This window comes from Asterias rubens, chromosome 1 (genome assembly GCF_902459465.1).
Source record: "Asterias rubens chromosome 1, eAstRub1.3, whole genome shotgun sequence".
Lineage (NCBI taxonomy): Eukaryota > Metazoa > Echinodermata > Asteroidea > Forcipulatida > Asteriidae > Asterias > Asterias rubens.
Window position 1 is genome coordinate 13524704 of NC_047062.1, and position 60948 is coordinate 13585651.

Genomic DNA, 60948 nt, shown 5'->3' on the forward strand with positions numbered 1-60948 from the left:
TCCTGTTAGACAATTTCATCGGAGCCGGAGAGACAGAAAAAGCCCTGATAAATTCAATTTCACAGGTCAACTTGCTAGAACTAAAAAGGCTAGTTTACTCGGCGTTTTTACACCGTTCTTATACCTCGTGAACAACCTTATTGATTTCATAACATGATCGAATTAGCTTTGCCTTCAGATGTTTGTTTTCGTGTGCGTGAGAAACCGTATACACCGCCATTACTCGGAGTTACATATTCGTATACCTTGTAGCGACCGCCCTTCTTTTTTTCCACAAGGCGTAGGAATACTAATGGGAAGGTGTGATCGACACTTCTTAATCTAGAGTATAATAACATTGCGCATGGGATTAGCCAGTTACAGAGCCCAAGGCTAGAAACGGTAGACATCTTGAAAATTAGCCAAGTGCACTATTATTTCCGTCCACGGGGTGGTTGTCGTCTACCGATACTTTCGAACAGATGTCACCGAAGGGCTATCATTTTCTACATTTCAATTTCACAAATAGGTTTTCAATTTACACGATGCAACATGACACATCGTGGCTACATGGACACGATCGTGTTTTACAAATAACCACAACTTGGGCTGATCCGATGAATTCATGGTTAAATACAAACTACGAACGATTGGAAGCACAGGGTTATCAAAGCCATGTTTACAGCTTCTGACGTCTGAACACACTTGAACAAATGTAACTACACCGGCCCATCAACAGAGGGTACGAAAAAGGTGTTTTCTTTTACTCCTTTTCGCACCCAATAGATTGCATTTGTAAAAAGCTCGGCAGTTATGAGTACCGTACAACAAGCAGTAAGGCGGTTGGTTTCCTTCCCTCTATATCCCCATACTTCCTACTAGGTAAAGATGATCATTTCTAAAGTGGTCACAAACTAAGTGATAATGCGGAATCACAAATACACCTGTACTGCGGTGCACCCATCTTGTGTTTCATCATCATAACACAATGTAATCGAAACGAGGCAGGACGCGTACATGGACCAACCCGACCCTCCTCCACATACAACCCACATGATGATCTCACTCCGATTGGTTGACACTGTAACATGATGGGTTATAGCAGACACTCTGATTGGTCGAAAGTTTGGCCTGCACACTGTGAGAAACCGTGTACCGTATTCAGTCAAAATCGGACTGTTTCGTTAGAGTGCCGAACTTTTGACCAATTAGGACGCCAGTTAGAAAACCTTTCCACGGAGTGGTTTTCATTGATGGAACCAAGATTGCTCGGTGTCGTAATTCGTTTAGTTCATTAAGTTTGCACGTGTGTTTGTACTCACAAAATTGCAGGTATAGACATTATGTGTATTGTGCAGGGCCTTTTGACGTGTTGCAATTAAAGATTTAATGCATTTCTTGAGGTATTGGGTGAAAAAAAGAACAGAAATTCGTGTGTTTTTGAAACAAATGCCACCTTGTGTTGGGGGAAGTGATGCATTCCTTGAATTGTCTAAGTGCTCTAGTCAGGCTTGATCGAGTTAGCAGTTTTGCAAGAATTTAAGGGGAGCGAATTATACACATTATAGAGTGGGAAATTTTAGGGAAACGGCCATTCTTCGCATTATTGTAACGAGCAATTACAGACCCGTGACTCTTCGTGAAAAATGTTTGGTTGAAATCTCACAAGGTCGACTCCTTTTGTCGGAAATAAACGGTTAAAAGAGCGAGAGCGAGGTATGTGTCGCTGATGCTCGTCCCCGCGGTAAATCAGCCAGCCCCATGAAAGGCAAAATGAAATAAGCAGTCCTTGGACTTTGGTATAAAACGTGAAAAGGGGACGAAGAAGAAAAACAGAATCGCACAGACAAGAAAGTGGTAGGTGGGTGTCGATGGTGGATGAATAGACCTATTCTTGTTCGTGAGCAATAACAAAGAAAACCACACATCCCTCCGGAAACGTATACTAATGAACAACATCTTGCTTTCAAAATTATTTTGGATCTTTTACATCACCAAGGTCAGGGGTGGTCTGGTGCCGGGCTCTGGGTCCCTTGCAGACTAATCTGTGGTCTTTAATAGATGTCTGGGGGGGGGTGAGAGGAAGAGTCAGCACGGAGGAGAGGAACGCAGGAAGAAATCAAAAGGAATACAGCAGTCAAGGCAATCACTGCATGGGCTATAAAAATGATAATATGCTGAAATTGCATCGCTGTCCGTGTATCGTGGTGTAATTACGTCGCTTCTGCATGACCAAATCACCCGTCACACGACCAGGACTATATCTGAGACAAACAATAAGACATGATGGATAAGAAATCTCTCTCTCTCTGTCGCTCTCACTCTGCCGCTAACCATTTGTACAAATCAGTAAAGAGGAATAATTGAGCCGTATGATGAACGAAGAAATATAGGTAATTCTTAAGATGGACTTCTTAAGGAAGTCAAAAGCTCTCTCACTCACTCCTTTTGGATTTCTGAAGATATGTTTGGTCAATGTCAGGAGGAAACTAACGTTAATGATCGATTGCTGTAAGGATAGTTTGGTCCTTGATGTATGGATGTATAGGTTACGCCACAATTTGAGTATAGGTTGACCTATATTATTTTTCGGTTTTTTTTCTTTCTTCAAAACTAGGATTGCAATTATATTTTTGCCCTTTATACCATTGTCTGTTTATTTCATTTATCTGTTAAAGCATCAAAGGTAGCAATCAAACAATCATTGGGATACATTTCAAGAGTATAAATCATTCCAAAATATTGTAAATTCATAACACTTTTATGAAAGAGCGGGCAACAATTCATCCAGAATCTTAAAGGGAAAAGAACCACACTAACCCTAAACTTAACTTATAAGTTATAGAAACATAACAACTACATATCGAACGGTGCGTAGAAGAGCTATACAAACTGCATTTGGTGTTTGTCTTAATTGTTATTATAATTTCTTTGTTTTCACTTTCATCTTACTAAAGTGTGGGGGGGGGGGTCACCTATCAATTGTTCTCCACTTTAAACTTAGCTCGATTCTTTTGCCTAAATGCATCATCTGCATTATTATCCCCCCCCCCGAAAAGTGAACACAAGTCGATGAAAACTGTCCGTTAACAGTAACGTGTGACTGTCTATTTGCTGTACATGTATATAATAGTTGTTCAAGTTGTCTTTAAACAACTGTGCACCGTGGGGTTCTGTGGACGTTGTTGCTGAAGTATTTGATGTATATTAATCAAATTACCTGTGAGTACCTTCCTGTCAGGGCCCATCTTCAGCCAAGAAATGAACGTAATATCAGCGATCTCAATCAAATTAACCTATTTTAACTCTTGTTCATCGTGTCAATTGAGGTTATTACGATTTCCGCCTGTAGAATAGTTTCCTATTCAGAACCTTATCTAGTAAGTAGTCCCGGTCATGCTGGGGGAGTTTTGTCTTGTTTCATTGCCCAAACTGTATTCTCCTTACTCCCCCTGCATTAAGCCAGCTCCGTCCAGCCGTACAATTATAAGTGCTTTCGGTGTGGAAGGTGCAGTCAAATGTGGCAATTCTCTCTTATATAGGGAAATTATCTTGGTGTCTGTGTGCGGTTAAACCCCCATAACGCGTTTTTACCACTGTGCGAAACACTCGCCTTATATACAGACCCAGGGGATGGAGATCACATTGCATCTTTTAAGGCCAAGCCAAGCAGGCAGAAGATCCAGTAAAGTCACGGGCTTAAAGTGACAAACATCGGATATCCGCTGGGAGTTTGAACTAGAACTGGTGCTCTAATGTAGCGGACATATGCAGGGAGGAAATAAAATAGAATAATACACAGATAGAAACAGAAATACAAACTCGAAATGAGACAATGCATCCACTTAAGCCTTGGGACCTTTCATGAAATCATCACATGTACATGACTTTAAAAGTCAAGAAATCATCTCATTTTTGAGTTAATTTCTCTGTTGTAAAAAGAGACCTGACAAAATAAGCTTTGATCAAGCGTGGCCGCCGGAAATTTAAAAGGTTCACAAATTAATAAAATTGGAAGCCATTTCTTTTTCTGTGGGCTTCAGGTTTATCCGAGATGGTCTTTTATTAAATCGCAACAATATCGTGCACCAGTTGACGCTTACCAACCACAATACTCCCCGCTGCTCCGATACATTGTCACCAGCGTGTTACTTAGATAATGATAACAAAATATATGGTAGCATTTTCCATGGCATAACCCCCTTTTCTGCAGGTCTAAATGGCTTAACTCAATCACATGGGGCATAACTTGTTCAGAAATAGGTCTGCCGACCTAAATTCGCTTTGCAGAGCCTTTCTAGGCTTCGTTCAGGGCCGAGCAATATACAACGGTCTTTATTTTTTAAAAGCCCTTCATTTTTCTGTTTTTAAACATCCACACATTAGAATAATTACATTTTTTCTTCAAAACAAGTTTTTCTTCTGTGTTGTTTTTTAACCAACCTCTTTCTTTTGGCGGCACTTAATCGAATCACAAATTTGAGATATAGGCCTAGACCAAATAATGAGATAGTCGGAGACGTTTACACAATGCCTAGGCACGGTCTCATCTCTACTACAATTACGGGGACCGGCAGCAATGTTATTTTAAGGACGGAAGCTTCCGTAGACACAATGGGTCGACTTTAGGGGCGGGGCTGCCATCATGCTTTTTGTGGGTCATGACTTCACTTACAGGTTACGCAGTTGCCTTTAATCTACCAGACGGTTTAACACACAAACAAATTCAGGAAAGGGTCCATGCCGACAAGTAAAATTACCTGTTAAATTGAGTTGATCATAAAATTGATTATGAAATTAGGTTATTTTCTCGCATTTTTCTCCAAAATTGATTCGGTACAGGGTAGTAGGAGGGGGGTGGGGGTCGTACCCATCAGTCCATTTGGACGAAAGAAATTTGCAAGCGGGCTGTTTTTCTAAAACTGAACCCTTTCAGGACTGGCGTAACAAATCATACAAACAAATATGATATCGGTTATTATGACTCGCTTGTGACGTTAGTTTTTGAAGCAAGAGGTCAAACAATAACATTAATTGTATTTTAGCTGACGCACATTGTTTCATAGTTTCATGCTTAATGAACGTTTCGCGTAATTACCGGATGAATGAATGCCCACACAAACAACTGCAAAATCGAGAGGCAAAAGTCATTAAGAACAGAGAAGGAAAACCGCGTTGAGAAAATTAATTCTGTGAGAAATCCTGTAATTCCGAGAAATTTGAGATTTTCCAAACCTATAAAGGAACCCAAACAAATAAATAAATAACTAAACAAGTTACAGGGTCTATGTAACTTTTGTAGGACAAAAAACACAATGTCCACAGATTTACACTAAACTTACACAGTTTGAATATAATGATAGTAGAAAGCTTCCCTGAAAATATTACGTGCTGAGGTGCTGTAGTTTTTGGGAAATGAGTAAAACAATGTCATGAAAATAATTTACGTCTCATGAGACGAAAATTATTTTAATAATTTACAAACGTATTTTCATGACATTGTTTTACTCATTTCTCAAAAAACTACAGCACCTCAGTAAGTAAAATTTGAAGGGAAGCTTTCCACTATCATTATCTTCAAACCCTGTAAGTTTAATGTCAATCTATGGACATTTTGAAAAGGTACCCAAACCCTTAAATACATAAAAATATATATAAAACAAATAATGACAATGAAAAATAGAGAAAAGAAACCAAACATTTTACGATTTTTTTATATAATTAAATACAAACAAAATGGAAAAATATAATTAGCTGTTGCAAACTGCTTACCAACCAAAATAACCCAGGCTGAAATGAGCTTTGAGAAAAAGTCTGCTGAATTAAGGCTCGACACGTCAGGCCATAAGCTATAGTTTGTGTAACTAGGCCTACACATTGATAAGTCAGTCATTTCATTCATCTTTAGTAAACTAACAAACAAACCAAATGAACAAAAACCAGATACAACATACATAACAAATGTATATTACATTGAATGTAAGCCTTTGGTTTTTGAGCCGTTTGATTTTAAAGGGAAGGTACACTATTGGCAATTGTCAAAGACCAGTCTTCGCACTTGGTGTATCTCAACATATGCATAAAATAACAAACCTGTGAAAATTTGAGCTCAATTGGTCATCAGAGTTGGGAGAAAATGATGAAAGAAAAACACCCTTGTTAGACGAATTTGTGTGCTTTCAGATAGGAATAAAAGACTAGCTAGAAGTCTTTTAATATTTTAGTGAGAAATTACCTCTTTTTCAAAAACTACGTTACTTTAGAGGGAGTCGTTTCCCACAATGTTTTATATACCAGCAGCTCTCCAATGCTAGTTACCAAGTCAGTTTTTAAGTTAATATTTGTTTTGAGTAATTACCAAACGTGTACCTTTCCCTCTAATCCTATATAAATAAATAAAACATAGAGTAAACAGTACCTGTGAAAGTTTCATTTCATAAGGTGGACGCGTTTTTGAGATACCGCCCAAAATCCGGAGCAATTATGCCCACACGAAGAATAATCCGTCACCAGTAATGCTCCTCAAATTCAAATGTGAATAAAAACTGATATATTTTTTCCATAACCGAATTACTCCAAAGTGAAATTATTTTTAAAATGCATTACTATCGAAAGCAACGGTACTTCTAACAAAGTCAGTTTTAATTGCCATTAATTTTAAGAGTGATAACCAAACGTATAACATCCCATATCGGATCCAAGGTGAGCATTTACTTTTTATTTTTTTCCCCGACCAAAATATAGCATCAAACCTTTCTTGGGTAACGTGAGTAATGGGGAGAGGTTGATAGTTCATAAAACATTGTGAGAAACTCTCCCTCTGAAGTAATGTAGTTTTCGAGAAAGAAGTAATTTTCCACGAGTTTGATTACGAGACCTCAGGTTTAGAACTTGAGGTCTCGAAGTCAAGCATCTGAAAGCACACAACTTCGTGTGACAAGGGTGATTTTTCTTTCATTATTATCTCGCATCTTCGACGACCGATTGAGCTCGAATTTTTAAGAGGTTTGTTATTTCATGCATATGTTGAGATACACCAAGTGAGAAGACTGGTCTTTGACAATTACCAATAGCGTTCAGTGTCTTTAAAACAAACATATGTATTCTGTCTATTTCAGATGTAACAGAGAGCAGTGATGACAACATGGGTACCAGACACGCAGGGCTTCTGCACAGCAGCCAATCCCCACCCCCTAATCAGACCTCCAGTATGGTGGCCGGTGGGAAAAAGAAACGAAAGAAGAGGCGACACAGGTGGGTGCATAAAAATGCAACAAGTCTTCTGAAACTCTTCCGTAACTTGTACAAATTAAGTTGAACCTTAAAATCTTCTCAGCGGCAGTAGATTGCAAGACAAGTTCTCAAAAGAACTTAATCAACCCAGCAAACCGCAAACTAATACAACCCTATTATCGTTATAAGAAACACATATATTCTCGAAATACTTTCTTGTGGTTATTGACCCAAATAGAATCAACACCACTCAATGCGAGTCAGCTTGATCCTGATGAGAGTCAGCCGAGGCAGTCATCTCTTAGGCCGCGTCCGAATTGGCGACTTTGGCTACAGCTACGGCTAGATCAGCGCGTCTGTCAGTGTTGAAGAATAGCAGACTCTTCTGGTCCTATTTCCTGAAGGTCAAACAAACTGTGTTCTTTCATTCCAGTGTTTCAAACATCTGTTAATATTTAATGCGTAACATTACAAGCCATTTCTTATGTTGAGGTTTTACAAAAGCGACCAAGGTAGTATGATGATAGGGCCTCCACAAGTCTATGTATTGCGTTTCGTTGGCCTATATTTATGTATGTTGACTTGCTATCAAAACGACGACCATCAATGAGTTATAAGAAGAAATTTGATGCGTATCACACATAGCCAATGGCACTCGCAGTTTCCTACACACTCTCTCTCGGTATAACCACTCTATCTATCCACAATCTTGTCTTCTTCAATATATATTTGAAGAAGGGGTAAACATCTGGTTTACAGACACACATATATCCAGAATAGAGAAAATAAAACCGTCTGATATTCTCCTTTATCAGTTAATGTTGAAGCTTAATGTCTTGTTCACTTTATATCGCATGGAGCAAGTCAAGCAAACGGGAGGTGATCGTCCGTGAAATATTCGGGGTCTTCACCAGATATGGCCCGGGGCAAATGGACCAAATTCAACCCTAATTTGATCAGAATACACGGGTCGGCTTGGTTGTTGAAACTACTGCCTTACTACCTCAGTTGGGAGAAGGAATTCTATTTTATAGTAAAGATATTATTTCAAAGAGGTCTAATAGGCAGCAGCGATGAATCAGATTCGAGAACTGGTTAGATATTTATTTTGTACAAAATAAACATAACATAAGCACGAATGACATCAAGAAAGTTCACATTGCTGTTTAGCGATTAATGACAAACGCATGTCTCAGAAGTGCAAATTTGTATTTGCAAGAAAACCAGAGAATCAGCTAAAAAGTTGCATGCCCGATGTCCTTTTTATATGAAGTATATAGGCCTTTATATGAAAGTGTAAGTAGTGTTCACGGTTTATTGCTAGTGATTCAACCACCCATTTACAGATACACAAATTTTAATTTAAACGTTTTCTTTCCTTTAATACCATAATTAATGAACCACGCCTCAGGCTATAACTTTATCAACTCTATATAAGCGAGATTTGTGGGTCAAACCGGCCAGCGAAACGGACCTAGAGCGTCGATAAATCATGACAAAAAGACGAATCGTTTTCTCGGGAAAAAATTGCCTACTAATTTGATGAGTCTCAAGTTGGTGTATTCTCTGTGAATAGAAGTCGAAGGAAATAAAAACTTGTCCTCCCGAAAATCTGTGGCATTACCCTTCAGAATTTAATTCTCAAAAAACACATGTACAGATTGCATGCAATTGAAATAAAGGGGACAACTTGAAGCAACGGAACGCTAAAAGATCACCAACTTCATGTCAAGTGCGACTCAAGCAGGATGCTTTCCTGATTAACCAAAGTGGCTGGCAATTTGTCCGGATAATATTTTAACAAATTGATGTTTGGTGACTTTCTTTCGTCAGTTGTTTGTTTAACAAACACTTCAGTTTTTTTGCTATGTCGGCCAGCGTGGACAGACAGCACCGGGGTTGACAGCACTAGGCATTCCGGGTCAGCCAAGACTCGACGGGCAGAACCCAGCCGTTGCTCCAGGCTCTAAATGCCCCATTCACTTATCTTGACGTCTGCCTCGTAAAAACAAAACCACTCTCTCTCTCCTCTTGTTTTATCGCCAACTTTCCTCTTTCTGTGCGTTGTTCGCCTCCGCCAATTAGTAACTGTTTAGCTGTCAGTTATCGGAAATGTTTAGTCTTGTTGAGCCAATTTAGGCGGGCTCGGACAGTCTGACTGACGGCTGAGGCTCGTCACCGATCACGGTGCTAGGGATTCGCTTCGTTCATGGCCAAATCAGGGACGCCCTTGGCATGGTTCGCGCCTAAAAGAATAAAGAATCTCATGTAGTTTGTTTTGTCTGATAGGACTTGGTCAACATCCATTATTATAGACGATGCTACATTTGTGTTGAAGATCATTAGCGCTTCAAGGTTTACAAGGAACACGTTGTTCTTCTTGCGAACCACATTGACTGACGCAGAACACCAGAAATTGATCAGTGTGTAAATTGAGAAACGAAAACTCGTGGGAAACTGGGATGTAGTGTCCGGCTGCTGCGCGCGTCCCGAGTCGAAATGATTAGAAACGCGGAACTTTGACTTTAACTTACTATGGCCTTTCGGAGCTACCGTACGTTGCTCTTGCGATTCGTAATGTCGACAAATTGAAATTGTATACTGTGAAAACATTAAACAGATTTAATAAATCTGGTGAATTGCTTGTTTTATGAACGCATTATTGCAGCAGTGTGATTCAGAGTTAGTCAAGCTTCATTATTCAAGCAATACACATGTGACATTTTGGTCATTTCTTGATGATAAGTTTTTAGCAACGACAGATACGTTGTTTTCAGATGAACTTGTTTATACCTCCAATATTTCTTAATAATCTTCCTTTGTTTCTGAGCATTCGTTTATATTATTATAAACCTTATCTGGGGTTATGCTTGTTTGTTGGTGTGTTTTGTTTGCCAAGATGGCAACAGCCAACCTTTCTCAGGTAAACATGGTTTAAAGGCAGTGGACACTATTGGTAATTACTCAAAATAAGTATAATACATTGTGAGAAAACAGCTCCCTCTGAAGTGACGAAGTTTTTGAGAAAGAATTAATTTTCCACGAATTTGATTTCTCGAAATCAAGCATCAGAAAGCACACAACTTCGTGTGACAAGGGTGTTTTTTCTCTCATCATTATCTTGAAACTTCGACGACCGATTGAGCTCAAATTTTCACAGGTTTGTTATTTTATGCATATGTGGAGATACACTAAGGGAGAAGACTGATCTTTGACAAAAAACCAATTGTGTCTAGTGTCTTTAAGCTTGCCTCAAGATGATCGTTCTTGTGACGGGTAAAACATAGTACTAACTTAGGAACGTGACTGATATCTTCTGCGGTGTTTTTTTAAAGAAGTCTCCTCAATCATTATGAATTGTATATCTTTTTTTATGACAGGACCATCTTCACGAGCTACCAACTGGACGAACTTGAGAAGGCGTTTACTGATGCCCACTATCCGGACGTTTACGCCCGTGAGATGCTTGCCCTTAAAACCGACTTGCCTGAAGACCGGATTCAGGTATGATTGCTATAACCCTAAACCCCAAAACTAGACAAAGAAGAATCAATATAAAGTGTACTCCATATATTACTTTCTTATCAGTTTACCTTAAAAATACTTTTATTACTTGCCTGAATCATGTTCAGAAAATGTTCATTGGCACACGTTATTGCCCGTTTTTGACAATGTGCCCAAAAGCCCATGTAATTCCGCGTAAAGTATTATGTGCTAATTTGCTAATGAATAAGGGGGGTTACGAGTAAATTTCTATGAGACATCGACCCCCTACCCGCATCATTTTATTTGCAGACGAAAAAAGACCCGACTAAAGACAAGTTCAATTGTATGATGAACCACGTTTTTCAATATTCAGTAAAGAACCGCATTAGTCCTGTATGGTGGCGCTATTTAAAAACAGCTTATGCGGGGCGCACACCGCTAATGGCGCTTCTTACATAGCAATGCTAAATGGGTTTTCTTATATTTATTAAAATTATCAGTTTTATAAAATGCTTTTACAAATATTTACAAGTCTCTCAGCCCTCTGAAAACGATTTAAGTATATTCTTTGACACATTGTTGAACTTTATATATTTCTTCAAAGTTTTGAACGTATTTCGTGATTTCAAAAAGAAAAGAAAAAAAGATAATCCTACTGTATTGGTTCGACAACTAAGCAAACGGATTCTGTTTTATGAGTAATTGCCGAAAATATGTATTATGGTGTTTCTTGTACCAAGCTAACTTCGAGCGTCTAAAAGTTGTCAACCCCACTCCCTTTTCTATACGCTTTCGTAATACTGGGCACATGTCAGTATTTTCAATCAAGACAACAATACATACAACAACTCCACTTTTTCGACCGTAACTCGGTCTGCTTTTACGTGGACAATTAACCTCTTTGATATTAAAAGGTTTAATTTGTACAAGAATATATACAATAAATACCAACAAAATGAAGGAACACAGATCGTATATACATCTTTAAGAGACGTCTATTTTGAATCACACAACGGGAAACCTTTCTGGTTGTCATCAAACTCAATTTAAGATCCATATAAATCAATCTACCGAACGTTTCATCAAGTTTCAAATACCGGTATCAAAGCAATAATGATCTACTGCAAGTGAATGGATTTCCTCTGACTGTCATTTGATGAAAATTAAATTCGGCTGACAAAATCCCATGAAAGAAAGTACGAGACTGGAAAGTCTCTGCAGACTTGGCAAGCTGCAATCTCAATATGATACGGGGAACCGAACAGCAAAGATAAGCGGCTCGGATTCAAGACTAAGCGGATTATATGAAAGAATTACTCGAATCTTTGGATTCAAGCCTTTCTTATACTCTCTGATAAAATAAAACGAGAAAACCTCTGATGATTGGTGCAGACCGATGGGTTCTTTTCGGCATCTTGAAGCAATTAGACGGACCATGTTACAAACTCCGTAAGTCCCAGCGCAAATTGTTCTTAATTTTCCAATTTGGAAAATGAGCAATTTGTAAGTCATCAAAAACTCATCCCCGCCCGGGGGTTTGGGATGGTGTGGGAAGAGGATTTGTTCGGGAGCTTAAAGATGAAATGATATATGACATGCGTAACCTAGCGGCAATCACGTAAACACGTACGCCTAATAAAATTTTCCCAATTGTTTTAAGATTACGGGGTTTGTCGTCCCTTCGTATAAGGAATCTATCACAGCCTTCGTTAGAAACCCATCCTGTATAGAGGTTCATTCAAAGATATTGTTGGTTTACCATTTTTGAAAGAATTTCCACTGATGCAACTTTCTGCACTGTCTTTGTCGAGGCGAGCGTTTCTGACTATTTCAGTTTGGTCCAACTTACATTTTAATTCAAAACAAGAAAACAATCTGAACTGCAGACTTATAAATAGAAATTAGAAGTTCTGTTGGGAAACAAGTATTTGAGCTGTAATTTTATTATTATTTTTGTTGGCTTGGTGCATCATCTGACCAAGGCTCGCCGGCTGCGTGACATGACTTTTGTTACCACGAGGCCAACGAAAAAATGTCTTGTCCACATAAAAAAAAAAATAATAATAATAATAATAATAATAATAATAATAATAATAATAACTTAATAAATCAATACATGAGTATCTCCCTTATAACAATGGTTGTGTTTTCTATGCAATAACATCCACAGTTACGTTCTTAGCAAGGGAGGGGGAAATATCGCCTGAAACACTTGCTTGAATGCACACAATTTATCTGTGTGTCTATTGAACGATTTTGATTACCTCACAAAATTTTGTAAAAAAATAATCAAGCCGACATACGAAAGCGAGTGTCTTTTCTAAGCAAATGAAATTAATTTGTTGAGGGTGAATTAATTCGGAACAATCTATGCTGGATTTCTATTATTGTGTAGCTATAAATTTAGGGCTTGAGAAAAGGCGAAATTTGATATAGGTCAGTGTGTTTATTGTGATTCTACACGACAGGACATTTTTATACGACAGGAAGCATTTGTGCACCCAGACAGTCATTACTTCGACCATTTTCAGGCCGACACTATTCCCTTGGGCTAGTTTTACGCAATACAATTTGAACAGTTGCCATTTTTTTTCAAGATCTCATGACGCCTCATTCATAAAAACACACTTCAAATGCATGAGAGGCATTTTCTGCTTTGGTTGTCGGAGGATGTGTAAATCTCCATCCTCAATTTGTGATGTTCATTGAATACCGAACAATATATATCAAACAACCTGTGAAATTGAGTGGTATGGGGAATTTTAAAGCAACCAAGTCAACTGCATGCAAAAGAAACACTTCGGTACGGTGGTAAAAAAAAAAGATATTTTCTTGAAAATGTTCACACAAATGGGTTTTTAATTTATTTATTTTTTGGAGAACTGGGTGCCTGTAAATTGCGTAGCGTGATATAGCCCTTACTTCGTATGTATTTTGTGTGTTAGGCTGCTATGAACGCTTAAAAGCGTTCACATCCCGTCATTTTGTTTCACTTTCTTGGCCACCAATTATTCATGTGCTCTGCCTTTAACGGAGGGGGGGGGGGGGTTCAGAAGTAATTCATGACTGAGGGTACTCGAAGATCATAACACACCTAAGGGTTTTCAGTAGACACAACCTTCTTGGACTTGAAAATTATTAACAGCATGACCGGGAAAGAAGACTCGTCTTCTTAGTTCAAACTGAACATGTAAATTAAGGCAACTAGCGTCAGAAGAGGGGGGGGGGGGGAAGAGACAATCAGAGACGTTAGACTAGAATAACAAGTGAAACTGTATACATAGTTGATTTCGTTTCACTCCTTACTGGGCAGATAAACCTTGTCCGTGTGTGAACACAAGGATGCGCAGAATTAATTACTAATTTATTACGGCTTAAATTGTATTGGTTGGTGTTTTTTATCACGGTTAGCCGAAGGCGGGTTATTACCCGGCTACAGTGTTGTTCTACAGAGCTCTAGTATCAACAATTGTGTGATTATCAATCTTCCATTGAACTAATTGCCAGAGCTATCTTCTCTCTGTTTCCATCTTCATCCCAGCGAGGTCTGACCACGTCACGAAATTGGAATTGACGGGGAAAACGACGCGCGAGGCCAGTCGAGGCTCGGTCATACACAGGCCGCCGAGTGCAACGTTATAACTGCCTCGTGATTTGCGGATGACGCTGAGAACACTACCCGCTAGTCACGTACGACTGCTCCCATTACCTTGCCTGCGCGTGAGCTCAAGCAGCCCTCTCGAATTATTTCTGTCCAACTCCTTTTTTTTCTTTCTTCTTCGGCATCGCCAGATTTTTTGTCTTCTCTCTTCTTGTCTTGTCTTCTGTAAGATTGGTTGTCTTCCAGATTCAAAGTCCGTTTCTGGTTTGACATTACTGACTCTTGAAATCCATTCAAATTAACCGTCTGCTGATTTATTTTTTCCGAGTTTGTCGTAAAATACTAAATTAAATATGCAGTTGTCAAGGATAATTCAAAGACGGCACGAAAACCACTTGAGGGAGAAAAACACACAATCTTACAATCGTTCAAAATCACATTGTATCAGAGTGAGACTTAACAAGAAGCCACGGGTTTAAGTTTGTACAAACAACCCTCAACAATAAGGTTAAATAACATGTATATATAGTATTCGTCAAGGGATGTCGATTCAAAATGAAGTTTATGACACTGCAGACGTTCAGTGAAGCCCAGATGCAAATCATGCCGGCCTAATAGAGAAGCGCTTAAGACTCTAATACCCATTAGAAACCTATTGAAGACCCATTAGTACATATTCAAACATTTTGAAATCTTGAAAGACTCTCTTTCTAAATCATGTTACATTCATCAAACTGAAGTCGTTACCCGTGGCTCACTGGGGACGGCGGTCTTTATATAAGGGACTATAGTGGCAGACGATAACGGCAACTCTGTATGGGGTTAGAGTGATGAAAAGCGACACAAAAGCCCGCCATTATTATAATATACGTCTTGTTTGCTACTACTGCCCAAAGTATTATCCAGCATCATCGTAATTGTTTGAAATTCGACAGGAATTACACAAAACTGTATTAATTCACGTCCCACAGGAACGGATACTGTATCTGTTTATTTTCTGTGAAAGGATTTGTTTACAGATGGAGACGGCATCATAATGGACACTTAATTTTAAAACACTTGGGAGCAAGTTGAATGAACGCCCGTTTCATCAACCTCGTGCTCGGGGTGTTTCTTCACCTAGAGCTTAGATATCAAGCGAAAGACTTAGGCCTTGTCCGAACTGACGGCTACAGTTGACGGCTACGGCTAAGTGTCCGCGTCATCATGCATTGAGTTTACACCCTTAATAGCAACAGTCGGTAGCCGTAGCTGTAGCCGCATATTCGGAGACGGCCTTGGGGCCATGTCAGACGAGCCAATTTACAGGCAGCCAGTTCCAGGCAATCTCCAAGAGGGAAGGGCATTCACATTTCAATGTTCATGTACTTCCCTTGTTGATCGTAAGACAATGTTTGAAAAAAGACTTGTGTCCTACCAAAGTGGTCCATGTAGCATGCACTGCAAATGTTTGCCACCAAGTTGCCTGTAAAAGTTGCCTCGTGTGACAAGGCCAATAGCTGATTGGGTGTCTTCCATTGGTCTAGTTCCCAAACACCATCGCTAACAACAGCATACACAAAATATACATCAACACGGTGTATCAATATCACTGGTCTCTGTTCCCTAAGCCTGTTTTGGGGATTGCACATCGGTGCATACTTAATTTGACACACACCTCGTCAAGGCCTATAACGCTCTACAACAAATGTTAACACAAATTATAAATGACCTAACAAGTCTAATATTGAGTTAAGTATTTATTATTAATAGTTCTTTTTTAAATCATTGGTCTTGCCACTCGAAAGCACTCATCAGAAATCACAAAAAGCACACTATATAGCCAATACTGGTAAAATATAGGCAATCTTTAAGAAAAATAACACAAAGAAACATGTACGCTTTAGTTTCAAATGGAAGCTATGCAAAATAATCGAGCGATATACACAATGATATAAAAGCGTGTTTTTTTTAATGCTCATTAAAACACATACAGGTGCGAACAGACATCATCCCTTCAGCAAAGTCCAAAGTGGGGGATTTACTAAACGATAAGCGGTCGGGTAGGTGTAGTGTTACCTTCCACCTCTAGGACCCTGGTTCGAATCCCACCGGGGCACTATGTGGATTGGGTTTTAAGTCCCTACCAGACTGCGTGGGTTTTCCCCTGGAATAATAACTCTGGGGGTTCTTCCTCCTACACCTAAAACTGAAACGTCCTTCTGCATCTTCCGTCCATGAATGATTGTTTGCTTGTAAAGTGATTGGGTTCACTTTTCTTAGAAGTCATTGGCATCACCACCAGAATTAATAAATGAAATGAAAGGAAACAAAGTGTGATTGACGGTGTTTAACTAATTATAAACTAATTATAATTTATCTTTTATTACATTCCAGGTATGGTTTCAGAATCGCCGAGCAAAGTGGCGCAAGAGGGAGAAATGCTGGGGTCGCAGTAGTGTCATGGCCGAGTACGGGCTGTACGGTGCCATGGTCAGGCATTCACTGCCTCTACCGGACAGCATCCTTAAGTCATCGGAGGAAGGCAAGGGGGAATGTTGCGCTCCTTGGTTACTCGGTAAGCATTTTGAAATAAACAGTTTTGTTAAAACATTCATTTTGTAAAAGTGGTGCGCGTTTTATTTTAATAAAGCCCTGTGGTTTCAAAATACACAAAGACCCCTTTTTGTCTACGATAAGGGGTTTTTTTTATTTCAAAATGCTAACTTCGCATTATTTCATTTTATAAAAGAGTTTACAAGAGTTTTGAATAAAGCCTTAAGCCTTGTGGTGCAGCCAATGAAAAATAAGATTTCATACACAAATTTACAAAAACAAGGTAGCAATGTAAGTCGTTCTTCTTGCGACTTTCTTCTATATATAGTGATAATTACAACAGGTCTGGGCATATAAGGAAATAAACTTCCAGTATACGCTACAGCGTGATGCGCTAAAATAATGGCTCAACCTAACCTTAAAGACACTGGACACTGTTGGTAATTGTCAAAGACTAGCCTTCACAACATATGCATACAATAACAAACCTGTGAAAATTTGAGCTCAATCGGTCATCGAAGTTGTGAGATAATGAAGAAAGAAAAAACACCCTTGTCACACGAAGTTGTGTGCTTGCAGATGCTTGATTTCGAGACCTCAAATTCTAAATCTGAGGTCTAGAAATCAAATTCGTGGAAAATTACTTCTTTCTCGAAAAATACGTTACTTCAGAGGGAGCCGTTTCTCACAATGTTTTAAACTATCAACCTCTCCCCATTACTCGTTACCAAGTGAGGTTTATGTTAATAATTATTTTGAGTAATTACCAATAGTGTCCACTGCCTTTAAAGCAATTACATAATTATTTGTTCTGTTAATTGTACATTCAGGTATGCACAAGAAATCAATCGAGGTTGCCGAAAAGATCAAAGAGAAAGATTTAACGCCAGGTGAAGAGGACCGACCATCATCCCCATCCCCTCAACCAGACCAACCCTGCTACGAAGACAAAGACAAAATTCGTTCCAACAGTATAGCGTCTCTACGGGCCAAAGCCATCGAGCACACATCGAAGATCCTAGGACAGACTTTGCCGTCGAGGCTGTCACCTACAGGATCCTACGGGGAGGACGACGCGTCAGGACGGCGGAGCGGTGACGACGAAGCCGGTATCAGCAGCTCGTCCTCAGAGTCAGAAGCCGGTACAGATGATCGCTCGCCGTTGCACGATCGCGACCACAGTCACTTTCCTACCCTCGGGCAACCCGTAGGGCACGAGAAAACACCACAGACATTCACGGCGCATTAATAGAAAGGAATTACTGTCATTCATACGTGTATATTTTTTAAGTATAGTGGACTGTGTCTATGAAAATCTTCTATAAACAGTTTCATTTTGTATATCCGCATTTAACACAGTATATTGACATTGTATAGAAACAACAATTTTACTCATTTTATATATTTCAATTTGTTAGTTAATTATTCCGATAAGTGTGCAGTATGTGAAATCATTGGTTTATGTGTTCACCTACACGAAGATTTGTTATAGTTAAGTTACCACAATGCACCCTTTAGGATTAGGTACTGGCGACGGCTAATCAATTTGGACAGAAACACATTTTCATAATGTTTTTGGATTTTTATTTTGAACATTTCTCAGAAGTCTTTTGCATTGCTCGGAATTGTTACGCTTATGACTGTCGGTAAAAATACTTGTCAAATATGTAAATAATGTTTGTTCAGAACATCGGATATTATAATACCACAGTCACTAATTAATTATTATTATTACACAGTAGTCGGCAGTCCGAAGCAAGTTAGTATTGATGAAAATGTCGAGATGTAGTCTCAACTAGAGATCCGTTGGTTTATTGTAGTTTCGGTCAATTTTATAAAAAGGGTTCAACTGTACCCTTTAACGTCATTAAATGCACTGGACACTATTGGTAATTACTCAATTAATAATTGTTTACATAAAAACTTACTTGGTAACAAGCGATGGAGAGATTTTGTTAGTATAAACACTGTGAAAAAATGGCTAGCGTTTTTTTTTAGAATGAGGTAATTTCTCACTCAAATAATAAAAGACTTCAGTCCCGAAGCCTGTTATTGTGCATCTAAAAATACACACATTTTGTGCAACAAGGGTGTTTTTCTTTCATCATTCTCTTACAAATGCGATGCCCAATATCGGGCCCATATTTTCACAGGTTCGTTGTTTTATGCATACGTTGAGATACACCAAGTGCGAATACTGGTCTTAGACATTAATTACTAAAAGTGTCTAGGTCTTTGGGTAATAGATATGTCATTACCCCCAAATTTACTTGATAAGACGCACTGCAACTATTTTGAGAAAGGATTCTATTTCAGAAAGTTTTCAGATGTTAGGGTTAAAATAATTTACCGGAAAAAATTGAACAGTTTCAGAAAATATTTTATTCTGTGTGCAGAACACTGCGATAAATTAAGATAGCTGAGATCGAAAATGAGACGATCGTTCTGCGCATTGTTTGGGTATAATAGAAGAAAAGGGGACGGGGTCGGCAATAAGCCACGAGAAAGGGAGGGAGAAATGTAGGCCTAAGGTCATAAAACCATGACTCTCATTCAACCTTGGTCTTTAAATAATTAACGTTGTGCCGAATTCGAGGGGGAAAAACATTCTTTTGTTGTCCTCTTTGAAAATTTAAAATGATAGGAAATCCACTGACTATCTAGAATAAAGACCGCGAGCTAAACTCGACAGTTGTGTTTGCAAAGGAGACCACGGTTGTCGAGAACGCCGATGTGCTTGCCTTTAAATCAAATTAATTTAACCAATAACAAAACCTGGCCCCCCAATAATTATCAAGGTGTAATGAATAATAATATTATCAAATTTATAATTAAATAAGCATTTTAAATGATAAAAAATGTAGAAGGTGTTTGCTTTTTCTTTTTGTTAGTCAAAAGACTTTTTAAAGTAAATTGCTCATTTGTCAAAACACTGATTTCTTCGTTCGACCTATTTATTTGATTTTCAACTCCATATAACTGATATCGAAGTACTGGAGCTATTCAAAATATTTGATTATTTTTCTATTGTCCGCTATTATGTCAAACAAAAGTACATATATGTACTTGACATGCATATTAAATACAAGTTGTTTTTGTCCATATATCGAGTTCTTTACGTGTAGTTATTTGTCACTTCTTGGATTTAATACAAAGTTTTTACTCCCAACGTTTTTTCAGACACAAAAAGACTTGTCATTTGTATTTAATACACGTTTTATTGTATTGAAGGTCCCTTCTCGAAAATTGTTGAAAATGACTTGAAGACGTCCACAGTGGACAAGAATGGTTGATTCTCAATCAGCAAACAATGAACGGGCAAGGCCCGTCAAACAATTACTGTTATTTCTCCAATTTGAGCAAATTGACTATCAAAGCAAGCCGTGACTGGGACTGACCGCGCCTCATTTACTCTTTAGCCAAACCCACGGTTTGCCTTTACGCGTGTGTCTTGATACTGCGATGGGTTGTAGGTAGACAATGATTGAAAACTTGAAAATTAGTTTAAGTCAAAACGAAGGGATGCATTATGAGGAAGTTGGGGGTGGGGTATATAAGAAATCTAATTTTGGACGCACAACTGAATTATTTATGAATGCGTGCATACAGTAGCATCCTGGAGTGGTGACTTGGTATAACCGGTATTGGCTATGATTTGTTGACTTGTTTTAATACCATTCATGGTTACATGTTCAGGGTTTGGTCATTATTAATTTTTATCAAGATCTGCTGGAAGGCCCCAACCACTTTGCTTTGTTGAGATCACGTTTCAGTTGTAATCCAAGCACGGTGTATTAATAGAATGGAGGAAAACTGTATTACAAAAAAAAGCCAAAACTATCAATAAACAATTTCTATTTTAAGGTTTGTTTTCATCATCTTGGTTTCGAAGGCTTTCCCAGAAAAACCCCGGCACGAAACTCATGACTGAAAACTGCAACAAATTAATCTTAAATTTTCCTCTGTAAAATTGAAGGCCGGCAGGCAACACAATGAACCACGATTGTTATTTCATTAGTGCTTTCAACATTGTTTTTCTCCCGATTTGTCAGCTAACATTAATTGGTAAACTGTTTTTACAGATATATACAGGACCTTGACAGTACAAAAACCACGCCTTGATGATAGGCTAGGCCTATAATTGGTCAGTATTTTAGACCAATGTCCGGACGCATTTGGCCTACCCGAACACGTAAGGCATGTGCTTAATTTCTTAAACTGTACCGCATAACTCAACATGGTAAAGCGCGTTATTCTTTAAAGCTTCGTTAAAGCAATGCCATGGAAATTGGCCCTAATGCGTTGGCCTAAAAAGGTATCTTATCCAAGGCCAGTACTAGGTGACCCATTGCTGCCCTTACCCCAAGACCTATTGCTTTAGAAAGGCCCCCGAAACGGTGTGCTGAATTGGCAGATCACCTTCATGACTGTAGTGGGCCTATATACGGAAACAAAAGATGGTACAAACTATCAAAAGCTGATTGAAATATAAGACAGGTTGTCATCATTAACAAAAGTTGTGGCTATACTTTTGTGTGACTTAGTTGAAGCCACGATTTAATAAATTTATACATAGTCGTAATTTCAAAAATATATTGTTGTCAATTTAATGTTCATTGCTGCGTAGTTTAATGCACATTATCATTCCAAGTTAATTCCTCCATGTTTAATCAATCATTTGTGGCTTCTTAAAATTCGTCAACCCTGAATAGAGAAGGATATTAGTTCTTGGAAAGTGTAATTCTAATACGATTAACGCTAAGAAATCAAATAGTACATGTACATTGAAGGACTTGGAAATGTAGAGCCCCATCACAAGGGCACCCACCCAAAGTACGAAAATAGCTGTTGTTTTCTGACATTTTTCCGGTTCGGCCAAGCGATCGGATCTCGTTCGTTAACGGTGCCTTGAACGAACATAATTAAACCCATAAAGCATGTTATGATAGGGGTTTAACTTGACTTTAATAATGTAAATTTCCCGTAAGGAGATTAAGCGACTGGAGTCAAGCGGTACTGCAACCGCCGAGCGTGTTCCCATCGGACTGCGGAGCGGGCGGGGAGAGCCGTTCAGTCCCGTACTCGGGAGCCGGCTTATAGTCGGAGCTGTCCCAAAAATGCAGTCAAGCTCGGAATTGGTAATACGGATTTAAGTTGATTAATTATTTCATCAACACCGCGTGATATTTACCCTAAATTACTCAGCCCCTGTTGCCGGTATACATTAAGAGCCTATAGCCTGTACTTATTATAGCCTTTAATCAGATGATTATTCTGATGAAGCTGTTCTACCCTGTTGCCTAATACGGTTCTAATAAGGACCATACAAAGATGGGTTTTTCTTTTTCTTTTCCATTTCATTTTAGCGCGTCACTTTACCTCCTCCTATAAATCTAAAATCTTGCAGAGGTACCGACGAAAATCTGATGTACATACTTGCCATTAAGCGGTCTTTATCTATTGGCATTATCGAGGTAAAGGCCTAATTCGCTGTGGACGTTTTTGGTGCTAACTAACCGAGCAAAATGGATAACTTGACCATTGAAGTCCAGTGCGAACATACATCATACACAAATGTTGTACAGACCGCCATTTCATCAAGATCTCTGGAGTTTGTGATGATACACACCAACAAACATGGCATAACAATGATAAGAAATTGAGAAACATAAAAACAAACAAACAATCAGTGTGGAGTTTAATAGATGAGATTTCAGATGCTTCTTGAAAATGTGAATTGAATCAGCAGATAACAGAGATGGAGGGAGACCATTCCAAAGTTTAGAGGCGACAAATGAGAAGGTTTTTACAGCAGCCGATGAAAAAGATCTGTCCAGGAAAATGTTCACCCAGGTAACTTAAACGAGTCCAAAGGTTTAAAGGCACTGGACACTATATTGGTAATTACTCAAAATAGGTTTTAAGATAACAACTTATCTTATTTACGAGCAAAGGAGAGTTGTCGACAAAATATTTTAAAAAACAATGTGGAAACGGCATGCAGTGAAGTAACATAGTTTTTTTTAAGGGGTAAATTCCCACTCGAATAATAAGATTCATCAGCAGAAGCCTTTAGGCATCTGAAAGCACACGAATGTGTGTAACAATTTTGTGTACTTTATTCTCTCATTGTTCTCTTCCAACTTCGATGACCAGTTGAGTCCAAATTTTCACATATTTGTTATTTTATGCATATGTTGTGATACACCAAGTGGGAATACTGGTCTTTTGACAAGGTGTCCTGTCACCAAACTCTTCATAACTTAGGATTAATCTTAGGACTTAGGACAACTTAAGTGCCGTAATCATAAACGTTATGACGCATTGAACCCATCCTAAGTTAGGACGAGTTACTCGTCCTAACTCGAGATAGGATTAATCCTAGCGTTTCGTGAAATCTGCTGCAGTACCTTTTACCCGCCAACCACCAGATTTGCCCGATGGTCAGCGTGTTTACGCTGACATCCCAAAACCCACAAAGGTGTTGAGATCCGATCCATACGGTACCTCTACACTCTTACGGCCTCTATTAATGGCTGGTCAGACTTTAATAACTGACAGGTCCAATCGCTTCTTTATCGGCCTGACGAGTCGATGGTATTCAGCCCAGAAAGTACCTTGATGTGTGGTCTATCGTAATTACTCGTGATTGAAAGGTGACAGGGACTCTCATATCCGGCTAATTAGGATGGGGTTTTGTTGGTCACTCTGGGCTTCCGTACACTTGTGGTTGAAAAACCTTAAAGGCAGTGGACACTATTGGTAATTACTCAAAATAATTATTAGCATAAAACCTTAGTTTGTAACAAGTAATGGGGAGAGGTTGGTGGTACAAAACATTGTGAGAAACAGCTCCCTCTGAAGTAGACTTGTGGACAAGTCGTTAAATCGGCCCCACGCGCTGAGATAGTGCTCCCCCGACAACACTGCTCTCGCGCGAACTCACTGCTCTCGCGCGAACTGATGGCTCCCCGATTTTGACTCCTCGTTAATTTGATTTCGAGACCTCATCAAGTTTAGAATTTGAGGTCTCGAAATCAAGCATCTGAAAGCACACAACTTCGTGTGACAAGGGTGACGACCAATCGAGCTAAATTTTTCACAGGTTTGTTAGTTTATGCATATGTTGAGATACAGAAAGTAAGAAGACTGGTCTTTGACAATTACCAATAGTGTCCACTGGCTTTGTAACACCAAAGGCAGATTGCTGGAACAATTCGGCGCGAAATATTTATGTTTATGGTCTAGTCCCGTTTCGGCACGAATGCCACAAAAGGGAATCTTTATTGGGTCCAATACCTTGCTCTATGGCCCAATGCTGTGTGAAGATGAATTACTGGAAGACACCAAACAGTTCCTGATATGACACTATGGTACAAGTACACCGTTGACTCACTACTACTAAATGAGGATGCGTGCATTTCGAATAAACAAAAAGGAAAAGTAATTGCAATAACTTCAATTGTTTTGTTTGTGTTTTTAAATATTCCGGTATCTGTTATTTCTTAACTTACCAGTGTTTCCCTTAGATAGGTTCGCGTTTAACGATTGATAGAAATATTTCTAAGTGTTTGGGCGACATAAGGCTATCACTCATTTGGTGGGAAATTGTTTTCCTCATGACCTACCGTTAAATGTTTCAAGTTGTGACGTTTAGGGGTAAGGGCCTCGACAGAATTATGTAGTTCATGAGGTTGATCTGGTTCATGTGAGAAAATTGTACTTCATATGTTGACAATAAATAACTCATTAAGTGCTAGTTACTTCTCAAAAGTAAATCAAGGTTTTAAATTTAAAAGGGCAGCCGTGGCATTGGGCAGACGGCAAAGGAACATTCATCCGTCCATGGTCCCCTTGTAGAAGCTGTTTTCAAATTAAATAAAATGCCCCCATGTGTCGTCAATAAACGGCGCTGGGATGTATATTGTGGTGTTGAATTCCCACTTCAAAGTAAAATTTTTAATAAAATAAAAAATCGGCCACAACCCCGGCGTGTGTGTTACCAGAGGTCATCAGACAAACTTAGGCCGTCCTCTAGGATGGGTACAACGGCCGAAGGAGGTCACAAATCACGCCAGATGTAATGCGTTCCATGCCAACAGGACTTTCATTCCAGTCTCAGAGCTAGGGCCATGTCACATGGGGCAATTTACAGGCAAATGCAGTTCCAGGCAATCTCCAAGAGGGAAGGGCATTCGCATTTCAATGTTCATGTACTTTCCTTGTTAATCGTAAAGACAATGTTTGAAAAAAGACTTGTGCCCTACCAAAGTGGTCCTGTATAGCATGCACTGCAAACGTTTGCCTCCAAGTTGCCTGTAAAAATTGCCTAGTGTGACACGGCCATAACAGTCGAAGGTGCGCAGGAGTCAATTTGTTTGCCACTGTCGCAGTGCTTTTCAGTGGGGAGTCTTTGGTTCTTCTAAATCGATTCAAAAAAGGGAATCCTAAAAAAAAGTCAGGAAATTTTTTCAGAACGGCAATTCTAAGACGATCGGAGCATACTGATCGTAACGTCGAGTAGAAACAAACGTGTTTTTTTGTTCAGAATCACCCCAACTCAATTAGAGTCTTAAAAATTATCATTACATGGTGTAACTGTAAGCTTTACTAGGCCTATACCGTATTTCCACCATGCAAAATTCCGAATCCTACTTAATTAGTTTAATGTACAGAAAAAAATTGCGCGCGGGAGACATGCAACTGTCACAAACCGTGCGCCGTCACAACTCTCTCTTTTTCTGGGTGGATGTTTCCTTGGGTCGGGCCTCAACCCCAAGAGGGGTGGGCGGCCGATAGCGAGGAGGGTCCTTGCCGGTAATAAGCACTCACGCTACCCACCGTCCAAGGCCCGTCGCTCATGAGGTTCCCGGTGCCATCTATGTCAACAGACGCAGCAGGGTAACCAATTTGCGGGCGACAACCCCTCCCAAATTGTAGCCGGCTAGTCAAAACCCCCTCTCCATGCATCAAAAGAAAAGTTCAGTCTAAGTCACTTTTTGGGGGACTGGGGTCCAGGGCTAATTGCGTAGGCGGGGTCCCGCGTCCAGACTATTTGTTATGATAACTTAATTACTGACAGCAGGCACGAGTCAGTACTGCCAGTCAAACCTAGTTAGTGTCACTATCTGAGGAAGGTGTCATCATCACACAGTGTGTACTGGTTCACTTTGTATTGGCATAAACCAGCTTTATGGATTCTGTCAACGTCTTGAGATATAATAGTCTTAAAGATGCACGATCTCACATAAACGCAGAGCAAACACCTCTAAAATAAATCAATTACATCTAAAGAGCAACACACAAATATAAAGACAATGTAACAGTGGGACGGCAACTTCAACACCAAGCCATGTCACAAAGGGCTATTTGCAGAAGAAAAAGGTAATTCACATTTACTTTGAATGTTCACATGTTTTTCTTGGGGACTGTAAAACATTGTTTGAAAATTACCCATGGACTACCAAAGTGATCCTGTAGCATGCATGGCAAATGGTTGCCTCCAGCTACTATATGCCTCCAGGTTGTCAGTAAAAGTTGCCTCATAAGACAGCCGTGATGTGAGATGCTCGATACTTGTTTCATTCAAGAAGTTTTTTTGTTTTTGTTTTTTTATAGATATAGCTATGCAGGCCTCGTACTTCACGGATGCAACGAAGGTGATTGCCTCCATGCCCCCTGGTACCAAGCTAGAAACGCCCCGGTAAAATTTACACTTTTCTCATAAGGTGTCTTTTACCAGGGAGAACGCACCTTGGTTACCCCTTGAAAGCGAAGAATACAGAGGCCATGCTTTGCCAATATGTCTATGAGTCAGATTACACAACAATCACTTTGACGTGAAAACAATTTTGCCAGGTAACCTTGATACAATGAAACAGTTAGGCATCTTTAACATTTTAAGTGTGTTTTACTTCTCTTAGCACGTATCAATCCAAGCTCATGATGCATCATAATTCAAAATGGAATTCAACCAGACAATAATATGGACACGGATGTGCCCAACATTACGAGGGCACGAACATCCTCACGAAATATCACTCAGTTTTACTCCGTAACTTAATTTAGGCGTACGGTACATGAACCATTTTGTTCGGTTTTCAAGATTCACTCCTGCCTTGAGGGTCTTGGGGACCTTGGGTCCCATAGACCTTCATTTACAATGGGCCGTATTCATAAAAAAAAAAAATAGCAATTGCTTTTTCTAGGCTTTTGCTTCCGTTTATACAGAATGTATGTATAAAGATGTAAGCAAAAGCATAGAAAAGGCAATTGCTATGTTTTATGAATACAGCCGAAAATCCTAACGACAGACTTCTAGAATGACGACACAGCGGACAGAGGACAACCCCCCCCCCCCCCCCCCCCGTTCCCGTCACCTCAACCACACAGCCGGTAAAGAGCCAATGTAAAAACACAGGGAAACGGTATTAAGAGACACTCTTGGTCATTACAGGAATTCCTACAACAGCTAATTGGGCCTCAAACACCGTCATATGATGAAATCATCAGTTTTCAATACAACCTGTCCCAAAAAATACTCCCCGGAATCCCCTTAAAGATGCCGACTTTTCCTCTCCCACTTTGCGGCACTAAACTCGGGATGTTTTGAAGACCCTGAAACCTGGCCAGAGCCATACTTCCAAAATGAGCATCCCTACCTGAAACAAAAACACGATGACCCGACTGGTGGGCCCTGCCATTATTAATTTGTAACCATGTCCAGCATCGTTTGATCGTTTGAGTGTCGGCTCATGCAACAGACATACCTAGGCCAGGTGTTGCACATACCTGGCCGCCCACAGATTGGCCTGGCCATCTTTTTTGCAATAATGGCTGTATCTTGTCGAGACCGGTAATAATAAATTCACCATTCAGCTGTAGCTGTATGGACCAGTTCAATTAGAAATCAAGTAAATTATTTCGCACTGCTAGCTCTGCAAGCAACTACTCGATTCAATACGGGAGTTTCAAGCACTTCAACTAAAGTTCCTCCGATGGAACCGGTGGGCCCCTCCAATTGCCTGCACCACCAACGCCTCCAAAGAACCCCACGAATGCTAACGTTCATTGCGAATATAGTGCCACAATTACACTTCAACATTACCAAGACATCATTGACAATATCAAACAAGTCTTCAAGAGGAGAAAGTCGTTCCAATAAAACGAACTTTGCTCTATTTTTCACCCGTTTTCTAATCCAGGTTTCAGATTGGTAGCAGTCACTGCCCTCCTCAAAACTACCTTTTGAAATAGTTACAACATCGCCATTTCCAATCAAAATGGCCGTCGGGTTGTATGGACTTGGGTCGCCTTGCATGGATATTTACAGTATACTTGACGAAGACTCAAATTAAAGACCTTTTTAATAATGGAAGCCATTTTGTTTGACCGATATCAGAATGTGCTCACCTATTACGATCATTACCAGTGTCTTGCCGGGTCAATGGCGATACATCAATGGCTTTTATTTTCACCTTTGATCGAGGTAAAACCTTTCTGGACATTAATAGAATTCCTCCAATCATCTGTGTTAAGAGGAACTATGTAGCCTTGGTGTTTAAAAAGTATTGTGCAGAGAAAATTTGATTAAAACTGAAGAGCATATAAAACCAATACAACGGTTGGGCTTCGTAGGCTATAGTGGTGAACACGCTTGTAAAATTAATGTGTGCTTAAAACTACCAAGTTAATAATTTTCGAGATACTTCGTCAAGATTTTCCTAGATGGATTTTCCTAGATGATGCTCTTCCAATTGTCACGTCATATAGGGTCATTCGTATCTTTTTCGTTTAACATTTCGATAACCGTACGTATTTGATTTCTCTCTTTTTTTTTTTTGAGATTATAGTCTTACAAACAACTTTAAAATCAGTTTTGGGAAACGATTGAATAAAAGGGAATCTGACGATTTGTATCAAAATAGGGGGAAATAAGGAATTCAAATTCAATTTATTCACAGACAATCAAATTACATAAATATAGTAAGGAAGTAAATTGTAATAAAACAGTGCATTTGTGAAAGATTTTACATCAAAAAGGAAGTTTGCATTCTCACATTCCATTCAACAGTAAAATAATAAAAGACACTAAACTGTTGCTTGATTTCATTTTGCCCAGGAAGCTCCAACCTTTTTTGGCTCAGGCTACTTGCTAAATATTATAAAATATGTATCTAGGTAAAACACATAAAAAAAAGCGACCACATGTTTGTTCACCTCCCTCTACTTTTCACTTTCTACTTCATTATGGCAAAAAAAAAGAGAGAGAAAAAACCCAGACTCAACTGTCTCTGAACTGTGGGGGTGACAATTCTATTACCATGCACACAGGCCCCTTAGCGAGGCCAAACGCACGTATAGAACTGAGTTTTTATTTTTAGATGCTAAAGGAATGACAAATGAAATTTAGTGTCATTTGGAGTCATAGTTAGTATTTGTTGATGGAGATAGGGTGGCCTTGATGGCACTGCTGGGGGAATATCATTACGGTACATCTAAAATGGATAAATAGTATATCTGCTGGAGGCGTGACTTCGTTTCCACATTTTGGCTTTTATAATAGTTGGCATTGGCCTTGCATGAGTGGTAATAGGAATGGGTGGGTGTTGGGGGGGGGGGGGCAGTAGCTATCACCCGAGGTGAGTGGGGAAAATAAATTGTGGTCCGGTAAAATTGTGTACCTTATTTTTTTCTTGGAGTACTTTGCGATGTCAACCCTTCCAGAACACTACAAGACGTCAATGATGTTATAAAACACTGCAAGGGACATAATGAAAGTCATGATAGAGTACAATGAGTGACCTCTGGAGCTTAAGGCCCCTAAAAAGGACTTTTATCAGATTCTAAAAGAGTTCCCTTCCAACTTTAACAAGCCATTTGTGTCAATGATAAATATTTGTATATTCATGGCATGGCTTCTACAGCAGAGCAAGGCTTACATGACCTGTGTAGGCTGTATGGAGCTGGGCGAAATTTGTCATTTATCTGCTGCCCTCTAACCCCAAATGCAATAACCCAGCAATTTGACCTCTTGACCTCAAGCAGCTTTGATTTGATTTCATGATGAAAGAACAGAGATGTGTCTCTTTTCCTACTAGAACCTTTTTCTGCAAGTCCCTTTTTTTCTTCAAATCATAAGCACATCCAGTGGCACCATCCTACCACACTAGGTCACTACCAACAAGCTTTATTCCAACCAGCTTGGGTCAGTGCCTACCAGCTTGTATCAGTGCCTACCAGCTTGGGTCAGTGCCTACCAGCTTGGGTCAGTGCCTACCAGCTTGTGTCAGTGCCTACCAGCTTGGGTCAGTGCCTACCAGCTTGGGTCAGTGCCTACCAGCTTGTGTCAGTGCCTACCAGCTTGGGTCACTGACAACCAGCAGCTTAGATCACTGTCCAGCAGCTAAGGTCACTGCCTGCCAGCTTAGGTCACTACCCATCATGGTCGGACTTAGTGCCTACCAGCTTAGGTCACTGCCTACCAGATGAAGTCACTGACAACCACATCAAATTTAGGTCATTGCCTACCAGCTTAGGTCACTTAGCCAGCCAGGTCACTGCCTACCAGCTTACAAGTCCCTTAGCCAGCCAGGTCACTGCCTACCAACTTAGGTCCCTAAGCCAGCCGAGTTCATTGCCTACCAGCTTAGGTCACTGCCTCCCAGCTCAAGTTGGAGGTACCCAACAGTTACCATGAGGATCTGGAAGGTCAGTGTATGCAATGTCCCACACCCACGGCCGATCTGCAGATAAGGATAAAAAGAACATGATATTAGTGTGATAGAAAGCTGAGATAACACATTTATTTCAATGTTGCCATGATTAAAAACAAATGTAAGTTGTAAAAATTAAGGTACATGGTAACAAATATGTAAGGCGAACCAGTAAAGTAGTAATAATAGTAACAAATTACCTAGGGGCTGGATAAATAATCACAAAACAGGACAACATTTAGGCCTATGGTGAAGCAAGAGCTTTTGTGCCTGTGCGGACTAACAACACTGACTAACCAGAACCAGAAAAGAAGTAATAATACTTAAAATTTCACACGAGGGCTAGATAAATAAACACAAAAAAAGGGACAATATTTTAATAGGCCTACGGTGAGGCAAGAGCTAGTGTGCCTGTACGGACTACAACTGACTCAAATAATTTTTAAGGTAAATAAAGAAATATAACAAGTAGATAAAGCATTTTGATTGCTACTATACATACATTTACCTAAGTTAAGGTAATAAAGGTCATTGAGTATGAGAAGTTTAAAGTGTTCAAAAAGTGTACTCGGTAACCTGTAATGAAAGAGGCGGGCCATGAGTTAGTTAAAGTGTAGTAATCATTCCACAGATTTGGCAGTCGTTGGCTGATTACCAGTGATATGTACACTGTCAAACCACATGAATGGTTATTGTTTTATTTCCCTTGGCCATGTGAAAGCTTCCTAAATCAGTCATGCACAACAACAAACAAACAATCAGGGTGAGTAAAAAGCAAGTGACCATGGTTAAAAATGTCGGTCATGTGAAAAGGGCTCGACAAGAAACAATATTAGGATTGTACTTGATATCAAAATAAGAAACATTAATACGGGTTTTATCAAGACTGAGATAGTCCACCAGCCCCACTGATATTGAAAACTAACATATAAAACACGCAAACAAAAATATAAGACAGGAAGGTAAAATGCACACCAACACAAACTTGTATTCACAAACACATCACATATCTCCTCCTGTAAATGCTCTGGGAAATAAATTCAATCATTTTTGCTGGGGAGAAAATACTGGCTACAAGGCAAAAAATGAAAATATTATGACAATTGTAAACGGTGCCTCTGTCAAGCTAATGGTCGAACCTAGCAGAGTCATTTCATGGCTCTGCTTACTGCCAAATTCTCTGCTTACGATCACCATTCTTCGATTACTAGACAAGTGCCATATTTCTGGGCTAGCTGTGTAAGTGCCGAATGCCTAGTAATGGGTACACACATGCACAAGCGAAAATTCCCAGCTAACCTGGTAAAATACACTTGATGTAAGCGCATTCCTTTCTATCGGTAAGTAGAGCCTTGAAACAGGTCATTTTGGTCAACTTAACCAACAATTTTGTTCTCTCACCTTCCTTGGAATAGGGCACTAATGGTGTGTCCCAAGGCAGAGGAAACACCAGCTCACTATCCTCGGAGGCAGCTGATCTGGACACAGCAAATCTTGTCGTCTCTGATGCCTGAAAGACAGAAAATAGCAAACATTCTCTAAAAAGTACTGGGAAAAAATTCACTTATTTTTTTCTTTCAGTTAAGAGAACCTGCCAGATCTATTGTTAAGATAAGAAACCAACATTTTATAACAGTTATTATTGTAAAAGTAGTTATAAATAAACCCACATTTTCATAAAATAACAATTTGTTACTTCACAAAATAATTGCACAAGTTCTGTTTTTCCACTGCGGTGATATTTTCTCTTACCACATCATTCTTCAATCAATCAATCCATTTCATTCATCGAACAAAAACCACTTTAAAAAGCAATCAAGTCACTAACCTCATTTCACTCAAGAGTGTTATTAAAAACAAAAATTACACAAATTACGGCAAGAGAAAGAATAGCCAAAAGAAAATGATCACGGACAGAAGCTTTAAAGTAACTCTGGCCTCTTCAATTTAACAATCAGTTTTGTTTCCAGTGTTGTCTTAATTTTTTTGTTGACTACCGTCTCTTTTTCTCCCTCATCTTCTTCATGTCTCCAGTGCCCTCGATCTACGTCAATGAAGTCACCAGCGCATTAAACAACCCACTCAGCGACGCATTTAATTTTCTAGCAATACTTTGCCACAATATTTTTCCAATTATGACGAGGCGATTGTATTGGGCACCAAAATGAGTTTATAGCATCATTACCAGATGGAGTGTAATCTAATAAGCTAGCATAAGGGGTGTGCTGGGGATGGGGGTGTTATCTATTAAACACAGCCATCAGCACAAAATCAATAATGCTAGACCAACAAATGGCCACAATGGGCATCTCTTCTCTCTGTTTTTCTTTACTCTCTGGCTGGCAGCAAGTGAGAGCAATGCTCATTTCGCTGAGGATATTTAGAAAGGTAATAATCATTAAAATGTACCAATTTGTTGAATGGATGTTTTCTTCTGGATGAACAACATGTTAGATGTCAAATTTGTTTGTTCACTCTTGAAAATTCATGGCAAGTAGAAAAAAAGAGACACGTTTGTGCATGTTATTTGAGTATCAAGTGTCCATTAAAACAATGGATTCTTTTTTGCATATAGCTGTCTCATTTAGTTGAGTAAGTCACTCGTCCTGTTAAACAGTGATGGCTGTCAAATTTAACAACGACAGACTTTGGTGGGAGCGTCTGTCTTGTAATTGCTGGGGCCGATTTCACAAAGATCCAAGATTGATCGTAACTGCAAATCAATCGTAGTTGCTAAATAAAGTGTGATGTCACAATACAAATCACTATGGTGATACTGAAAATTTGTCTTGTGAAATACGCCCCTGGTCCATCTGAAATAAGGATTGGTATTCCTTGAATGAGACATGAAGCTAAAGTGTATTGTGTAGTTAAATGAAGGCACTGGACACTTTTGGTAACACTCTAAACAAATATTTGCCTTAAAGGCAGTGGACACTATTGGTAATTACTCAAAATAATTATTAGCATAAAACCTTTCTTGGTGAAAAGTAATGGGGAGAGGTTGTTTGAATAAAACATTGTGAGAAACAGCTCCCTCTGAAGTGCCATAGTTTTGGAGAAAGAAGTAATTTTCCACGAATTTGGTTTCGAGACCTCAAGTTTAAAACTTGAGGTCTCAAAATCAACCATCTAAAACGCACACACCTTGGTGTGACAATGGTGTTTTCTTTTTTCATTATTATCTCGCAACTTTGATGACCGATTGAGCTCAAATTTTTACAGGTTTGTTATTTTATGCATATGTTGAGATACACCAACTGTGAAGGCTAGTCTTTGACAATTACCAATAGTGTCCACTGCCTTTAAAACTTATTTGGTAACAAGCAAGGGAGAGCTGTTGATAGTATAAAACATTGAAGGAAATGTGTGTTTTTTTCTTTCATTATTTTCCTGAAACCCAATGACCAAATGAGCCAAAATTTTCACAGAATTGTTATCTTTATGCATATGTTGGGGTACACCAAGTGAGAATACTGTTTGTTGACAATTACCAAACAAGTCCAGTGCCTTTAAAGCCATTGGACCCTTTCGGTTCAGAAAAAAAAAAAGTTCACAGATTTACAAATAATTTACAGGGTTTACAGAAGGCAATGGTGAAAGACTTCTCTTGAAATATTATTCCATGAAATGCTTTACTTTTTGAGAAAACAGCAAAACAATATAAATTCTCGTTAACGAGAATTACGGATTTATTTTAAACACATGTCATGACACGGCGAAACGCGCGGAAACAAGGATGGGTTTTTCCGTTGTTTTCTCCCGACTCCGATGACCGATTGAGCCAAAATTTGCACAGGTTTGTTATTTGATATAGAAGTTGTGGTACACAAAGTGTGGGCCTTGGACAACACTGTTTACCGAAAGGGTACAATGGCTTTAAAGTTGAAGAAGCGGTTCCAAAAAAATGGGTGCAAAAATGTTTCTCTTCTTCATCAGAGCATTGCAAAATTATTTCCTAATCGGCTAAAGGCTTTGGCTGTGGCCAAGGGTGTTGTCAAGGGCAGCCATAGCCACTAATTTCATAGCAGCCTTATTCTCCAATTGCATTATTAAAATCCAGGCTTAGTTTCATAAAGCTGTGATAGGGAAAACAATTTTGCTTCACAACTTCCTGCTTAAAACAAAGCAAGCAGATCCCAAAACAGTTCACATGAATGACATGATTTTGTAACTGGTTACCTTGTTTTGGTAAGCAAAAATTGTTTGGTGCTTACGCAGCTCAGTGTAATTTTGGGTTTTGGTGACAATTTGATAGAGGTACTCATCGCACATTATACTGTTATGAGCACAGACACAACCCGCCGAGTAAACAGCCCAGGGCCCAAGGGCCCAACTGCTTACTGCTTACAGGGCAAGCACAAAACTTCTGTGCTAGCTGGGTACGTGACGAATACCTAGTACAAATTTTTATAGAACTGCTTATTAAGCACAACATTAGTGAAACAAAGTTCTGAAAGTTACTTACCAAGACAACGTTACCAGCAAAAAACCATGCCACATCTACCATTTGTGACTGGTAACCTGCTTTTATTTGCTCAGCAGAAAATGGTTACGAGATTATTGTCTGCTTAAGCAGCTCTATGAAGTTGGCCCCATCCCGACGCTTATTTTTGTAGCATGAGCCAAGCTTAATTTTAACTTTGCTAGTATTACGCACTACTGCTTAGCAGCACAGAGAAACTAGTTATCAATTATTATGTAAACATTTGTCTCTTTCTTCATGTATATAAATGTTTTGGCTTTGTGTCACAGTGAATAGGTGCAAATGACGCCCAAGTATTAATAGGTGATGAGACCCAAGGGGCTTGCGTGTTGGACGTCAAACTATCTCAAATGCTGACGGAACTTACAGCCCACACAACCTGCCCCAACTATTATATTCCCTGCTTCTACTGGTAAAAGTTGAGCATTTGCGATGACCGCATTCCAACATGGAGGATAGAGCTTGTACACTAACATCAGTTTGCAATTTACTTCTGTGATTGCAGATTTGAAGATAACAAATGTAATAATTATGAGGACTTGAAAGATAATTTCTCTTGCCCAGAAAATGTCTTGATTACTTTTTTGTTTTTCCTTCATTCAAAATGAAAGTCAAGGTTGTCCCTTCGATGAAATGAATTAAAAGTTTCTGAAACAATATTTTTGCGACACACAGCTCTATCTTTCCAATCCCAGCTTGCCATGTTTACCCAATTTCAAAGAGTAGACAAAAAGGAAAATTAATACAAATAAAACCTTTCTGATGATCAGTTGGAACAAATTGCTTGTGCTGTGATTTAGTGATTGACTTTCATCTTTTTCAGCTGTTTGCAAAATTCTTCTGTTAACTTTCAAGTCTCAAACATGTCAATCTCCTGCTTATTAATCTGAACTTGTTGACCATTATTCCCCTACTCCGACTTTACGATCATCTCAACAGTCATTGCTTTCAACTACTAGAGCTTCTTCCATTTTTTATAGACACAGATCTTTTTTTACGCCGCACCGTTTCTTTGGAATAGTCTTCCTGTGCATATTCGCCAAGCTAGTTCTTTACAATTTTTAAGCCTCTGTTGAAAACTCATTTGTTTATTTAAGCTGCTTTTTGTAATTTGTATCTTTCTCTCATTGTATATTCTAATGTTCTCTTTATTATGCGCTCAGAGGCTTTTCGCATAAGGTGCTTTACAAATGTTTTATTTTTATTTTTATTTTTTATTTATTTCTAATATTATTATTACTATTTCAGAGGTGTACACTGCTCTATTGATTTAGTATCAAGAGATGTGCATTCACAGGGCTTGAAATTGTCACTGGACCACAGGTCCTAGGCCAGTGGTTGTAGTCTCCAACCAGTAACCTTATGACTGGACAAGTCCTGCAGTTTTGTTCTTGTGAAATCCGGTGGTCTTTTGTTTGTCATTTGCAGCAGTCTGGTGTTTTTAAATTGAATATCAATACATGTACCTCTCTGGGTAATATCCATGTTCAAGTGATGACTTTTAGTCTGAAAAAAATACATGATAGTAATACTCAAAGAGACAAATAAGATAAGTCTTCTTTATATCTTAGTGCAATTATTGTTTTAAAAAAACATTACTACTGTAATCTTTCACAAAAATTGTTGGCTCAGTGAAAATTTAGAGCTACAAGCCTTGTGGATTTGTTATCTCATTACAGGTAAATGATAGTTGGTGGTGTGCAGATGTATAAAGAATGAGCTTGTGGATTTTTCTCCCAAATTGGAGCCCTGCATTCTGAGATGACAACATTTCCTCCTAAATCCTCCACTCTATGGTTCCTGAAAACCCAAAATATTTGGACAATGAAGAAGACGCAATGATTGCCATTTCTTGTTTTGCCCAGCAGTACTAAATCGTACAAAGTCAGACAACTTGCCGACTAGGATTTTGGAGAATTTAGGAATTCTTGCAAACAGTTTACAGTTAGAGGGACTGGACACCTTAGTAGTTGTCAAAGACCAGTATTCTCACTGAATAATGAAAGAAAAAAAACCACCCTTGTTGCACAACTTTGTGTGTTTTCTGATGCATAATAAAAAGCTTCAGCTGAGGTCGTCTTTTATTATTGGAGTCAGAAATTACCTCTTTCTCAAAAACTACGTTACTACAGAGCGCGCCGTTTCTCACAAAGTTTCATACTATAAACAGCTCTCCATTGCTTGTCACCAAATAAGTTATTGTGGTAACAATTGTTTTGAGTAATTACCATTAGTGTCCACTGCCTTCAAGTTACCATCAATGCTACAATAACAAACCAACACCAAATCACATGATTTGAAAATCAATGACTGTTGGGTCATCTATGGGGATCTTTTTTATCATTTTGTCCATCCTTTTTACGTATGTCATTAAAAAAAAAAAATCAAAACCTTTTTCTTTGTTCAACCCAAATTATGTATTAAAACAAATGTATCCGTTTCCCTAACAGTTTATCACTATACAGAATAAGAAAAACAATTACTAATGCTAAACAAAATAAAAACCTCTACACATTTTAACAGTAAAGAGTAAACTTGCAACTTACAAAGATATCTGGAAGGAAGAGGACTCCCATCTCATAGGATCTGATCATGAGTTGCTGTCCGTTCTTTTCAAGGGCACCCCAAGCAGCTTTAGACATGTTGGAGCTACAGATGAGCAGAAGAAATGAAATAACGATAAACTTTTGGGAAAGGGTGGAAAACTATTTGCTGATGGAAGAAAAACTTATCAAAAGAGTCATCAAATATGCAGGAATTGGATTAACTAGTGTATGGGTTGGTGGAGTGCAGTGTCTACTTGCAAATGGCATGCAAGGGCGCCTATGGCTGCCAGCCACATCAACCCATTACGACCACGGAGCACAGCCAAGATCAAAAGTGTTTAATTTTCCCCAAGGGAGGAAAACCGGATGGTCTGGAAAACCCTCGTGGCACAGCAGAGAACCAACGCACAACTCAACTCGCATATGGCCCTGGCCGGGAATCGTACCGGGGTCACCTGAGTGAGAGGCGAGCGCTTAACGCACAAGCCAACCATGCCACCCGAATATTTGGTCCTTGCAAAAAAGTATTATTATTTTATTGATATCACATACTATAAACCAAAAAGGAAACTGACTGGGTAAATTTAGAATGAATTTGGGTTGAACAAAGAAAAATTTGCTTGAGTGGGACTTGATCAAACGACCTCCAATAGAAAGCCAGCACATTAATCCGCAGGTCGAGTCCCACTCCCATCAATTTTTCTTTGTTCAACACCAAATCAATATTTTATTGAGTAAAAGGGATGACCTACATGTACACATGGTGAATGCTCTAATAGGCATTTCAAGCCATTTAATCGCAACTTTTCTGAGGTTTATAAGGAATCAGAAATCAGAGGTAAGTGGGAAGAATATCATGCCAGCAAATGTTTTTCATCTCAAACAAAGACATTATTCACAAAACAAACAAGTCTCACTACACTCTGTAACAAGTTTAGTGGATTCTAAAATATTCTAAAAAATAAAAAACTGTACAGGAATTTCTCTTCCTCGTCAACATAATGCATTGTAAATTTTCAATCATTTTGGGTTGAATAAAGAAAAATTAAAGGCACTGGACACCTTTAGCTATTGTCAACTGCGCCTTGAACACCCAGCAGGGTGGATATGTGCGCATTACAAGTCTTATTTTTATTATTATTCTCTCTTGGTGTATCCCAGCATGTGTATAAAATAAAAAATCTGTGAACATTTGGACTCAGTTGCAAGAGAATAATGAAAGAAAAAACACCATTGTCTCACAAATTTGTGTGCTTTCAGATGCCTAAAAAAGGCTTCAGGCCTGAAGTCGTTTAATATTTGAGTGAGAAAATACCTCATTCTCAAAAACTATGTTACTTCAGAGGGAGCTGTTTCTCACAATGTTTTTTAACAGTTCTCCATTGCTCAGTACAAAGTAAGTTTTTATGCTGACAATTATTTTGAGTAATTACCAATACTGCCAATGCCTTTAACGAGAAAGGAACTTAAACCTACACCCTCCAAAATAACGTTTCAGCACTCTACCATATTTTGGGCGGTCTCTTTTTTTTTGACAGAGACCTGTATTAGACAAGGCAAAGGTTGTTTCGGCAAAAATGAATCACCTGAAAAAATGTGTAATCAGAATTACTTGATAAACATTCTTTATAAGTTGATTATCTTACAAGCTGTGAAGCGGCAGCAGAGAAAACGCCTTGTCAATGTTGCAACTTGTTATTTCAAATATCAATAGTGGATAATTGTAAAACAAATTGTGAGAGAATTGTACAAAATTATTCATGACTACACAGGGAAACAAAATAATGCAATCACTACCATACAAAGCTTTTTGCATCCAACAAAACAACATCACTCGACTGAAAACCTACCTCGTCACAAGAAACCAAGCAATGTGCTGACTATCAGGTGACATTCTGGAGTATGTCTTGATGTGTGGACTAGCTCTGGAACGCCCTCTAGAGTTGGAAACCCACTGACTGCCAAAGATCAGATTGAGATAAAGAGGGTTATTATGTGGTTCACTGGGAGGGTCCATGATTGCTAAACAGCCCATAAGAAAAAGACAGTAAAGAACCAGTGAATGGAAAATAATGTAGTGTTATAAGATTTCCTTTGTATGCATTCTTGAATACAGTTGATTATCTTTTTTTGATAAAACTCAGCTTGGGGTTTGAAAAATTCAATTTGTTTGAACTGGGCAGGGCTAAAAGAATCAATCCCTCAAAGAATCGTCAAAGAATCAATCCCTTATTTTGAAGAGAAACACTTACTGTAAGAATGAATTGAAGTAGAGTTGTTTCTTTGCTGTTTTGATGCCGTAAGGTATGGAGGCCCCAGCTGGGTAACCCTCCAGACTGGTCCGAACATTATCCTTGCTAGGGAAGATCTATGACAAAAGAAAAACAGAGACACAATTTGACAGATTTACATTAAACGTACAAGATTTAAAGATAATGATGGTAGAAAGCTTCCCCTTAAAAAATAACTTGCTGAGGTGCTGTAGTTTTTGAGAAATTATTTAAACGATTTCTCAAAAATACTTTTTGTCTCAGTGAGACAAAAATTATTTTAGCAAAGGATGTACAACGATTTTAGGCCACTCTTCTGAAAACATTGCTCTGTGATTTTAACTTTTTTTCCTCAAAAGCTCAACAACTATTAGGAAGCTGAAACTTCTACAGGTAAATTATATCACATACTTCTCCATTTCTAGTGAGTAGGGATTCATGCCATGGCCAAAAACTTTTAATAAATCTACAAAACCCTTTAATAATGATCAACGGCACAACCAAAAGCGGAGCAAGGGACAGGCACACTTCATACAAAAACAAAGCAAGCAACAATGCAAGAAAGCTTTGAGAGCCAGGGACAGTCAAAAGCTGCTACCGTTAAATAACATTTTGACTAGACTCTTTCACTTTGCTATAAGGCAACGGACACTATTGGTAATTACTCAAAATAATTATTAGCATAAAACCTCACTTGGTAACAAGTAATGGGAAGAGGTTAATATTATATAAAACATTGTGAGAAACGGCTCCCTCTGAAGTGACGTAGTTTTTGAGAAAGAAGTAATTTTCCATGCATTTGATTTCGAGACCTCAGATTTAGAATTTGAGGTCTCTAAATCAAGCATCTGAAAGCACACAACTTCGTAAGACAAGGGTGTTTTTTCTTTTATAGTTATCTCGCAACTCTGACGACCAATCGAGCTCAAATTTTCACAGGTTTGTTATTTTATGTTAAGATTCACCAAGTGAGAAGACTGGTCTTTGACAATTACCAATAGTGTCCACAACGACACAGAAAAACAAGGTTTTTCACCAACATAGTTAGTATTACTATTTATTTGGCAAATGTAAAAAGGTATCCAACAAGTTTCTTACCAACTTCAACATCTTGTTCCCTGACTCCCCCTGCATCTTCCTACCAACACCTCTGCATTGCGCCATACTCTGTAGCCACTCACTACACAGCCATTTATCTTTGTCAGGACCTAGGGAGCCAACACTGGAGAACTGACCAATCACAGGCCAAGACTTCACATCTGACTCCTTAGGTCCACGGTCTTTTAGTACCTGTTTTACAGAAAATGGTTTAATCAAAAAGTATTCTCGCAAACCTTCTTTTAGTTTAGTTATATCCAAAACATTATGACTCTAATTATTATAAAAGATCTCAAAGAATTTCAAACATCGGTCTATCTAACGGTCCTTCAATTTTTGGTTATGATAGACAACTGAACAACCCATGAATTTTTTTTTTTTTGTGAATCATATTATCTCAAACTTGTGGGTGGGTTGGTAAAAAGAAAAATAACGGTATACCTACATGTATTGATGTATATTGCACCTTGTAAACCCTTATAAGGTGCTACATACGTGTAATATATTGGGTCTCAGAATTCATATCTTTCTGAAAAAATGTATATAATACCAAGCACCTCGAGTACCTTGTTGGTATATGCATACACTATATCGACATCAATATTATATTGTATTATTATTATTATTATTATTAAGCATTTTAGCAAGACTCTGTTAGGGTCGAAGCGTCAGGCCATTTGCTAATTATTATTTTCTCAGATTTCCACAATTATAAGCTTATTATTTAGACTCACCTGACGTAGTTTGAGATGTCCCCATTTATTCATATTGCTGCCTGTGTGTCTGCCAGGTACGGAAGCACTGATAAATACCCTAAACATGTCATATCAAAAACAATAGTTTGATGTTTGTGCAGTTGATTTTATTAAAATAAGGTTATAACTCAATGGATCTTAAGTGACCCCTGACTTAGATGAAGGAATTACGTCAAGCAAAATGAAACCATTTAGTAGAACCACAGATTAAAAACTGGACAAATAAGAAGAGCGTCTCAGTGACCGAAGCATAGAGCAGTAAACACCAGCTCTTCTCAGAGCCACTACTACTCACAAAGAGATTTAACATGGTGTCACCACAAACCTTACTTACTAAGAAAGTCTCAAACAGAAAAAATAACAGCCATTCATCAAGTGTTTTAAAACATTGTATCAAAGCGCCTCACACTACCCCTGTTCATTGGTTATTGTACACTCCTCAAACAAAATCAACTCCTTTGGAGTATGCAGTATCGACAGCCTAGATTATGATTGATTAACCCATAGCAACAAGAGGTATTGGGCTGTTCCAACTGTGTATTGCGCTTTCAACAAAACATACAGCTGTTCCGACATCGCATATTGCGATTATCCAACTCAGCCTTCATCCTTGTTTGATATGGGATGCAAAAGCGTTTTATATTTCTGTGTTCCAATCCCGCTTGTGCGATAATCGATAATAGATCTACATACTTGGCTTCAGACATGTCATGACTCCTGATATGTCCGATCCATTCTTGTAATGATGGCGACCGGTATGCAGTCAGATATTCAGCCAGATCTCGCTGAAACAAAGTCGGGGAGTCTGTGGACGTTGACGTAGAATCCGTCTTTGGGAAGAGCGGACTGATCCATACCCTAAAAGAAAATGAAATCCAAGATAGAAATAAAATAATATTAGGTTATGAACCTTAAAGGCAACTGACTGGGTAATTCTAAATTAATTTGGGGTTGATCAAATAAAAAAACTGTTAAAAAAGAATAGGATTTTGAGTCTGCAACCTCTGGATTAACGTGTCGGCGCTGTACCAACTGGACGATCTAGCCCTATATGTTGGCGGTCTCCCTATGCTGTCAATGTTTTTGTTCGGGGTGGGGGGGGGGCAGTCGGGGCATTCAAAATGCACCTGTAGCCAGGGATCTCACACATGTTTACGATAGAACTTTGATAGCACCAAAAAAGAGGGATCACCTTAATAGTAATAATAATAATAATAATAGTGGCTTTTCATATAGTGCGCATATTCGTCATCAGTGACGCTCAAGGCACCATGAAATGGTTTACAAGGTGCTGTGTGGCCGATCAGACCAGGGACACCAGGGCGAACCCCTTCTCTTTTCGATACGTGCACTGGGTTCTTTAACATGAGTTAATACACAACGCACAGGACCAACCGCTTTATGCCCTAAAACCATGCCCTGAACCATGTGACATGGCAACTGTCACTGTGTCTCTATAGTCTGAGGAACTCAAGTTTAAGCAATAATTTGTGACTACCAAGTGATTACCAGACACAATTCAAATTGAACTAACAAATGCCTTCTTGTTTTAAATACAAAAGCAATGCCTGCCTACCTTCGGCTGGACATAAGGAAGTGTAAGCTCAATCCCAACTTTGATCAAATACAAAATACGAAGACTTGAAGGTTTGCATGGTGGAAGGATAATAGACATAATAAAATTTGCGAGACACCATTTAGTTAGGTAAATATCTTTAGAGTGATGGTGGTTCTGAGAAGAACTGGAGGGCGCAACATTTCAGACAGTATACTCTGTCTTTTGTGTATCTCCTGACGACGGACAGAGTATGCTGTTCAAAACATTGAGCCCTCCGGTTTTTTTTCAGAACCACTATCATTCAAAAGAGATTTATCTACATGGTGTCATCAAAAAGTTTCTGGTGCGTAGTAAATACAAAATAGTCTTTAAAAAAATGCTTCATTGATAACTGTCGCAATAGATGAGGTCAAAGGTCAAAGTTGCTTACCCCTGTGTCTTTTGAAACCAGTCTTGATTAATGATGTTAGCTGTGTGGATCACAACACGCATTCCATTTGTATACAATAACAGCATCATCTTACTAGGGGATAAACAACAATACAAACAAATTAATTTTAAATCAACTAATAATTCCTGAAAGACATAATTAGTAGGGTCATTATTAGGTTTTTGTCAACGTAATGCTGATTTACAGGCAAAATTGTCAAGAAAGATACATTGAACGTCACATGTGAAAGTTTTCTGTTGAATCACGCCTGGTTGAATACAGTGTCCATTCATTGAGGAAACAGCAGAAAACAGCGGGTGCTTGCGCAGTATGCAAAGAATGGTGATCGTAAGCGCAGAATTCAGGGGTAAGCAGAGCCATTCAATTTAGCCCCGGTATCCTTATCAAAAACCAGTGTGAAACATGAAGTGCATAATATACTTGACGGGGAAAGTCAGCGGAGTGGAGGAGGAACCAAGCCCAAAAATAAGGTCAATATAAAACATTCCTTTTGACCCCTTTCCAACACCAAACGCACCTCTGCACAATACGTGCCTACCATTTCCAACATTTTGGAATGGCGGACAGGAGAGGCATGTTTAAGTGCACTGCGTGTTGTGCAAGAGTTCTACAGCTGAGTAAAGAAATCTTTCTTACGTGTGATGGGTCCCATACATGATGTCGAGCTTAGCTTGGCACAATTTGATGTTGGGGTACGGATGGGCGGCTTCATGCAGCGCTACTTTACTCTGTCTCTGCTCTCCGTGAACAATCAGTAAAGGTTTAGACCTGCAAAATATCAACAAATAAACAGCATGCAATCACAAAACTGGTGCAAATTGTTTTCCCTGCAACTCCCCATACCAGGTCTTTGGTTCGAGACCCTCCTGAACCATCCACTCTATGATAGCTCAACACCAACATGTTTGAACTTGGGGAATCAAGGGAATCAGGTTGACTCAGTGGTTTCTTTCCCATCCTTTCACCTCTGTGGACCCTGGTTCGAATCTCATCTCAGACCGGAGCCTTGCACGTGGATTTGGTTTTCAGTCCCTACCTGATGCATGGGTTTTCCCCATTCGAGGTTCTCCTCCCACATCTAAAACTGAATACTTCTTATCGTTTTCTTATCACCATCCAGTTATTGGTGCTTGCGCTGTTGGATGTGTACAGATTTAAATAAATATATTTATTTTTTTTCAACTTTATTTTTTATGCAAGTCGCCAGACAAGGCCTGAAGGCAACTTCAAGGTGTGGGCCACAATTATTTTGCTTTTCCAGGGGCCGCTGCCACCTACTCCTAGGGCTGAAACAGGGTTACCCCTTTTACAGTCCATCAAATGTAGGCTTGGGTATCATAAGATTGTTTGCTGGCCCAGTGATAAGCACTTGTTATCCGAACCTGCAACTCCAGAGCCTCCACAAGCAGGAGAGTTTTAAAGAGTTTTAGTATTAAAAGCAAGTGATTACATTTTTTTTGCCTTTAACAGACAATTCCAGATACCAAAATTGCATGATAATTTTTCCAACACCACAATCAAAACTACAACAAAAATCCCCTATCCCTTCTCAATAAAAACAAGCTATTCAGTAGTCACCTACCTGGATTGTGCGGGATACTGTTTCATGAGCCACGGAATATCAAATATGTAGTTGAACTGAACTGATGCAACTAGCTCCCCCATACACGGAGCTAAGATATCTGCAAAGATAACAGCAGAGGGGTATAGATGGATTGCACATGACGTCATTGATCACCATCTTTGATGTAACAATGGAAAAGTGCACGTGTGTCCGTGCTGCTCTTGTCTCGCAGCCAATGATAGCCTTTCATGCATGCACGTTTCATCAAAGATGGCGGCCGATGCAAGGGGTCTTCTGAAAAGGACAACTTGGGCAGCGGCTGTTTCAGGTAGGCCCTTCGGTGAAGCTGGCGCTGAATGCACTTATTGTAATTATAATTTGTGGCATGTCATGGTTGAGCAGTTAGGAGCGCCTGACTCATCAAGCTCTGGTGTTTCTAATCAGCAGAGTAGGGTTCGAGTCCAAGTCATGGCACTTGTGTCCTTGAGCAAGATACTCCACCATAATTGCTTTGCCCTATGATGGGAAATTAAGACGTACACTGGATTGGTAGTGCATGAAAAGAACCCAGACGGCTTTTAGAGGAAGAGAAGGGGTTAACCCTGGTGTTTCTGGTTCAGTAGCAAGCATTCTCTTTTTGTTTCTTCAGGCTTGCGAGCTACAGTGACTAAGTTCACTGATGAAGAATCATTGGTTTCATTACTAGAAATAAAATCTTCAAAAAGTCTTTAAATCTTCAAAGCAACCAGCACTTACCAGAGATATGTACAGCTTGGGAGTTGTTGTGTTTCTCAGGAATTCCCGTCACTTTGGTCAGGAGGAAGTTGAGTGGGGAGGCTTCTCCGATGACATTTATGCAAGTCCTCTTCCTTGATGATGATGATGATGATGCGGGAGATGTTGCTGACGAGGAGGAGGATGCTTTCATCGAGTCATCCCTCTTTAATTTCTTTGTTGGAGGCATCCCATGCTCATCATTGTCTGGTGAGTTACGTGGAAATACGGAAGTGCTTAAAGGCACTAGACACTATAGTCATTACTTAAAATAATTATTAGCATAAAATCTTTCTTGGTAACGAGCAATGGAGAGCTGTTGTGAGAAACGGCTCACTCTAAAGTAACATTCTTTTGGAGAAAGAGGTAAAATATTAAAAGACTTTGCGGCTTGAAGCCTTTTTGAGGCATCTGAAACCAACAATCTTGGGTGATTTTCTTTCATTATTCTCATGCATCTTTGATGACCAATTGAGTCCAAATTTTCACAGATTTGTTATTTCATGCATACGTTGGGATACACCAAGTGAGAATACTAATACCAAGTATGTCCAGTGCTTTTTCAAAACAAACACCTCAATCTGGAAAACGGTTATATGCTAGAACTCTCAAAGAAAGAGAACCGCCAACCTCGTTCCCAGGGGTGATCGATCTCGACACGCCATTTTTTCCCAGCATGCCTTGCTCGATCATAACGTTAGAGACGTACGCAGAGCTAGGGGGTGATACGGCGTGCTACCCATGGTAGCGAGGTTGGAGAACCGCAGCAATCTCCATTAACAGTAGTCTACTGGCCAAATGCCAGTTAAAACACCAGAGGACCAGTTAGAATTCTCTTTACATATTTTAAAACGGAATACAGACTTGTAAAGAAAGCTGGCAAACTAGTGAAATAACAAGCTGACTGGTGGCACTGGCTAGCCACTGAAAAAGTAAGGTCAAACAAGGTCAAACCCTGCGAAGGGTAACTACCGGTGAACCACAATAAGAATGTCAACAAACCTGAATGTATGAAGTCTCTTCGATGATCGGTATTCTTGCGGTAGCACTTGGCTCCGAATGGACACTTGGGTTTGTCTTCTTTATTAGATGGCTTACTGGTGGATGCCGGTGAGGAGTTGCTTCTCTTAGGGATCTTATAACTTTTAGTGTCAAATGGTGACCCTTGGCTTGATCCTGAAGACGAAATTCAAGAAGTGAATAAATTTGTTTTGTTACAGTTCAAGCATAAGTTACATTTTTAAGTCAAGAAAAGGTTTTTCATACTCGGCTGGGAATGTGACGCCAGATACCAAACTGAGGCTCTTTTTCTTTGAAACAGTGAAATGGCTACAAAAGTGAAGACGGGCAAAACGTCAGGCGTGACATCAATGTAAAATGGCTTAACTTAACTTGAACAACCTTATTGCTTAAATGGACAAATCTTACATTTCTACAAATGTTTCTTTTATAATTAGTATAATTTTATTTATTTTATTAAATACTGTAGGCTTATAGACGATGTGACCTATATTTACATTCAAACCGCCCTCTGTTGACACGTCATGTTCCGCCAGGCAAAAAGACGCGTAGTCATGGTAAATTAGCGTGTACTAATTCTAGCTGGCTGCAAAAAAACAAAGGTTTTGCCTGGCGGTATGCGCGCGAATCATGCTATGGTTTTCGTGTGACGTCAGAGGTCACAATGTCTATACTTGGTACTTAACAGAGTTCTGTGAAAAATCCACAGGCAAATCCCTTGAGTGGAATTCAGACCCATGACATTGGCAATGCCAGTGCAGACGACTTGGAGGCAGTTTGAAACCTATGGGTTAGCAGCGGGTACCTACGCAATATTAATTTTGCATCAGGGATAAAGAATATAATTTGTTTTTACCCTAATACACTTAGTATTTATTTTACTCCTTCCATAAAATTATTAGGGAACTTATTGAATCACCTTTAGAGCCAAACTGCAGATGTTTCTTGTCCAGGCTTTTTTTATCTTTTCTTGTCAACAATGACTGGGAGATCTCTTCAGATGAACCATCATCATCCCCTGAATCCGAGTCAGAAATATCATGAGTAGATGCAGCCCGCTTCATTGGTAGCCCCTTTCTCACAGCTGCAACACTTTGATTCGCCGAGGATCCTGCTCTATGATTGGCTGAAAGTTTGGGTTCTTTGTCCTGATTGGGTTTCCTGTCTTCTTTTACGTTGGTGGTGTCAGAATCGGAGTCAGATGAAGATAACTCCTCATCGAACTGTGATTTAAAATGAAGACATTTTAAATATATAATTGATCCATAATGCTTCAATTTGTGGAACTAATGTGGCTGAGCGGTTAAGAGCTTCGAACTCAAGCTCTGCAATATCTGATCAGTAGAGCGTGGGTTCGAGTCCCGGTCGTGAAATTTGTGTCCTGCAAAACACTTTGAAACTTTGGCTGGGACATTAAGCTGTAGGTCCCATGCATTGTTATAAAAACTAACACCACACGCTAAAGACCCCAGTACACACTATCGCAAAGGGAATGGGTTCGCCCAGGTGGGTCTGGCAGTGCGACTAGTGCGACTTCAATCATGAAGGCTGCACTAGAAAAAAAGAAGATTAAAATTATGGTAAAAGTGTATGAAACTGAAAGGAAGCAACTTTATAACCGCGGTATGATGGCTGTATCCAAATTTGGGGATTCAATCAGCTACTGCTAGTATGACTGCTGTGAAAGATGTTCTTGTTAAGGTCAGAAGGTCCTATACTTCAACCCATGATGATGCGGCAATCCAGCTGTACCCATAATATCCATAGCCACCAGTTCAGACAATCCCTGGTTGTTGGTCAAGTTGCGTTTGTTTTTAGTCCTGGTAGGATGCCCATAGTACAACAAAGACTGACTCAGTGGCGGAAAAGTTTCCGTATGGCGCCACCACTTTTTCATTTGATATAAAATAATATAGGAACTTATTTACCTGATTGATATATCCCTTTTTGTAAAAATTAGTGAAAAAGTGGTTGCGCCATACGGAAAGTTATCCAACAAAAACAATACTATTATTCATTTGTTTCATTAATATAGTAACAATTATGGTAATGCGAACCTGCTTTTGTAAACGTCTCGCCAAGATTTCATCGGCATCCACTTGACTCATTGTTTATAATCAAAGAATCAACGCACTAAATACAATAGCGTTAGCAAACACGGAGAACACCATCAAGAACAACACAACACGCATGGTTTGCCACAGCGCCACCAAGTGGTGGTTTTGGTCTGTAGATTGAATCGTGTGGACCGATTGAATACGAAGGAACTAAAAACTAACCTCCACACCGGTTCGGTGCCTTTCGGAAGCAATGCGTGAGACGACGGACTTCGGGCGCGCACACGTAGCGGACCTATGCACAGCGTGCAGAGTCCACACACACACACAAACACTGTACAGTTTAGGTGCGTGCAGCGCAGGCACTATGCGTGTTTATACATACACTATTCTTGTGTCAGTAATTTGAAAACAGAACTTGTATCATGCATGAAAGTTTTTCTTTTAATTACCAGGTCTTGGAGGTTATATACAAACCTCTGAGACCTGTTTTTGACACGGGGATGGATAGGAATGTGAAAACAGAAATTCGATTGAGATTTTTGTCAATCTTGTTTTCAACCCTTAATTTATTAAAATTGTGACCCGGTACTTTCCCTCGTGGCTTGTTGTTGACCTGCGTGATACAAACACGAATAAAAAGAAGAAGAAGAAGAAGAAGAAGAAGAAGAAGAAGAAGAAGAAGAAGAAAGAAGGAAAAACACTAAAACAAAACGGACGACAACAAGAACTTGATTACACAAATCCACAGATTAAGACACGGGTGGATTTCACAAAGGCAGTCCTAACTTAGGACCAGTCCTAGGCAATGCTAAGAGATAGGACTGGTCCTAAGTTTAACAGGACCAGTAACTCATCATAACTTAGGACTGGGCCTATCTCTTAGCATTGCCTAGGACTAGTCCTAAGTTAGGACTACCTTTGTGAAATCCACCCAAGGACACTATTGGTAATTGTCAAAGACCAGTCTTTTCACTTTCTGTATCTCAACATTATGCATAAAATAACAAACCTGTGAAAATTTTAGCTCCATCGGTCATCGAAGTTGCGAGATGATAATGGAAGTAAAAACACCCTTGTCACACGAAGTTGTGTCACTTTCAGAATGGTTGATTTCGAGACCTCAAATTCTAAATCTGAGGTCTCAAAATCAAATTCGATGAAAATTACTTCTTTCTCGAAAACTACATCACTTCAGAGGGAGCCGTTTCTCACAATATTTTATACTATCAACCTCTTCCCATTACTCGTTACCAAGTAAGGGTTTGTGCTAATAATTATTTTGAGTAATTACCAATAGTGTCCACTGCCTTTAACACTTAGTATGTATTCCTCGGAGGTACTTTCCATTTAGGCCACTGACTTCCCGCCATTTTATTTTCACACGGGGACACTAATCAGCACCCTAACTTAATTTGTTCTGCATTATAAACTGTTTCCCAGTATTCATTGTACAAAATAAGTACATCAAAATGCCCTATTACGGAATTTTCCCTTTTATATGTCATGTACGATTTGATGAAAATAGCCTAATTTCATCAAGTTCTACATGACATTTATAAATTAGGGCCTAAACACTCCATTGTGTTGAAAGTTTCTTATACAATGGGTCAGGTCAACAACCTTGCAATGGCATGCCGTGATGCCATTATGCCCCTCCCCCACACGCGAGCCCGCCAAAAAAAAGTCAAACAAAGAAAAGACAACCAAATAAATAAGTCAAACAAAGAAAAGACAACCAAATAAATGAAAGGTGAAGGGGAAAAAAAGACCTGTCCGATAATTATAGGATTAAACGTCTGTGATTGGACCTTTTACTAATCGCGTTCATTTTGACTGGATTGGGGTTTACTGTGGAATGTCACCCGGGAAAGATCGTCATTGTTACGCAGACAATGAAGTTTTTGCGCTGGTCGTTTTCGATGTAGCCATTGTAGCAATACCTAATGGTTTTTTGGCGTTGCACTCGGTGTCGCGGACGAGACTGGAAGACAGCATGCCGTATCTCTCGGCTCCAACTATAGGACTAGGACTTCGCGTTTTTGGACGAACCTTACTGACAAATTTATCAAACTTCTTACCATGACCAATCTTCTGCATTCAGTTATACATTTCGAAAATAATTGTTGCACTTTAGTATTAGAACAATTTAAGGCTTGGTCAATATTTAAATGGCAAGGAAGTCTGAACTAAATTGACTTTTTTGTCACCAGTGGCAAAACATATTTTAAGCTGGATACTAAAAAAAAACTGTATACTCGAAACAAAATTTACTAGTTTGCCACATTAAATCTCTCGTTTCGACAAATATATGTTAACTTCGGATGGGCTGCGAGTGGCTGGAAAGAGCTCCCCTGAATTACCATAGCCTAGACTGCAGTTATATGAAACTTCACTACCGAACGCCATATTGTTGAGGCAAGGCTTGGATACAAAATCATAGTCATAACTCCACTTCGAACTCGAACTAACATTGATGGGTTTATGGGTTGTACTTTTTTATACATCGCGTGGGGAACGTCGGTTGAGGAAGACGGGGAACGACACTTGAAGCAGACCAAGCAGCGAGCTCGATCAGCCAAGATTCAACTAATGGGACTGACGAGTTGCAAAAACTACACCTTCCCGCTGACGGTTCTCGAAGGAACAGGTAAAGAACAACGAAGACAAGGAGCGATGTTATTTTCCTCGAAATATTATTTCATTTGAACGAATAACATTTTATTGCAAGGGATTCGGTAACGAAATATAATTAGTTCGTTTAAATTAAATAATATTTTCACTGAAGTAGTTGAACTGGTGTAAAGTCCTTGATATATTTTATAGCAATTGAGTTTATGTGATATATATGTTTTTTTTTTGGCATATTTTCTGAAGTACATCAGGCTGAGCAGAGCAAAACAACACCCAAAAGAATGGCTTTCAGTCGTTTTGTTGAAGAATACATCTTGCTCTTTATTTCTTTGTCTATATATTCACACATCTTTTCTTTGAATTCTATTACAAGTTCCCAAGTACACCAGGTTGTATTTCATTAATGTGAGTATTTTGTCAGGGCCCTCAGAATATTTTCCTTACGGAAGTGATTATAGGGCCAACTTTGGTCGTTCTGGTGAGAAAACTTGGGCAGCGTATCATGTCACATTATTTTGTGGGAACGAAATCATTTGAGGAAGGGAGCAACATAATATTTAATGTATACAATTTTTTTCATAACTTAAATAATTGTTTTCTCTTCAGGGTGTCTGTGTTCAGATTGGAGTTGAAGATCTATGGATATGTGGCCGGGTGTTTGTGTGTTTTTGTCTATGGATCTGGACGTACAATGGAATCACCAAAGGACCAAGGTAAAGAAAACTTCGCAACATCCGACCTCCACTTTTTAAGCTTTTTTTGTGCGACTCACCTGTTTGTTAAATGCTGAACTTGATTTCCCATTTTTAAAGGGGGGGGGGTATTTATAAAATCACTTGAGCAACTAGCATTGAATGAAGTCTAGTGAGGTTTATGAAGACCCCATACTTATTAAGAACTCACTCTGCGGTAGTGAAGTTAATAACGATCCACCTAAAGCCGATTTTAGGATAGTTTTTTTTTCAGAACTGAGAAGTCTCCCGAATTCCGAAAATCTACTCCGCGGTAGTAGAATATAAAGAAAGACAGTTCTCTATAGAACAAAATCTACCCGGCAAGTAGATACACACATAGTGTTTACCGCAAAGCAAACATATATTGAACCTTACCATGCAAAACAAATTAATAAAAGAAAAGAAATAAGAGAAAATGAAAAAAAGTTACACTATTACTAGAGTCAATTAGTGGAGGTCGGATAACGCAAGTTGACCCTCAAGATCAAGACAAGATGAAGACTGCAAAAAGTAAGAGAAGATCTAACCCGTTCTCTTGCAGAGTCCCTCCCCTCGTACCGCCCCTTTCCCCAAGATGTTCTGCGATCTTGTTATGTTGTCCTTGCTTGTAGAGCTTTCAAGGTGACTTCAGAGTTTCTTGGTGTTTCTTGATTTGCATATTGGTCGAAGCCAATGATGCTTTTTAATTAGGAGACTGGTCTTACTGGTTATTTCAGTCGGGGTTGAACAAGTCGTCAGTTGTCATGTTTATTTATAATTGTCATGATTTAATTTTCCAAAATGTGTATTGTTTAAAAAAAGAAAACTAAAACTTTAGTCATAACAATTTTTAATATTATTCTTTTAAAGATTAGTTATGGTTTTAAGAAAACAAATATACACAAAACATAGCAAAAATACATTCATAGGTTATTCACTTGTGATTGATGTTTAATGATTAATCCTTTGATCAGATGACACCGATTAATGTTTGATTTGGGATTAGTAAATAGATAATTTAGACTTGAGCTAAATTATATTTACAAATTCCCAAATCATCATTACATCAACTCTAAATAAACATCTTCAACTGAGCAAGAAAAACATTAGGCTTTTTAAAACTAATTTCAAATTAGTTACTGTTTTGGGAAATACAAAAAAGCTAAGCAAGGATAAGAAATATTTAATTATTAAATGATTAATCATTTTGATGATTAATGTTTGATTTGGGAGTATAGTAAATAGATAATTTAGACGAAGTGACTAAATGATATTTACATATTCCCAATATCAGCATTACATCAATTCTGAGTGTAAACATCCCAAACTGAGCATTTTAAAACTAAAAAATGATAAGACATTAGCTAAAATAACTCAAAAGCTGAAGCCTTGCTCAGTTGGATCAAGGTTCAAATAGATGAAAGTCCATTAATTATAGACCTGCATCAAATCGTATCGAGCGCATTGCAAAAATCTTCCTTCAGCCACTTATGCTGAGCGCTGCGGAAAAAAGAAGATGATCAAAAGAAAAGCTGAAGAAGGAAGATAACAGAGTAACAGGAGGGAATCAAGATCAGATCATTCACAGGAGAAAGACGCCGTTGATGCACTAGGTAATGTATCATGAACAGTGTATGCCTAGAGTATTCATAGTGTTGGCCTAGAGTTAAGACTACCCCCCCCCCCCCTTCTTTCAGAAGGTTTCCTGACGGGTAATGTATAATGTGTAGCTGGTGTAACTTTAGTCTTGATGATGAAGACGCTTCCCTCGACGTCCCTGATGAGTGACTGGATGCCACTGGATGCAACTGAAGACAGATGTTTGCAGCAAAGGTCAAGTACAACAGGTGAAGTATCAGGTACAAGTATCAGGGTTAGAGGTAAACAAAATAACCCACGTTTTCTCCACAGCTCTAACCTTTCTCCCACAGCTCTAACCATTCACCCACAGCTCTAACCTTTCCTCCAAAACTCTCTTTCATGCCACCATTTTTTGTTTTTTTTCCCTGTCTCTAACACAGTCTTCCCAAGGAGTATGATGAGATGAGGTCAGTTGTGTCAGCTGAGGTCAGGTGTTTAAGCAGAGGTAAAGTAAAATCGGTAAAGTGTGAGGGCAATGTGAAAGAAAAATCTTACCCTTCACTTTATTGCAAAACTGGATGATGTTGCAAGCCTGCCATTATGGCAGCTCTTTGACTCTGGATGGCATTGTTTTGGTAAAGTATTGGGGTTACTTCAGGAACTTACTTGTTGAACTTATATGTTTTATTTGGTGTGACCCCAAAATGCTAACCTTTCTAGATATTAGTTGTTTTCCCAACAGCAGATGTTTTTTTAATTGAAGATGATGAAGTTGTTTGTGAGCTAAAATCTTCACTGAGCTGAGGTGTTGGCTACACCTGCAGAGACATGGGGTCATGGAAAATATTTGGTAATGTATTGATAAGAAGTAACTTATTTTTGGAGGATTATGAACAAGTCTAAAAAAGTTCATCGATTTGGGGGAAAAAAACACACACAAAAATCAGATTTTGTGTCTCTCATCAACCAAATCTCTTTATTATCAAAACCAGCAGTCAAAATTTTAGTATTCTTTTTAAATTATGCATGAACAACCAGCCAACCAACGATGTAAAGTAACTTAGGAACCATTCACTTTCTATAGCAACATTGTTCGCAAAATCAAAACAAGCACAAATCTGTCTTGTGGCTCCTCTTTGACGCATCAAAAAGATGTGTAAATGCATTGATATAAATTTGTCTTAATTACTCTAAATTATCCTCAGTTCAGCTGTGTCTTGTGGAATGGTGATCAACAACTGGACCTGTTTGGATGAGCAACGTTGGAGAAGAAGGTTCAAATATCAGACATTAGTCTGCTTGGTTAAGTATAAACAACATTATAGATCTAAAACTTTTCTACAAAAAAAAAGTTCAACCTGCAAACTTAGCAAAATTTAGTTTAAGTTTTAGAATCAGCAATTTAAGTTTTCGCAGATTTTGTAAAAAAAAAAATTCTTGCCTATTCTTAGTTAATAGCAATAAACACACCATCCTACAACCCACTTTATCAAGTTTTTAAGGAAAGTTTTTAAAAAGACAATAAAGAAAACCTCATGCTTAAAGGAAAACTGCTTAAACTAAAGAAATTTGGAGGATGATGATTAAATCTTGTACCATTCAATCGATAACTTTGAAAGAAAAAATCCATTCATGAATCTTTCAAACTTATCTCCAAATTAATGTTAAAGATAGTTATAAACCATGCAGCTGTCAAATACTCTATAGTATCATTTGAGACAACCAACAACAAACAACAATCATTCTACAACAACCAACTAACAATGGAGATAAAACAGCTGAGACTCGGTTAACTTGCTTTAACAGTGTTTGTAAAATCCAAACAAACTGATCAAAATCCTTTCTGAAACAATGGAAGTAGTTTTTTTTTTTCAATTATACCAAAAATACGTGTACATGCCTAAAGATAAATTTGTCTGTGCCTAAAAAATTTCCCCTCAGCTCACCTGTATCTTGTGGAGTGTGACGACTATACGACTGGACCTGTTTGGATGAGCATTGTTGGAGGATACAGGGAGTGGTGACTACAACTGGACCTGTTTGGATGAACATCGGATGATATAGGTAAGTGGCAATTATTATAGTGGGACATTATTTGGATGCGGTTCGTTGAGGCTACAAATGCAGAGAGTCATGAACAACAGAATGCTTTGCAAGTAAACAAGACTCATTATAAGACTTTTCTTTGGAATAGAAAGTTCATCCCACACTTTAATTCGGCTAGTGGCATTAAGTTTCAGAAATAGAACATTTGAAGGTTTTATTTAGTCGAACTAAAAAACAAGTGCTTTCATTCCATCCTTTAGTTGTAATAAACACAAAAAAAACAACGGGTGGAAATCATGATTAAATTAGGTCAAGTTTTCAGACCGAAAATTATTTTGTTTTAATGACAGAAGAAGAAAACCTAAAACTGATTTGAGCTGATAGGGAATATGTTGCACACGAGAGCTTTAAAACAAATTGAAATATTTCCTGAAGCAATAGAAGTCAGCTCTTCTTGCAATTTTTCAAACAGACATAATATGCATAGAAATAATTTTGTTCTGTGTTTTTTTTTTTAATTCCCCCTGCGTCCAGCTGTCTCTTGTGGAGTGGTGACTCACGTTGCCCTATAGTGGATAGGCATCATTAGAGGCTACAAGGAGATGTTAGGAGATGTGAATACCAGACCTGTTTGAACAGGTGCAAAAAGTAAACTGGACCACGTGGTAAGTTTGAACAAAAAAATTTGATCCCCCAAATGTGACAACTTTTAGTATTTTTTTTTAGAACAAGCGTGCACCTGTAAAGGTTTCAAATAGTCGAACCGAAAAACAAAAACATTAAATCCCAACCTTTGGTTTGCAATGAACACACCATACAACCAACTTGTTGAAACTTCATTAAAATAGGACATCAAGTTTTTATGAAAAAGATAACAAAACTAGTAAAAGAAAATTTGGGTTAAGTGCGGGCAAAGAGTGAATATGAGACCGCTTGGTTAAAAAACTTTTCTTCAAATGGGAGATTCATCCCACAAACTTGGTAAAGGAGTTGATGTTTCAGAATAAACCACTTAATATCTTTTAAATCATCAATTTGAAAGTATGCATCCAATCCCATCATTGAGCTCGCCATAAACATACCTTGCAGATGAAGGATATTTTAATTTCAAATGGTCAATTTGTTTTAGAGAAAGGTTGATAAAAAACACATTAAAACTAATTGGAGCTGGAGGAATGCAATTTTCTTACGATAGAGATTTCATACTTAGCTATTCTTCCGAACAATTATTATTTGATTTAAAAGAGTTTATAAAAACTAATCATTGATTTTTTTCTACTCGGATTTAGATGATATTGGAGAAGACATACGCCAAGAGACTAAACAACGCTTTTTGGACTGTGTAACACCAGCTGAAGGACTGAGCTAGTCTAGCCAGATGACTCTCTGTAGTAAAGTACAACTCAACTGTTCAAGTGACGTAGTGATGCTGAGCCTAAATAACTTTGCTTTTTGGAACTTATGTCACCTACTGATGGAAAACTGTGCCAAGTTTAGCCAGATGACTCTCAGCTCCAAGTCCAACCGTTGAAGTGATTATGCAGGGATGTTGAGGTTAAAGACCAATGCTTCTTGAACTGTGTGCCACCAGCTGAGTGGACTTCATCAAGTCTAATTGGATGATTTCAACTGCTTGTGTTGCAGGGATATTGAGTTCATCCAACGCTTTTTGAACTGTGCCACCACCTGAGATCGAGACTAGCTCTTTTCAGAGCTTATCACTACCAGTTCAAATGTGACGTAGTGATGATGATGCTACATTTTATAACAACGCTTGTTTTACTGTCACCAACTGAACAAATCCAGCCGATATGAGTCGCCATATTTTCAACTGAAACAAGACACTCATTGAGGAGTGTAGGCCTAACTATATTAGGCTATGTTTGAATTTGCGGATCTGGCTTACACTGCTATTGCTATGGGGCCAAATATTATGCTTTAACGTAAGTTCATGTCTGAATCAAGCCGCATCCACTAATTCAGATATGGACTTAGTTTATTGTTTGCTCGTTAGGCTTTTCCTGAATCCATCAAAATCCAATTCCTGAAATTGCTCATTATTCACGTCAGTTGATTTGTTAAAAGTGCCAAGCATGGCTGGTTGCAGGGGAAAAAAAGATGTTAAAAATGGTATAATAACGAATGAGCTTTAAAGGCAGTGGACACTATTGGTAATTACTCAAAATAATTATTAGCATCAAACCTTTCTTGGTGACGAGTAATGGGGAGAGGTTGATGGTATAAAACATTGTGAGAAACAGCTCCCTCTGAAGTGCCATAGGTGGTGGTTTTCGAGAAAGAAGTAATTTTCCACGAATTTGATTTCGTGACCTCAGATTTAGAACTTGGGGTCTCGAAATCAGCCATCTAAACGCACACAACTTCTTGTGACAAGGGTGTTTTTTTCTTTCATTGTTATCTCGCAAATTCGATGACCGATGAGCTCAAATTTTCACAGGTTAGTTATTTTATGCGTATGTTGAGGTACACTTACTGTGAAGGCTAGTCTTTGACAATTACCAATAGTGTCCACTGTCTTTAACAAGATGTTTTGACACTGTACCATAATGAGTCAAGATAGCTTTTGTACACCTGGTGTAAATTACAGGCAGTAAAATGCTTTGAGATCACAGTTGATTTGTAGTATTATTAGTAATTTAATTAAATTTGATATAATAACATTTTCTTTGATTTTAGTATTGACATTAATTTTGGTACTTGTTGCAGACGTAGTTGTAAGTGAATGGTAAATGTAAACTTTACTTGGGATATTTTTAACAAAATGTTAACCACCATGCAGTATTGAAGGCATTAAAAACCATAACATGTACAAACAGGCCTGGCTGAAGTGTTCCTTTTTAGGTAAACATTAAACAAGTTTTTATGAAATTTAAGTAATATACTATTTGGGGGATAGTAAGTTTTTATCTGTCAGAAATTATGGAATTTATTTTGATAGCATTATTGATCTAATGGTAAACTGTTTTATTGTTTGGAATTAAGGCCACCTGTTACAAAAAAAAGGTCTTATTTTATATTCTTTTTTTTTTTTATATAGGGGTGTGTTTTATCATTAATTTTGACAGAACCATTCTGTTCTAAAATTCAAGCATTTGGACCAGCATGGTGTGGCACATGGTGACATCTTTATGTAACGTGGGCATCGAATCAAAGTTTGGAGTAAATATTGTAACTTCATTGCAATTATGAATTAATTAAATGTTAGAGTTGTAAAGAAATATACAAATGAATAACATTAAAGAAACCCACATGCCTATAGTGAGGCAATGGCGATCCTATTGTCTTCTATTTGGAATGTAATGTGTAAAGTTATTTAGAGAAGGAATAAGATCCCCCTATAATGATCACTCATAATGACGGGAGGTGGGAGTTCTGCTCTAATTATAAACTCCATTGTGTTCTTATATTTATGGGCCTATGTAATGGTTAGATATGGAGCTTAGTGAAAAAGATAGACGAATTTGTTTTCGGGCTATGTGTAAGGGATAAGGTTAGGCTTGGGTATATGGTAGATTGAGGAATAGGGGTAAGGGTGTGAGTTAGGGTAAGGGTTAAGTTCCGAGTTGGGTAGGGTTTATGGTTCGGATTTTGTGTCTGGCAAGTTTATGGTTAGGATAAGGGTAAGAATTAGGATTGGGGTAGAGGTTAGGGTTATTTTCAATTAGGGGTAAGGTTGGGGTTTGTGTTGGGGTTTGTGTTTGGGTTGAAGTTTGGGTTTGGGAATTGTAATTTGGTATGGCTTAGAGTTACATTTAGGGTAAGGTTTGGGTTAAGGTAAGCGATAGGGTTGGGGTTGGAGTTGAAGTATGGTTAATTTAGGTTAAGGCGACATTCAGAAAGAATTTAAGGGCTACATTTAGGTCGGGGTGGCATACAGGTACAACTTTTGGTTACATTTAGGGCTAGGGTTATGGCTAGTGTTAGGGTAAGAGTTGGGTTATGGTTAGGGTTTGCGTTGGGGTTAAAGTTATGTAGGGTTAAGGTTAGAGTTTAGGGTTGGGTTAAGGGCTAGGTTTAGGTAAGGGTAAGGGTTAGTTTAAGGGTTAGGGTAAAACTTAGGGTTGGGGTTAGGGTTAGGGTTAGGGTTAAGGTTAGGGTTAGGATTAGAACTAGGGTTAGGGTTAGAGCTACGGTTTAGGGTTGGGTTAGGGTTAGATTTGAGACGGGGGTTAGGGATAGGGTAAGGGCTAAGATTTCGGATGGCTTTATTAAGGGTTAGGGTTTGGGTTAGGGTTAGTTTTAGGGTGACGGTACGGGTTATGGTTAGGGTTAGGGTTAGGGTTAGGGTTGGTTTTGTTTGGGTTTGGGTTAATTTAAGGGTAAGGGTTTGGGTTAGGGTGAGGGTTAGGGTTAGGGTTAAGGTTAGGGATATGGTTAGAGCTAGGGTTATGGTTAGAGCTAGGGTTAGGGTTAGAGCTAGGGTTAGGGTTAGAGCTAGAGTTAGGCTAGAGTTTAGGGTTTGGGTTAGGGCCAGGGTTATGGATGGGGGTTAGGGATAGGGTTAGGGTTACGATTTGGATTGGTGTTAAGGGTTGGGGTTTGGGTTAAGATAAGGGTTGGGGTAAGGGTTTGGGTTAGGATGAGGGTTGGAGGGTTAGGGTTTGGGTAAGGGTTTGGGTTAGGGTTAGGGTTTGGGTTAGGGTTAGGGTTAGGGTTAGGGTTGGGTTAGGGTTAGGGTTAGGGTTGGTTTTAGGGTTAGGGTTAGGGTTAGGGTTAGGGTTAGGGTTAGGGTTAGGGTTAGGGTTAGGGTTAGGGTTAGAGTTAGGGTTAGGGTTAGGATGAGGGTTGGAGGGTTAGGGTTTGGGTAAGGGTTTGGGTTAGGGTT

General features: G+C 38.8%; 2 protein-coding genes and 1 long non-coding RNA gene across 9 annotated transcripts in view; 2 read left to right on the forward strand and 1 right to left on the reverse strand.

The window, feature by feature from the left end:
• Window positions 1-19923, forward strand: part of LOC117293639 (visual system homeobox 2-like) — a 29892-nt gene extending 9969 nt beyond the window's left edge. Inside the window, exons 2-5 of the mRNA XM_033776406.1 lie at window positions 7098-7233; window positions 10593-10716; window positions 16676-16856; window positions 17665-19923. Coding sequence (XP_033632297.1) covers window positions 7098-7233; window positions 10593-10716; window positions 16676-16856; window positions 17665-18083 — 860 coding nt within the window. The 3' untranslated portion in view covers window positions 18084-19923. The remainder of the gene's footprint in view (window positions 1-7097; window positions 7234-10592; window positions 10717-16675; window positions 16857-17664) is intronic.
• An 8845-nt stretch (window positions 19924-28768) lies between these two features.
• LOC117299698 (tyrosyl-DNA phosphodiesterase 1-like) lies at window positions 28769-48269 on the reverse strand. 2 transcript variants are annotated; one of them, XM_033783262.1, is made up of 15 exons: window positions 47991-48269; window positions 47054-47227; window positions 46034-46258; window positions 45296-45395; window positions 44350-44481; window positions 43693-43785; window positions 42398-42562; window positions 41684-41762; window positions 40950-41141; window positions 39834-39949; window positions 39432-39539; window positions 37582-37684; window positions 31951-32059; window positions 30479-30579; window positions 28769-29593 (listed from the first exon to the last, which is right to left on the reverse strand). In XM_033783262.1, exons 1-14 carry the CDS (start codon window positions 48133-48135, stop codon window positions 30503-30505), a joined length of 1818 nt encoding a protein of 605 aa, XP_033639153.1. In that variant the 5' UTR covers window positions 48136-48269; the 3' UTR covers window positions 28769-29593; window positions 30479-30502. The 2 variants fall into 2 exon arrangements, with proteins under 2 accessions (XP_033639153.1, XP_033639145.1); XM_033783254.1 differs by having other exon boundaries at window positions 28769-30579.
• Window positions 48270-51113: 2844 nt separating this feature from the next.
• On the forward strand, window positions 51114-57956 carry LOC117300588. Of its 6 annotated transcripts, XR_004520198.1 has the most exons (5): window positions 51114-51778; window positions 52369-52475; window positions 54497-56120; window positions 56637-56767; window positions 57392-57956. It is a non-coding gene; the product is annotated as an uncharacterized LOC117300588 (long non-coding RNA). The 6 variants fall into 6 exon arrangements; XR_004520195.1 differs by lacking the exons at window positions 51114-51778; window positions 52369-52475 and having other exon boundaries at window positions 53310-54906; window positions 55262-56120; XR_004520204.1 differs by lacking the exons at window positions 51114-51778; window positions 52369-52475 and having other exon boundaries at window positions 53310-54906; window positions 55267-56120.
• Window positions 57957-60948: the final 2992 nt, after the last annotated feature.

Excerpts from the sequence above, each read along its gene's own strand:
- LOC117299698 (XM_033783262.1), bottom strand. The coding sequence starts at position 48,135 with ATGAAGCGGGCTGCATCTACTCATGATATTTCTGACTCGGATTCAGGG. Across the intron at positions 41,763-42,397 it reads CATGACATGTCTGAAGCCAA|GGTATTTATCAGTGCTTCCG; the intron begins GTATGTAGATCT and ends TGACATGTTTAG. Across the intron at positions 37,685-39,431 it reads GCTTGGTTTCTTGTGACGAG|CTCCAACATGTCTAAAGCTG; the intron begins GTAGGTTTTCAG and ends GCTCATCTGTAG.